This window comes from Malania oleifera, chromosome 9, assembly GCF_029873635.1.
Source record: "Malania oleifera isolate guangnan ecotype guangnan chromosome 9, ASM2987363v1, whole genome shotgun sequence".
Classification (NCBI taxonomy): domain Eukaryota; kingdom Viridiplantae; phylum Streptophyta; class Magnoliopsida; order Santalales; family Ximeniaceae; genus Malania; species Malania oleifera.
The window spans coordinates 94,960,526-95,032,614 of NC_080425.1; the positions used below are offsets into that span (position 1 = coordinate 94,960,526).

General features: G+C 37.9%; 2 protein-coding genes across 2 annotated transcripts; one reads left to right on the top strand and one right to left on the bottom strand.

The window, feature by feature from the left end:
• The first annotated feature begins 1,001 nt into the window (after nt 1-1,001).
• LOC131163592 (uncharacterized) lies at nt 1,002-1,385 on the top strand. Its single transcript, XM_058120182.1, has one exon. The coding sequence runs from the start codon at nt 1,002-1,004 to the stop codon at nt 1,383-1,385; it is 384 nt and encodes a 127-aa protein (XP_057976165.1).
• Nucleotides 1,386-2,499: 1,114 nt separating this feature from the next.
• LOC131165015 (peptidyl-prolyl cis-trans isomerase FKBP42) lies at nt 2,500-29,929 on the bottom strand. The gene is made up of 8 exons (XM_058122626.1): nt 29,707-29,929; nt 29,399-29,481; nt 23,345-23,527; nt 5,926-6,015; nt 4,603-4,787; nt 4,385-4,507; nt 4,099-4,251; nt 2,500-3,101 (listed from the first exon to the last, which is right to left on the bottom strand). Exons 2-8 carry the CDS (start codon nt 29,430-29,432, stop codon nt 2,775-2,777), a joined length of 1,095 nt encoding a protein of 364 aa, XP_057978609.1. The 5' UTR covers nt 29,433-29,481; nt 29,707-29,929; the 3' UTR covers nt 2,500-2,774.
• Between the last annotated feature and the right edge of the window lie 42,160 nt (nt 29,930-72,089).

A 72,089-nucleotide genomic window follows, 5' to 3' on the forward strand; every position in this document is an offset into this window, starting at 1 on the left:
TGTTCGAGTTTGAGTCCTAGGCCTTGTTTATAACTTGAAAAGTATTAGTTTTATATTTGGTTATTCAAGGAAAGTGAAACAAAAAATAAAAATAAAAATTATACCACATTAATAAATAAATATTTCACTTTACAAAAAATTAATTTTTATTAATTTGTACTCATATTAGAATAAACATTTATTTTTCATAGCATTTGATACAGAGAAAAAATATAATGAAAAATAATTTTTTTAAAATTTTCTTTTTTTTCCTTTATCCAAACCAAATTCTTTACTTGAACCGATCCTTGGGGTCCATTTGGATTAAATATTTTGCATGAGGACAGGAAAAGGAAAAGGAAAAGAAGAAGGAAATTTATTTTCTATTTTATTTCCTTCTATATTAAATAGTAAAAAAATAAAGTTTGTTTTAATATAGTTTTAAAATTTTAAAAGATAAATATTAATGATGTGTAACATTAAGATTTTTTTCATAAATTTGATTATTTTTTTAATTCACTTTTCTTGATTACCAGATATGAAAATGTGTTTTCTTTAATATTTTTCTTTCTCTTTCCTAATATTTTGTGAGCTACAAACAAGGCTTTAAAGAATATTAATTTTCAATAATATGTCATGGATAGAGATACATACTCATTTTCCCCAGGAATTAATCAGGTCTTCAACTAAACATCAACATCCCAGTTCCCCATTGTTTGTCCCGGAGTAAAGACTTTGTCTTATTAGGTCACTAGTGCACAATTGTCCAACACAATCAAACTCTTATCCACACAACATCAAAACCTAGGGCAAATATTGCCTTCCCATTGAGAGATATTTTCATTCCTTCCACTGCTTTTAGACTTTGAGAGTGATTACTATCATCTTTTCAAAAATGTGTCAAACACCTCACCTCCACGTCTCCCCCCAAACCATCCATGGCCAAAACCCTCTTATCCAATCACCACATTAACTTCACAATCACACAAAAGCAAGGCTAGCTGTTTTAGCATCACTCTTCCATGGCTGCTTTCTCATTGAGCCATTCTCTACAGACCAGAAGCAAGACTCCTACTCAAGAACTCATCATGGACACAAACAGAACAACCCCAAGAACTCATATGATCTCTCTTTCCTGCCAAACCCACAAACCAAATGACCCTTTGAGCAATTCGGGACCAGTGAAAGCTACAAAGAAGAGAGATGAGAGTCCGCAGTTGCTGCCGCTGCGGCAAATTCTCTCTAGTGTGGGGAAGTTGGGAAAGGGATTGAAGGATAGTCTGAGCCCAAAACAGAAGGGGGACTGGAAGGACTTGGTTTTGATGAGTTTCTCATTTGCAGTTTATGTGTACATGTCCCAGAAGATTGTCTGTGCTTACTGTGCATGGATGTCCATACTCAAATAGCCAGTATGGTAGAAACAGATGGATAATGGATCCCCCTTTTTGGCTTGATCATAGAAGTAAAATTTGAGCTTTGATTGATATGTTAGAGATGAATTTCCATCTGGGCTTCTTGTTTTTGCTTGCTTCTCTCTGTATTGTCATTCTTATATACATAATTTCACAGTTTTACCAGTTAGGTTTCTATGACCTCCGAGCATCTTCTTGTAGATTCTGTAAATATTGAATTGTGTAAATAGCTTTGTCAATTTTTTGTAACTTTTTTTTTATTGTGTGTGTGTGTGAATGTGTGTGTGTGTGTGCGTCTGTGGATAGCTGTCTATGATAAAAATGAAGACCTTAAAAAAAGGTAACAGCAACAATGTCAATGGTAATCTTTGGGTTGCCTGCATGACGAACAATGAAGAGCCCCCTGCTGCACAAACTTAGCATGTCTTTTTAAGAAGAGGAAGCTTGCATTTGGCTTTTTGGGAATGAACAAACCAAGCTTAACTCTTCAAAAGATGTACTCTGACTTGGATTTGCATTAGTTTGGACAAAATGCAATACAAAAGTATGAGTTCAGGTAAAATGCAATGCAAAAATATAAGCTTCGCCCAAATTCACTCCAAAATACTCAGATTAGGGAAGTGTTTTATACTTGGAAAACCTTTTCCTAGTGAAGTGATAAAATGTGAGCTGCTTTTCCAGAACAGAGTTAGTTTTGCCACAGCAAGAAGCTTACAGATTAATCTACTTCTCTATATTTTATCAAGGCAGGCGCATCTATATTGAGAACGGGTAAGCAACCATGCGAATTTCTCAGTAATATTTATGACTGCAGCTGTAGCTATTAAATGTACAGCCACTTTGGCGAGAGCGAACCACAAATTTTGAAAGCACAATGCACGCAAAATGGCTCACAATTCATTTTCCATGCCTTTCTCACAGATCAATTCCTTGTACCCTTAACACAAACTGAACTTGTTTTCAGTGCCCCATAAAACACAAACAAAAACTCAAAAGAGAAACAGATACAAGCATCAATCCTCAAAAGAAAATTTTCAAACCATAAAATTGGTTCAGGCCACCTACACAAAAAAGGGGCCTAATAAACAGATCCACACACACGTTGAGGTAGTTCAAGAAAAATACATTCATAACAGATACATTGAAACCTTCAGCAACAATAGATAACACTTTGATATCAGAATCATCAATGACAGCTACTATCTAAAATTAAGGGCTTCACTTATTAATCTGTCATATCATTCAAAAACTCGAGAATGATCAGCTTTGTAAAATCTTCAGCAATTACAGATACAATTGAAACCAAAAGTCATAAGTAATGGCTATATCAAGTACTAAAGGCTTCATTTCTCATCAGTCAAGTTTGATTATTCTAAGCCCATATTAATCAGCTTTGTGCCTTTCAAGTTTGAAGAGACGATATAGGAATGATACCAGCCACTGCCAAATGCGGATGAGCCAGTTAGTTTGCTGGGGTTTGGGTTCGGGTCTTGGTCCAAAAATTCCTTTGTAAATTTCCTTTTGCTTCAAATAGAGAGCCTTGTCATGTTCTGCAAGAAGGCGCAACTCCCTTGCAATTGGTTTATCTTCAGGTGCATGTTTACGTGCCTTCAGGAAGTCTTCCCGGGCAGCATCTGTTTGCCCAAGTTCTGCTCTCGCTTTTCCCCGTCTGAAAAGTGCTTTGACATTGTTTTCATCCTCAGCCAATACCTGTGAACCCATCTTTCTAATTAAATTCATCAGATATTTTATGGCCAAAAAAGCACCACCTAGACAATTTTGCATGCATAGAAGCCCACCCAACTATGCACATGCAGAGAGAGAGAGAGAGAGAGAGAATCTTGGCTTGTATCTAAACATATCATGTGCAACTCACAAAGATAATGTTTCATGGATGACTTTTTACACAAGAACATGAGGAAGGTATTGAAAAGAAATGAATCTAATTGCATTCATGGGCAAATTCCTTGGCCAGTGTGGAGAAACATTATTTGGGCTCTTTGTGAGTCTTTGGCATGTCTACAGTTACTTTATGTTGAGAAGATGAAATCCTAACAAGCAGGAAACCCCTATTTCAGCATTGATGATACATGGAGATGTAGTTAACGGGATGTACCTAAAAGGTTTTGAAAACTAAAAATTTCATGGTGTGCTTCTAAATCCCTTCCTCTATTATGAATATATCTCAAATTAATTCTAACAGTTTAGAATTTAGATGCTTAAAAAATTCAGTTTACAGAAAGTTGAGATGTAGAAATACATGTGTGTGTGTGTGTGTGTGTGCACGTGCACGGTAAGGCTCAGCTTTGGCAATATTAAAACAATAAGTAGAAAAATACCGATATAAATGCAAGAAAATGCTAAAGACCCCTATGTTTAGTTTTATCTTCAATGGGGTCTTTATAGACCTTACAGAGATTTTGAAGTTGTATCTAAACTATACATCCTATACATCCACCATTGATTGACTCAAAATTAGTACAAAACTCACTGCATTTTCAGATCATCCCCACTCCCACCCACATCCACAAATCCCCCAAAAAAAGGGCTGAACAAATATATCAATCAAAATTTGGATAATTCAAGCGTGCAACTATTGATTTCCCTGCAAGTACCAGAGATTCTTTGAAATAGTAGTATTTAAAGATGATCAAAGCAATCAAATGTCAGTGTATAAGACATATTGACATTGCAACCGCATACGTACAATACTGCAGTGTCCAATGGCCTCCTCATAACGCCTAAGCTTTATCAGACATGCTGCTGTGTTGAGATGACAAGGATTTTTTACAGCCAAAGCCATGTCTCTGTACTTCCCGAACAACTGGAACATGAAGTCGTCACCCATATATGCAACGGCCTAATGTGAACACATGCCAATAACTTGTTGGAAAAGAGGGGCAAAACATAAAGAAGGAAACAAAAGGTCCATACAGAATAAAATGACAATTTTAATGATAAAACAGGACACTCAGAAAACAGAAGTCTGTGACCATTTCATACTGTTGCATGGCCTCCTCTAACTTTTCTTCCTTGAAAAAAGCATTCCCATCCATCTTTCTGCGGTCTGCTGCTCCAATTCTCTCCTCCACAGTCATGTCACTACGAGCTTTTCCCTGTAAATGTCCCTCAGCCAACAGAAATTGGATTAGTTAGATATCCTTTTTTGCCATTGAACAAATTCTTGGGAAGTCGAATGGGGGAACCTTACTTCTTTGGCTTCATCAAAACCAATAAGCTCAACTTCATATACAATATCAGCCATGGGAGGAACATTAGGGAATGAAAAGCTCCCTTCTTTCCCATAGCCCAATTCCCAACCCACATGTAACAGTGCTCTTTCACCAGACTTCATGCTGGAGACGCCAATGGCCAGTCCTGTCATTTCTTTCTTCTCTGTTGCAAAATAAGAACTATTCATATTTCACATTGTATTTATAAAACTGCACTGAAAGAAAAAGGAATAATTTAACCATCATTATTTTGTTTAATTTAAACACTATTAGGATCAGAACAAATGCTTGACTAAACTATGTGGTAAGTTGACTGAAATAATAAGTTGGTGGGGAAATAAAAATTTGAGTGGGTCCATAAGCAGTGACAATTGCCCTATCAAGACTTTGCTTGCACTATGGCTCCGGTGGAATTTGATTTATGCTTCATTGACTTATTGCCTATCACACAACTTGATCCCTCCCAAGGAAAATCCTGAATTGGATCCTAGTTGAATTAGATTCTGAAAAACACATTTTTGCACCAATGATTTTACTCTATTTTTTTCAGTTTTCACCTGGGAAGTACAACCATGTTGCTTTATTTTTCTGTTAAACTTCTGATAACATCAATTAACTATTTCCAAATAGGATCAATCTCTATTTTCATGCCTTCAATCGGCAGACCTATAGGATGCATTTAACTCATGGGCTAGGGCAGCTAGGCTTGGCTAGGGTTGACTAAGCACTCTAAGCCTTTGTCTGGTCCAGCACAAGTGTAGGATAGGACAGGCCAGGGAGGGGTGCTTCTTAGTCTCTCCAGATGAGCTAGTGCTGGCTGGTTCCCTCCGTCCCTCCCGCCGTAGGAGGCAGCTCAGGATAAGGGCGTTCAAAGGCATAAAAATAAATTCCACCTATGTCCTTTTCCTATCCCTAATAGATGGTAAATCAAACAGTTCATAGGATAATTATCCTATTCAATCCGGTACAATACAATTCAGTCCAGTCTAATCTTACAAAACATTAGCCTACAAAAACAAACACACCATAAAGTCTCTCCATACCAATCAAATCTGCATGAAAAAGGAAAGAATATCAACAGGTCATTGTGCCCCCAACATTTCATATTAATCGAACATCACTACAGACTTAACAATTTCAAAGGGCAAATAAGTGAATGACAGTGGGGAAAAAGCACAAACATATTCATAGCTCACATTAGGACTTCTATTGAAGAATTTTTATGCATTAACGGGAAAAGAATTAAAAGAACTATATGCAAATTTTTAAAAATAAAGAATCAACTAAGCATATGCATATACCTTTCCCTAAAATCAATTCAACTGGTTTTTGCTCATGCCATGTGTCTTCAAACTTGTGCTGAGTGCCTTCTGCCCATGCCCTGTAGTGCACTGTCACGTGAATGTAGTGACACAGTCTCAGATCACACATTCAAGTTAATAAATCTTTTTGAACCCCCAGGTTCAAAATATAAGACAAACTTCCATCATTAAAGACGATTCTTTAGTAGTTAATTATTAGTAAAAATTGAAATGTTTTAGTATACAGATTGCATAGCAACATTTGGAATATGAAGAACTGCACTAAAAGGCACATACATCACAACAATACAAAAGCTCATCACTGCTGATAGAGAAACACTAAAAGAACAGTTCCAAGTTCCAACACAGGTAATTGGAATGTTATTTCATAGGCAGAGCATCAAAGAACCAGGACTTCATACAAAAATGATGATAGAAACAAACCTTCAAAACAAATCATGTATATGACGGCTTTCTTTATGCTCATCAGACAGCAAATTCTACTCTCGTCGGGAATAGCCGCAAGGATACATAAGTAGCAACAAATCATGAACATGCGTAATGACTCCAGACCTGAGACATTAGTGGCATGGAAAGGTCAACAAGGACAAGACACAAGTCCACTGGCCTGACAAAAACCCTTGGAGCCTCATTGACCAAAGCATCTTCACCATCCCATTTACATACCCCTCAATCCTCCCTCATCTGGTCAATGTCGGATATTGATTTTAGCGTAGCTGCTCAAGCTGCAACTATGAAGCAACTTTCCACTTCATTTTTTAATTTTAGCGGCAGCTTGATGACTTGCAGCCAAAAGTCAACAACCCTAATCTGAGCCTCTCACATCCAAGCCCTTTCCACCCCTTCTTGACCATATACCCAAGTTCGGGTCCTGTACACTCGCTCACTGGCCTGTCATAGTTTGCACTTCACTGTTTAATGCTCAGCAAGATCAGATCAACCTCCACCCGGAATCACGGACCCAAAAATCTACCACTTCTTTCATTTTAAGGCTTCACAAACCCACTAGCTTGCATCAGCTCATCCCCAAATCGTACTCCATTGGCAGGAGTCCAGCCCTGATACCATTTTGGAATGCCTCCGAACAGTGGAATGGAAATGTTAAGGCAGTCAATTCCCAAAACAATCAGCCCATATATATATACACATATACACACACACACACACATAATATACATATACATACACACATATATCCTTCAACCATCAGTCTAATTGATGTGGGATTTCAAATTTTCAGGGAGCTGGTACAGTAAAGCATCTATACGCTTCACCCCTTATATTACCACTTTTTTTTTTTTTTTGGAAAAGTGTCTAGTTTGGGCACTGTCGATGCCCATTTTGGGGTTTTACCTAGGAGCATTGATCCTAAGAGAGCTTGAAAAAAGGGTTGTTGTCAGAGGAGAATGCTCTTTTAAATTTAAGAAAGGCTCCTTGTAGTCTTAAGGAACCCAATGGGGCTACAACGGGGCCAATTTAAATTTAAAAAGGCTCCTTGTAGTTCAAATGAGCCCAATTGGGCCACAAGGGGCCCAAGAGCTAACTACAAGAAGCCCAAGGGCATTACTTGGAAGCAAGCTTGCCTCCAAGGACACTCTTGTCCATTAAATTATTTTAAGAAAACCCTAACTCCTCCTTGCCTATAAATAGGAGGGAGGAAAGCAAGAGGGGGGGGGGGGAGACAATTGAGAGCCCAATTGAAGAGAAATAAAAGGGGGTAAAGTTTAGAATAGAGTGAGAGAGAGAGAGGGAGAGGGGGAGAGAGAGAGAGATACGGCTACCTAAGAAAAGAGAGAGATAGAGAGAGGCTATGGCCACACAACACAAAAACAAGGAGAGAGAGCACCCTAGGAAGGGATGACCACTCAAAGAAAAAGAGGGAAGAAGGGGTTTTATCGGCCATAGGAGCATCAAAGGAGAGAAAGGAGGAGGCAGCCCCTGCACTCGGATTTCTCAAGGTAATTCCTTTCATTATCATGTTATCTTATTGTTCTTTTTTAGGGTTTATCATATTAAGGGCTAAAGGGGTTTGTTAAGGCCGTAAGTAGCAACTTTGGGTGTCTTGTTGTGGGTTGTTTTAGGGCAAACAGCAGCAGGAGGGTGCTGTTTCGTTAGGATAGTTAGGATTATGTGGCAGCAATAAAAAGAGAGAGAAGAGAGGAGCAGCCAAGGAGGCAGTGAGCAGCAAAAGGGGGTTGCTAGGGGTGGTTGTACATAGGTTTAAGGGGGCTTTGAGGGGCCGCAAATAACAGCAGCCGTAGGGGCAGTAGGAGGCCAGGTTAGGTTTCGGTTGCATGGCTGAGTTGGGGGGCTGCCACAGTGGCTGCAAGATGACAATGGTTAGGTTTTTTTCTCTTCTTCTTCTTGATCTAAAACATGCATCTTTGATTTTTATTTGGGGTAAATCAAATTTTTTTTTTTCTTTTGGTTTGAATGGATGCACGGTTGCCTTGGGGCTGCCTTGGTGGGCTGCCGGATTGTGTTTCTTGGGTTTCGTTAGTTTTATTTAGGTTTTATTTCAAGAGCTACAGCTGGGTTTTTATTTAGACAGCAGCAGGGGCTGCTGGGTTGTTCTTCTAGGGTTTCATTAGGTCTGTTTAGGGTTTTTTTTAGGGTTATAGTAGGTTTTCATTTAGGCAGTAGCATGGGCTGCTCTGTGTGGGTGGGGGGGGGGGGGGTACTAGGGTTTCGTTAGGTTTTATTTTAGAAACTTTAGCTGGTTTTTGTTTAGCCAGCAGCATGGGCTGCTGTGTGTTGGTTTTCTAGGGTTTCATTAGGTTTGCTTAGGTTTTTATTTTGAGAGTTATAGCTTGGTTTTTATTTGGACAGCAGCATGGGCTGCTGTGTGGTGCTTCTAAGGGTTTCTCATTAGGCTTGTTCAGGTTTTATTTTAGGAGTTTCAGCTGAGTCTTTGTGTAGGCAGTAGCATGGGCTGCTGTGTGTGTGGTGTTTCTAGGGTTTTGTTAGGTTTATTTAGGTCTTATCTTAAGAGTTAGGCTGGGTTTTAGTATGGACAGCAGCATGGGCTGCTAGGTTATTCTTTTAAAGTTTCATTAGGTTCATTCAAGTTTTTTTAGGGGTTGGGTCCGTGCAGGTTGGAAACAGGTGGGGTCATAAACGGGTCGAAGTTAAACGCCCGTTTAATAAACGGGCAGATCACGGGTTACCTGATTTAAAAAATTAATTATTTTAAAATTTAAAAGAAAAAAATTTAAATTATCACTCATCACTCATCTCTCATCTCTCATCAGATCTCTCTCGGTTGGAGGAGGAGGAATCAAAATCAGATTTTTAAATCTTGGGGTTTAAAAATTAAATCAAAATTAGTCTGAAGAAGGAGACTTGAAGAAGAAGAAGAACAGCGATTGGCGAGTGGCAATGGCGAGGAGCTCTTCCTACCAGAGCCATTTAGAGGGAGAAGAAGAAGAATTCGCTGGATCTCCACTCCGCGGTTCGAAACCGAACTGGTACTCCCCAGACCTCCGATCCATCCACCATGCTCGATTCTCCTTTTGCTGTTTAAAGTCGTCTCTGTTCTCTTCAACCATTCGACTCGTAACCCCTACCTTTCTTCTACCTCGCGATTTGATTTCGTGCCAGATCCAAGGCTTGCTTCCTGCTTCTTCTGGCGATGGCGACCAACAAGTCCAACCACTTGTCGGCACACTTGAAGTAAGCTTTCGTTATGGTCGTCACTCATGGAGGGAGAGATTGAGGAGGGTAGTCTAGAGCCTGGAGGAGGCAGCCGTGGTGAGGATTAGGAATAGGATTTAGTCATTTAGGGTTTTAACTTCAACAGTAGCTAGCCGGGTGACCTAACCCGAACCCGAGTTGACTGGTTTTAACTGAGCGGGTCATGGGTGACCCGTCGGGTCTAGACCCGTTTTGCCAGGCCTATGGCTGGGTTTTGATTTTAGTTTGCAAAGGGTATTAGAATTAGGCATGCTCCTCTGAATTGGAAATTTGTATGATTGCATCATTTTTTCAATTGATTAATATGCCTCTCTTAATTTTGAATGGACACATGAAAGTAATTTGGTCTTTGCTTAATCACTATGAATCTTTAGATGCCTGCATGCTCAAATCATCCTTAAATTTGCCTCTTAAATGAAAGAAAGGTACATGAATGTGTATTGGTTGAAGCCTTTGTGATTAATTTGGCGGCTTACACGATGTAATGGATCCCCTTATTTTCTTTCTTGGAGAAATATGTTCTTTAAAAGGGTCTCATGGCATGAATGAAATTGGCTTTATTAATGATAGTTAATTGTGGGCATTGAAAGTTTGCTTCTAACATGACTTTACACTTGTTCTTGCATCATAAATCATCTTCAATGTGCTTTAGCTAATTTGAGCTCGCTTATTATTAGATTCTCTTTAAAGAATATGCGCTGTCCTATTCCCCTTTTGGTTAGCATGTCCTCTCGGTCTCTAAGTTTTTTCTAAGGCTTTAACCTAGTTGACGATAGGATGGTCAAGGGAGCAACACTGTATGGTACTCTACCCTTTCTCAAACCTAGACATGGGGCAACTGCTCTCCACTAAACCCATATAGGTGAATGGAGTTGACATTTGCACCACAGGATTGGAGCTAGGAATAAATTTGGAATCTCTTTTTCTCAAAAGAAAAATGACTTTTAAAAAAAAAAATAAAAACTCTTTCCAATTTGACAACTTTCCAAACCTTCTCTTTTAACAAAAATTGAAACTTTCCTTTTCCAAAATTCTTAAATCCTTTCCTTTTAAAGACCAATGATGAATTTAGTAGTTTTTTCAAGAACTCTCCTTTTTATCAAAATGGGAACTTTCCCTTTTCAAATTTTCAAATTCTTACCTTTAATAGTCAGTGATAAATTTAGCATTCTTTCAAAAACTTTCCTTTTTTGTCAAATTGAAAAATCTTCCTTTGTCAAAATTTCAAATCCTTTTCATAAATGACGATTGCCTTAATTAAGGATACTCAATCCAATCAGGATAATTGAAATATACAAGATTCCCAAGTTTTCAATTAAAGAGTTGACTAATCTCAGCATTTAAAACCCTAATCTCCAATCATGGATTTTCAAACCTCCGATCAAGGGTTGACTAAATCCCTGCATTAAAACCCTGATCTCCAATCAAGGATTTTCATATCTCAATCAAGGGTTGATTAAATCCCAGGATCAAAACCCTGATCTCCAATCAAGGATTTTCAAAACTCTAATCAAGAGTTGACTAAATCTCTGCATTTAAAACCCTGATTTCCAATCAAGGTTTTTTTAAATGTCCAATCAAGGATTGGCCCCATTTTTGCATTAAAACCCTGATAATCAATTAGAGATTTTCAAAATCCTCCATTAAGAGTCAACCTTGTCTTGACATTAAACCTTGATAGTCAATCTAAGATTTTCAACTCTTCATTAAAGATGGATTATTTCAACTCTTTATTAAAGCTCGACATCAATTAAGGAATCCTCTACTCCATCAACATTAATTTCTTTAATTTCAATCACTTATCCAAAATTTGAACTAGAAACCTCATTCACATCATACAATCCATGATTGAAATTAAAACTTTGATGTGAGGTTTTCTAAATCATAAATCCAAAGGAAATCTATCAAAATCTTTTTTCATCGTTTTTTTTTTTTTTTTTTCAAAAATTAGGATATTCTTAGGCTAATTCCTATTTTCAAACAAGAGTATGTTAGGGCTTTTAACCCTATTTGTTTGGACTCTTGGACAATGATTCTTCACTAGATGATCAAAAGGGGATTTTCCTTGCTTTCTTCCTTTTTTTTTTTTTCTTAATTAGGACACACACACATAGCGGTAATTGTTCTCCTAACGGGTGTTGTAGGGTGTTGGATGACTAATCTCCTTTAGAATGATTGGCCTACCACCTCCCCTACACTCCAACGTACTCCTGAACCTATTTTCTCTAGACTGTACGCCTTTTAGGCTTTTGCTTTGTTTTTCCTATAAAATAAATATTAATAAAGGTGGTGACTCCATATTTTTCTTCTTTGTTTTTTCTTGAGTCTACTCCACCCCATTTAACAATCCTATTTGGGGATTGCCAGGCATAACAATTTTCCACTCGTCGACGCACCCCGGACCAGAATCCGATGTCGACAAGCACTAAACAAAACCACTGAATAACAGGCCAGCCCTTGTACTCGTCTTCTTTATTCTTTCATGCGGACAAACATATCATATCAACACCGTTATAGCGAGGAGATCTCTAATTTATTCATGGAACTCCTTTTCTCCAAACCCAAGATCGAGACCTGCCTTTTCTTTGATATTCCGTCATAAATTAATAAATTATTCCAATCCAAAATACTAAATCTCGTTGAGACCTAATTGGGGGTTAAGCAAAAACACATAACATGACCATGAGATATGATAAATCACACAAACACAAGAGAAAGTTGGGGGTTAAGTAGAAACACATAACATGGCCATAAGATATGATAAATCACACAAACACGAGATAAAAATTTAGCATGGTTTGGGAATGCACCGACAATTGATGGATAAGATAGATAATACGCTATAACCAAAGAGATATTACAGGAGTACAAACAGCAAAAAAATGATGTTCAGAAATATAGCCTTGAAACAAAACTGTTTCGCCACTCCCTAATGTCAGATTGGTCTTCCTCAATCTTTCTACATCACCACATTCTAGCTATCCCTCACAAGTCTCCATATGTTCTCATAATTATGCAGCTTCCAAGAGCTGATCAGGAGAAAACGAACTTGGAAAAAAAAAAAGAAGAAGAAGAAAAGAGAAGTTAAGCATACAAAAGCCGTCCAAAGCTCAGCCAGCAACACATGTAATCTCATTGTCAAAAGGCTAATTAAGTTGGCTTAAGAAAGAGTTGCCCGCCCAAGCAATAAATGAGCAACTAGCCTACATCCCCACATTAGCGAAGCTTCTTCAGACTCTTTTTTTTGGTTGCTTTGAATAATGACAAAGTACCATAACATAGGCAAGACCGATCCCAATGGATTTCAAGATTAGTTTCATAATTAAATAGGATTATAGTTCTTTCAAGGTTTGTTATGAAGTTTTACCTTTTATGAGGCCTTGATGTTTTTTTTCAAGAAAAAATTCTTAGGTGTCATATATGAGATTTTGGACTCTTTTTTGAAGGATTAATTAATTATGATCATCGACCTTTGTTTTCTAGACCTCGATTGTGCATTCTAAAGGTTCTCAAGGTGTACTCCATTTAATTTTTTAGTTATGATTGTGATTCTTTTTGGATTTGTTATGATGTTTAGCCTTTTACACGAACTCAGAATACTTGATGTTTTAGATGACTAAATCAAAAAAGACTTCAGTTGTGCAATATATATTCACCCTTCAAGCAGCATCATGTTATTAATAAACTGAATAAAACAGCAACAATAACTATACTCAAACATAAATTATAGCCTCTCATTTTGTTACAGTGCGCTTGTTAGGGAGAAGTAGAGAGAAGGTAAAAAAAAAAAAGACTAATAGGAGAGAGGAGAAATTTGAAGAGATATTTTTTTCCCTATTTGGTTCAACACTTCAAGTCTTCAACTAATGGGAGAGAAAAGAAAACAAACTATATATAATCATTTTACAATAATACCCTCATAAGAAAAATGCAGGACAGAATACAAAATTAAAATTTTTTGACATTAAAAAAAATATAGTTTTTTTGGATTAATTAAATTACACAAGGCCCCATTAAATGAAAAATAAAATAAATAAGATTTCTGTTTGTGGATTTTTTTTTTTAAATTTTCAAGGGGCATCATTGTCATTTCGCAAAGTTATGAATTAGTTTCTCTTCTTTTCTCGCCAAACCTCTCTGCTTTGGGAAGGAAAACAAGTGAGCCTTTTTCTCCCTTTTTTCTCTCTACTTCTTTTCTTCCTTGTTTGCATTATTTTCATAAAAGTCTTAGAAAATGTAATTCATTTATGCATTTTTTAAACTTTTTTTGACAGGTATTCCTCGCATGATTATCCCATGTACCCCATGCATAGAAGTTTCTCCCATGTATTCCCCCACATATAAGTTTGAAAGTTACTACTACTACATGCCGTCTTTGATCAAAATTGCTCATTTTAAGAGTATCCCAAAATTACAAAGTCAAAAGATTTTAGACAGAAACATCAAAACATATATATAAGTAACTACAAAATTCCTTTAGTTGTTTGTTCATTAGTATAGTTCTCTAAAGTCTAAACACTCACATCTTTCTTTTGTTGTGTAAAAAAAAATGATAGGAGCAGCTAATGGTTCATTGCAATTTGCAACCCATCTTGGGCATGACCATTGCTGCACTCACACCCACAGGGACCAATGCCAAGAAAGGCCTACATAAACAAGCATAAATGAAGACCATAAGCCCTTCCTTAGCAGCTTGCCACAGGAGTTACAGAGACAGCCTTAAGGCAGCCATAGCCATATCCCAACCCCAACAAGGACATAGCAGTATTGAGCCAAAAGAATGAGAAGAAAATTCATGAGCTAAAATCCAATCACATTTACCACTTTGGTTCAAACTCAATATGCAACTCTAACTGCTAAGCCACCACCCCCAGTGGCTTCTACTACAATGAAAATAATATCATCGAGAAAAGTTCCAAGAAAAAAACAAGTCATTTCAAAGCGTAATATTTAACATACACGTGTATGATCTCCCCATGTTGAAAACAGGTAATGAAAGAACTTCAGCATGATTTATTCTTCCTTTCTTAAAATCCTATAGAGCTGCAAATGAGTTGAAATAAACGAAGTATCCAGCTGTCCAAGCTAGGCTTGATTGATTTAGATCATTTGTCAGGCTCGGCCAACAGGAATTAAGCCTTCTCAACAACATGTAGCTAAGCTCAAAGAAGGCTGGGCTTGTCCTAATTTGCACACCCAAGGAGCTGTCAAAGTATTGTGTGAATGGACAAATGGTTTGGCCTTGAGTTCTGTATATTATATATAGACTTTACAAGAATGCTATACATGTAAAGTAAATAAGTTCTAGCATGATTCTAGCCCTATATATGTAAACTATGATCTATCAAGCCCTATATGTATAAACTATGATCTATCAAGCCCTATACATGTAAACTAAATATATGATAACTGTACAAAATAATGAATTGAGAAACAAGGAAATAAGTGTGGGCTGAAGTAAGGAAAGAAATCTTTTGCTTTGCTGTCTGCTGTTCCATTGACAGCCCCCCTCAAATTGATGTGGGTTGATCAACAAGCATCAATTTGCTACTTAAAAAGCAATGTCGATGACGAGTGAGAGCCTTGGTGAAGATATCCGCAATTTGTAATTCAGTGGAAATATGTGGAAAAGTGATAACACGAGCTTCAAATGCTTCACGGATAGAGTGACAATCGACTTCAATATACTTTGTGCGCTCATGATAGACAGGATTGGCCATGATCTGGATAGCACTCGTATTATCGGCTTGTAGAGGTGTAGGATTGGTCTCAGAAAAATTTAGCTCGGCAAGCAAACCTCGAAGCCAAAAAATTTCAAAACAAGCAAAAGACATTGCCAGGTATTCAGATTCCGTCAATGACTTAGAAACTCTGTCTTGCTTCTTACTCTTCCAAGAGATCAATGCATCACCTAAGAACACACACCAACCAGTGATGGAGCGACGTGTATCTGCACAACCAGCATCGCTATAAGCAGCAAGGCGAGTAGAATTGCCTGCAGGGAAGAATAAACCACAAGCAGAAGTGCCTTGAACATAGCATATGATCCTATGGACAGCAACCAAATGAAGATGATGAGGAGTCTGAAGAAACTAGTTGACTTGCTGTACAGCAAAAGAAATGTCTGGTCTAGTAATGGTGAGATAGACAAGACTACCCACCAACTTCTGGTATAAACTGGGATCAGCAAGTAAGTCACCCTCCTCTATGCGAAGTTTGACATTTAATTACATGAGAGTATCAATAGAAGTACCCTCCTGAAGGCCAGTTGTGGTCACGAAGTCACTAGCATACTTAGGTTGATTAAGTGAAATACCAGAGAGACTACGATTCACCTCAAGACCAAGAAAATATGTGAGAGACCCAAGATCTTTCATATGAAAGGACTCTGAGAGATAAGTCTTAAGCTGAGCAAGTAAAGCAAAATCGGAACCAGTAATCACAATATCATCAACATAAACCAAAAGAATAACAATACCCATGTCTGATTTCCTAAAAAACAATTAAGTGTCATACTTGCTCTGCTTGAATGAAAATTGTAATAAAGTGGTGCAGAATTTATCAAACCAGACCCTCAGAGCTTGTTTGAGACCATAAAGAGAGTGACAAAGCTTACACACATGTGAAGTCGGAGAAGGAAACAAGATCAAGGGTGGCTTCATATAAATACACTCTTTAAGAACCCCGTGAAGAAGAGCATTCTTGACATCCATTTGATGTAGTGGCCCATCAATGGAAGCAGCAATAGCCAGAATCATACGAACAGTAGTCATCTTAGCCACAGGAGCAAAAGACTCTTCATAATTGACACCATATTCCTGATTATTCCTAAGTGCAACAAAGGCGAGCTTTGTAACGATCCAGACTTCCATCAGATCGGACCTTAACTGAGTAAACCCATTTACAACCCAGAGAAACAATGGTGGGAGGACAAGGCTCAATGTCCCAGGTGTGATTGCCCTCTAGAGCAGCAATTTCTTTCTACATAGCTTGTCGCCAACAATCATGCTTGGTAGCGTGTGAGTAGGATGTGGGAATATCTAAATTGGACAATGCAGCAGTAAAAGCTAAAATAGAATTGCCAGAACTTGAAAAGGGAAACCCATACCTATCGGGGGGTACAGACACTAAAGAAGAGCGACGTACCAAAGGTTCTGGAGGTGCTGCAACTGACTAAATCTGGAGCATGGTAGGATCAGATATTGGATGAGCTACCGAAAGAGACTGTGGGCGTGAGCATCGCGTATACACAATACCTAGCTTAAAACGAGAATTGACTTGATGAGGATCCGAGAACTGCTCCTCAAAGGAGGGGAGAATCACAGTAGAAGAGGAGGGTACAAACGACACAAAAAAAGAAATGTTGATTTTCAAAGAAAATAACATTCCTAGAAATGTGTGTACCATGTAATGTAGGAACATAGCAAACAAATCCCTTTTGACACACATTACATCCCAATAATGCACATCGAACAGATTGAGCAGATAATTTATGTCACTCATGAGGAGGTAAATGAACAAAACATACACAACCAAAGGTACGAAGGTTATCGTAACTACGTTGCTTACCAAATAAGCAAAAGTAGGGAGACTCCATGAGTAGGACTTGAGAAGGTAAACGATCAATCAACTAAGTAGCAGTTTTCAGAGCCTCAATACAGAACAAGGATGGAACAGAGGATTCCAGCAAGAGAGTACGTACCACATCTAGGAAATGACGATTTTTCCGTTCGGCTACTCCATTCTGTTGGGGAGTAGCGGGACATGAACATTGATGAATAGTATCTTTAGAAGCCAAAAATCCCTGAAACTCAGTAGACACATATTCACTACCAAAATCTATGTGTAATGTCTAAATAGAAGCAGAAAATTGATTGTCAACATACGCTAAAAACTCAGTGAAAGTACGAAAAACCTCAGATTTAGAGCGAAGAAAGTAGACCCAAGTAAATATGCTATGATCATCAATGAAAGTTGCATAGTATTTAAATTTTTCATGTGAATTAACTGGGGAAGGTCCCCAAACATCACTATGGATAAGATCAAAGCACTGAGAAGCTCTACTAGCATGCAAAGGGAAGGGAAGAGTTTCGCTTTTACTAATTTTGCAAGAGGCACACTCAAGAGATAAAGAAGAATGTTCTTTATTACCAAGTAAACCAGAGTTCAATACATGCGATAATATCTGAGTATTGGGATGGCCTAAACGATGATGCCACACCATGCTAAGATGTGAAACATTATTACAAGCAAAAGACTTAATAGAAGAAACTGGAGAACGTGCTGGAACAAGCAAAAATAGTGGAAACAAGCGCCCCACTTTAGGTCCCTTCGTGATCGGCTCTCCTGTTACCTGGTCTTGCACAACACAACCATTACCAAAAAAATTAACAGCACAATTGTTATCAACTAATTGACCAACAGAAATAAGATTCGTGGAAAGCTCAAGAGCAAGAAACACATCAGTGAACTCAGAAGAGGCATCTCCGACAGCAGCTATTGGCAAAGAACTACCATTGGCAGTCTGAATAGCAGATTGACTAGCGTAGGGCCAAACATGACATAGGATAGTGGGATTATTCGTCATGTGATTAGAGGCACCTGAGTCCACATACCAGAGTTTAGTCGAATTGTTACCTTGGAGCCCTATCGCTAATAATGCCGAAATTAGCATTTGTTGCACCATTTCAGGTGTGCAGTAATTCGCTGTAGAAGGTGCAAGAATAGAGGAGTCGCCTGAAGAAGAGCCAGGGACCACAAAAGTTACTGTGGGGTTAACAATAACAGAAGTTTGTAATGCCTGGGCCTGACGATTCTGCGGGCAGATACGACAATCTTTGATAATGTGACCCTTCTTTTTGCAATAAGAGCAGAATTTCTTAGAACAATTAGCAGCGATATGCCTAAATTATTTGCAGCAAAAACACTGCAAGGTGCTAGATTGAGTAGGCGGTCCTCATCGTTGAGCAGCATATGCCACAGGGACAAACCCTGAACTACCATGAGATTGTGCCAGAGAAACTTGAGTACTAAGTCGGTGTTCTTCACGAAGTAACTCATCAAAACAAACATCAAGAGAAGGAATAGGAGAGCGATTCAATAGAGATGAGTGAACAAATTCATACTAGGGGCAGAGTTTCATAAGAAACTAATCACGACAACCAATCTCATGAAGACGTTGAATAATGAGAAGAGAGGCAACAGGAATATCCGCAGTAACCAGATCAGAATATTCGTTCCAAAGAGTCAGAAGCTCCGAATAATAGTATTGGATGGAACAATTGTCATGTTGAAACATGGCAATCGCATGCTCTAACTGAAAACGAGGGACAACATCATCTTGATGATATACTGTTTTTAAATAAGTCCACATGGATTGAGCGGTGCGATAAGGTCGCAAGTTGGGGACAATATGTGGCTCAATTGAGCCAAGAAGACAAGACATAATCTGAGCATCAAGCACAGCCCATGAAGGACAAGCCGTTGAATCCTCAGCACCAAGCACCGCCCATGAAGGTAAAGCCGCCGACTTCTTGTATTTATCAGGATTGGGTGCACAATTTGTGCCATCAATATGACCCCAAAGATCTTTTCCCTTTAGGAAAAGTTCAAATTGAAAAGCCCACGTAGAATAATTGTTGCCCGTAAAATTGACACACACAAGTGCAGAGTCCATGCTAAATAAAGGAGAAAATCGAGAAGCTAAAAAAAAAAAGACTGTGCAGAAAGAAAAAACCACCAGAAAATCTAGAAGCCCAAAACATAAATCAACGCAGGTACAAAGAAAACCAAGAACAACCTGCCTGCACTAAAAAATAAATCTTGAACCAAAAAACCTGTTGTGCCAAGAATCACAAGGACAGAGAAGCACTAGAAACAGCAACAGAGAGAACCAAGACCAACCTTCCTGCACTAAAAAATAAATCTTGAACCAAGAAACCTGCTGTGCCGAGAATCACAAGGATAGAAACCTGCTGTGCCGAGACAAAGAAGCATCAGAAACAGCAACAGAAAGTTGTTGCCTACTGTGCCGAGAATCACAAGGACAGAAACCTGCTGTGCCGAGACAGAGAAGTACCAGAAACAGCAACAAAAATGTCACGCCCCGAACCCGATAATGGGACCCGAGGGTGCAAAAGTAACCTTACCTATCCCTGTATCATACAATACCAAGATACAGTACAATAGATAAGGGTCCGACCCCGTGGGGTTTCCAGACACCCTAAACACATCCATTCATATCACCAATATATAATGGAAGACAAATCTTTTATACACATTTTGTACCATACCAGAGTCTATACAAAGGAGTCAAACTCCACAAAACACAGCACAAACCTAAGCGGCAGCCAAAACTCCCAAAAACCACCCAGCACAAGCTTACGACTTACCTAGATACTCCCCACAGTACACCGACCACTACGCTTCTACACCAAGAAGCTAACTCCAGTTACTCGAAGGATCTAAAAAATATGTACGTACAACAAGGGTGAGACACTTCTCAGTAAGGCAGGTATAGGTTATATTGGTGTGTGGCATTGAGTGTTACCATGACAACAAAACATACATAACTAAATGCAGTTCCAATACTAATTTCAAAACTAAGTACATACACGCGCACACACACATGATCATCCCGGTGTCGTCACACCCTTCGGCCCATAGTCGGCCCCGCATTACACAGCGTCCCCGGCACATGGCGAACCCCAGGCTCCCATGGAATCGTACCGGCACTAACTAGTGGATCCACACCCTTCGGTGATCAACCAGTAAGGCTCACGCCCTCAGATATAGAACCAAACACTCTTGCCAACATGACCAGCGATTTCATACGCCCTCGAATACAAAGTCGGACACTCTCAGTACCTGAAACACAATCATGCATGCTCATATAACCAAACAAACCACACCCATTTAGTAATCCAAAAATCATGATTTTCCAAACATATATAGTTTAAATAAAGTCCAGGCACGACCATCCCTATTACACAGTATAAATAACCATATACCTACGATTTTCCAACAAAACCAAGGATGCAACCCAATACCCCCTTTTTCCCAAAACTGTAACATGAAAAACCCATAATTTTACCAGTCAGATTCCCCCAAATGAGTAACCAAAACGCACACAAGACCGTGAACCACAGTTCTACCGAGTTTGATTTCAAAAATAACCGACATAAACTGAATTCCCTCACCTTTTCCCAAATGACAAATCCCGAACTCCAAGGCCCCTAAACAACGAACCGAGTTCCAAAACCTACATACCACAGTACAACATATACTCACGACTCCGTTCTCTACAAAACTACTAGGACGGAAATGAAAACCGAGGTTTACCTCGATTTCAAGCCAAAACCCCAAAATGTCCAGAACAAAGATCCGACCCACAAAACTTGAAGAGAATCCCGCTCTGATCCTCGTGGTAACGTTGGATCGTTGATTCCAGCTACATACGGCGAAAAAATCTAGAGAGATAGAGAGTAGGTTGAGTTTCTAGAGAGATAGAGAGAGAATTTGAGTTTTCTTAGCTGAGAAGTAATGACATTATCCATTTATAGCCCTTTGACTCGGCCACTTCTCGTCGACGAACGGCGTCCTCGTCGACGAGACCATATAGACAGCTCGTCGACGAGACGATGGCCTCATCGACGAGCCTGAGATTTCCAATTTTCAGAAACCCCTCAGCTTCTCCTCGTCGACGAGCCTCTGAACTTCGTCGATGAGAAGCACGAGGCCTTCGTGGACGAAGCCTGCTCAAATTCCAATTTTACCCTTCTCTTAATTATTTAAATTCATATATTACGGTTCGGGTTCCTACAGAAAGCTGTTTCCTGCACCAGAAAACCTGCTGCGACAGCCACTCAACCACAGAAATACCAAAAGAACAGAGAACAAAAAAATTCCATGAGAGAAAAAAAAAAACACAAAAGCTATAGAAATGAGAGACACCTCCAAAACTGAGAAGACAAAAAAATTCGAAGGAGGAAAAAAAATTAGCAGTTGGCTGGCTCTGATACCATGTCAAAGTATTGTGTGAATGGCCGAATGGTTGGGCCTTGAGTTTTGTATATTATATATAGACTTTACAAGAATGCTATACATGGAAAGTAAATAAGTTCTAGCATAATTCTAGCCTTATACATGTAAACTAAATATATGCTAACTGTACAAAATAATGAATTGAGAAATAAGGAAATAATTGTGGGCTGAAGAAAGGAAAGAAATCTTTTGCTTTGCTGTTTGCTGTTCCGTTGACAGGAGCAACAAGATCAGATATGAATAAACTACCACTTCTGACATTTGAGAAGGACAAAAAAAGAGAAGATTAACAACAACAATAGCAACAACTGCAAGGAAAAAAACCATGCACAAACCTAAAATCCCTAAACTTTATCTTTGCAATTAAACATAAATCTTTACCTGACAACCTAAGGGAGAAAACAGTGAAAGAATAAATGGGAAATAAGATAGAACCACCCAAAGGAGGGGCATCAGAAATGGTGAGGAAAAAAAATACAAGGAAGCGATGACTAACAAATTCAAAAGGCTGTCTTCTAATCAGATGGTCAGTTGCTGTCCCTTCCTATCCAACCTTTCTTTCTCTTCCCACTCTTTCCTCCAAACAAAAGGAACAAAAGGGAAGAGGTCCTCATGCCTGCTTCACAATATCTTAAAAAAGTTTCAATAACAAGCTACTTTAACTGAAGGCAGCCATATAGTTCTAAACATTATTTGATTCCTCGTAACAATTTGTAATGAATCCACTGAACAAGCCTATCAAGTTCTAGAACCAAGTTTTAAAAAAAGAAAATAATAGTAATAATAATAATCAGAAAGTAAATTGGGCCCAGCTTGTTTAACTACTGAGCAAGTTTGCACAAGCTCTTTGATGTGCACAGCACATGCTGCTCTCTTAGTTCATCAGCTTCCCCAACAAACTGCAATCATATCAACTTAAATTAGCTAGTTGAATGCAATAATCAGCTCAAACATGAGAACCTTAGGCAATAAATTCAAGTGTAAGAACCAAAGCCAAGGACATTAGAACACCAAGCATGAAGAGAGAAACTTAGCACTCATTAGGTATGACTTCCTCGAAACCAGACTAGGATTTGATCTGGGACACAAAGCTAGAATATATTGAACAAAAAATTCAATGCTGTTTCTCAAAGCCGTGAGTATGCTCAGACATTGATGCCGTCAAGGAGATCAAAAAGCATCAACACCTGGAACTTCCTACTTGCAAGCCATAACATTTTTTTTCCCTAATAAGATACTTACAAGCCAACAAGATATTATTAAAGAAATTAATAATTAAAGTTTAGAGCCAAGATTTCCTTTATTATGAAAGAAATAATAATGAACACAAAAAAAAAAAAACTGTTGTTCATAGGAAATTGCATAAATGGACTGACAATTGTGTATTCAAGACCATAAAAAAAATTTGATGCTCAAAGAGGAGATGCACAAATCAAAGCCAAAAGTTGACTGTCAATTCTGCAAAAGGTGTTGAGTTAAACTACTAAAATTTTCTCACAACATGCATCCACAACCACATTTTTCCCATTACATTAAAAAAATTTTGGCGTGGTTTAGATTAAATTACACAAGATTTTCTACAGCAAACATTTTTGTCTTAATGTTTTGCAAAAAATTCAAGAATTCATCACCAGCAGATATTAAGTAACAATATGGTACTTACAAAAGCATGTTGAATATTTGGACGGCTTTTGCCCATGGCCTTCCTTCATGAGTTGTTTTGTGACTTTCTCGTGAAGTATTTCCACTTCAGAATCAACTTTTGGGGGATCATTATCATCCTGAATGGGATTTCCGTGCACAAATGCAGCCTTTTCCATGACTATTTCACTTTCATTTTCTTGAGCTGAAAAGAATACCAATTACCACATCATTCAATCCTGTAGACCTTTGCTTTGCAAAATCTAATGCTTAAAACAAAATTCCATTGATTTGTTGCTCTTTAGTCCCAATTTTATATGGGCTACAAGATTCAAAGAAAGCAGTTTCATACAAAAATGAATTAGTTTGATATACAAACTAATTAACTCAGCAATCTAGTATGAATTCTGATCTTTATATTTTAGAGGGGCATAAAGCATCCATGAGCTTTGAGAGGGTACATCTTTCACAAGGCATCTCTGACAACTACACTTACACCCTTGAATTTTAATTGGGAAATTTATAATTACTGAACAAGAATCAAAAGTATGAGATTTTAGGACCAACAGACCAAGTAACATAAAAGACAAGGGGCCATTCCAGAGCTAAGTTGTCTCAAAGATTAACTGCCTGAAAGGTGAAAAAATTATACAATGAAGATTATTCAAGATACTTCTATGCCTTAATCAATTGACCATTGCTACTTTGAACAATCAATTCCAGACTCACTTCAGATAAGTAACGACTAAAAAGCATCTGTCAAATAAATTTAAGCACGTGTAGAAGTAACATAAAAAATTTTGTTCGTTAAATTTTTCCTCTTTGCATCATAATGGTAAGTGTGTCGCAACCGAGAGAAGACAGGTTCAAGTCACTGAAATAACTCTTTAAACATGGAGGTAAGGCTGCATAGCATCCTTGCAACATGCACTCGCCCCAAAGGTCATAGGTTGAAGTCACCAAAGCAGTCTTTGCATAAATGTAACTCCCTACACCCCACCCCCATCCCCAAAAATATGGAGTGGAGACTTTGACACAGGAGTGTGCCGAACTAGTTCAAGTGAATTTGGGCTACTAGTAGGAGACTTAATCATGTAAACGAAGTCAGTTCTTGAAGCTGTGGACAAGCATGTTTTGGCCCAATTTTGAGCCCATTTGCTAAAGGGTCTAGAGCTTACAAATATGCGCGTGATATATGGAATCAAAGTTTAAGAAGTGCTCTTCTCAATGGATTAAATTAGATGTTAATTGGACTTGTCTGCTTGAAGTTATGGTAGTTTGAATTTTAGTGTGCAGTCTACCAGTTTAACCTTTTTTTGTGCCTATTTGTATTCCCTATGCCAGAAAAAATAATAAGCCCTTCTTTTGAGACTTTTCTTTTTTTGGTCAAAGTCAATTATATTTAGCTAGAAACGTGCAGTGTCATTTTCCTAAGCTTGGAGGGTCGTTCCAAGTCTATTAAAGCATCTGAGGCATGTATTAGCATATTAGAGTGTGATTTTGAATGAAATTTGGAGAATTTGGCCTTGCCTTATTTCTATTCAATTCTTTATCTCCTTTGTGAATGGTGAACTTTATCTTTTAAACTCTATATCTCTACAGTTATGATTATATATATCTTTTGAGTGGTGGGTTTCCTTGTTTCTAGATCTCTTCGGTGAATTCCATTGAGTGGTGAGCAAAGCTACCAGTTTTGTGTGGGTGTGGGATCTGCTAGTTCCTCATTTCTAGCAACCCTGCATTAGTTGGTGTTAGAGCACAATTCTCATGGCTGTTTGTGGTCGTTCTGTGCAAGATCAACATAATAGAGATATTTGTGATCCTGAAATGGATGAGATGAGAAAACAAATCCAAGAACTCTAGCAATATGTTGAAAGCTGTGAGAATTGTGTTGGTGACAAAAATACTTCTGAAAATGGTTCCAACAATGGTGATGGTGATGTGACGGTTGGTCGTAGGTTCGAGTCCAAGGAAACAACACCTCTATGTAAGGCTGCGTACGCTGTGACAACCCTCCCCCTTACCTCACAAAGTGCAGAGCCTTGCAACCTGGGGATGCCCTTTTAAAGGTGATGGAGATGTTAATCCTTTCCATCATGTTCCATGTCATGCTTCAAGTGATGTCTCTTCCTCTCGGCTCTCATCACTACAGCAGAAACAATTGTAAGTTTTCTAGAGACTCTAATGTGAAAGTTGATATTCCAAAATTTGAAGGAGAATACAACCTTATGATTTCATTGACTGGCTTCAAACTGTTGAAAGGGTCTTCGATTTCAAGGAGTCAAATGAATGCAAAGTGAAATTAGTTGCTATAAAAGTCAAAAAAATATGCTTCTTTATGGTGGAAGAATTTCACAAAGCAAAGATCTCATGAAGGAAGAAGCAAGATCAACTTATGGGAGAAAATGAAAGGGGGGGGTTAATAGGAGATTCTATCCAGAACATTATAGTGAAGAAAATTTTGTCGCAGAGAGATCTCTCTATGTAGGAGAGCACAATGGAATTTGAGCAACTAATGTTGAAGGGTGACATAGTTGAACCTAAAGAACAAACAATAGCTCACAATTTGGGTGGGTTGGATAAGGAGATTAGTCAAATGGTTAGTTTACAACCTTATTGGAGTTTAAACGTTGTGAGGAAACTTGCGCTGAAAGCAGAAAAACAGCAAACTAGAGTTCGAAGGTGTGGTTTCAAATCTAGAACCAAGGAGAGCTCTTCGAACCAAGGGAGTGCGTCCATCTCGAAGCCTAATACAGCAACCAAACCCTCTTCTCTTCTAAGGCACCAGAAAGGAGTACTGTTGGGGCTGTCCTAAGTCAGCTAGTTCATCAAATGCTAGCTCAAAAAAGTATTATAAGCATCAAGGGTATAGACACCATGGTCTTAAATTTCCACAAAATTGTCAAAATTTCCATTGAAATTTCCGGATTCCGTCACCCCCAAAATTGAAATGGCAGTCAATTTCTGTCAAAATTTCAACAAATCATCTAAAATTTATTGAAATCTCGAAATTTTAGTGAAACTTGTTGAAAATTTAACTATAGAATGAAATTTCCTCATAATTCAAATGAGAGTTTAGGATTTGAGTGAAATTTCTCTCTTAATTTTATTCATTTTTTTTATCAAAATAAAAGATATTACAACAGATTTTGAAATTATATTACAACAACATTTTATTTAACCATTCATGTCTAAATTATCATTATTTGAATAATAAATAATATTTAAATAATTTATGAATTTCATTTGTATGACCTAAATATGCTTAGTGTACATTATTTTACAAATATGTTTGATAAACATTATATTACAACTTTCCACCTCATATACAAGATAGATGTATTTAACTTGTAATATTTTAGTCCTAAACTTATATTATTACATCTATTAACCATTTATAAAGTTTCATAAAAGAATTTCATGCTTTACTACTGATTTCTGATACTTTTCCAAATCAAAATCAAAACTGACATCAAAATTGAAATTTTCGTCAAAATTTCCATACTTTTGGAGCTTCGAAATTTGAGTCGAAATCAAAATTTAAGACCTCGATTGACACATTGCTTATGATTTTCCTAGTCACAAAATTTTATCCATTATAAAGAAACTGATACAAGATGGAAACGGCTCACCGATTTGAACAAATAAGGAAGAAGTAACTTATGCTGACCAATGAGATTTGCTTCTCATTCAAAGGAGTTTTAGCCCAAGAAGAAGATGAGGATTGGGTTCATTGCAACATTTTCACACCAAATGTAGCTCTGATGAAAAGGTTTGTGAAGTCAATATTGATAGTGGAGCTTCTGCTAACATTGTGTCCACATAAATGGTAGACAAGTAGCAACTCGACATAAAGTCACATCCTCATCCTTACAAATTGTGGTGGCTAGATAAAAATCACAAGCTAAAGGTAAATAGAAGGTGTCTTGTTTCATTTCCAATTGGTAAGAAGTAAAATGATCAGATTTGGTGTAATGTTATACCTATGGATGCATGTCATTTGTTGCTTGCCCGCCCATGGCAGTATGGTAGGTGAGTTTATCATGACGATTACAGAAATACTTACTCTTTTGTAAAAAGTGGTGTGAAGATTGCGTTGAGCCCTCCTAATCCTGAGATCATTTCCAAACCTTTTAAAGGGGTGGAAATTAATTTGATTATTTGCTTTAACTTTTTTGAAAAAAAAAAAAAAAAAAAGGATTGTTTAGAGATAGCACATGTTTTAGTTGTTTTTGAAGAAAATGCAAAAGTGAGTGAGTTGCCACTTGAAGTGCATCCCTTACTTGATGAGTCTAATGATGTTATTCTTGGAGATACATCTCCAGGTATTCCTCCAATGCGGAACATTCAGCATTGCATTGATTTTATTCCTGGTGCTACGCTTCCCAACGAGGCAGCATACAGAATGAGTCCAGAGGAGCATGAAGAATTGCAAAGGCAAGTAGATGAGCTTATGGCAAAGGGTTTGGTGAGAGAAAGTAAGAGCCCATGTACTGTGCCAGCTTTTTTTGTGCCCAAAAAGGATGGATTGTGGTGAATGTGCATGTATAGAAGGGTAATTCAACAAGATTTCTATTGGTCATGGCTCTCTGAATCCTAGCCTTGATGATTTATTAGATCAACTACATAGTGCTATCACTTTTCCAAAGATTGATTCATTGATCTCAAAAGTGGTTATCATCAAATAAAAATGAGACAGGGAGATAATGGTATATAACGTTTAAAACAATAGATGGTTATCATAAATGGATGGTTATGCCACTGGTGACTCTAACGCTCCTAGTACTTTTAAAAAAGGACTAACTTAAACCATTTATTGGCAAATTTGTTGTTTATTTTGATGACATTCTTGTGTACTACGAAGGCAAGAAGGAGCATCTTGATAATTTACGAGTTGAATTTCAGACATTACGAGATCAAAAGTTGTATGTCAACCTGAAGATGTGTCAATTATTCACCAACAGCCTGGTTTCTTAGGCTATGTCGTTTCCAGTGAAGAAGCGAAGATGGATCCTAGCAATATTGAACTTCCAGCTAATTATGATGTTTCAGAAACTTTCAATGTTGCTGACTTATCTCCTTATTATGATGATGATAACACATAAGACACGAGGACAAGTCTTCTTCAACCAACGGAGCGTGACTCAGGAATGTGTCCAACTATTTCAAGGGAATTTGCACTGCTAAAAGGTGACCTAATCATGCACACAAAGTCAGTTCTTGAAGATGTGGACCAGCAGGTTTTGGCCCAATTTTGAACCCATTTGCATAAAGTTTCTAGAGCTTAAGAATATGCATGTCATATATGGAATCAAAGTTGAAGAAGTGCTCTTTTCAATGGATTGAATTAGACACTAATTGGGCTTGTCTGCTAGAAGATAGGGTAGTTTGAATTTTAGCGTGCAGTCTGTCAGTTCAAGCTTTTTATGTACCTGTTTGTATTCCCCATGTCAGAGAACATGTTAAGCTCTCCTTTTGAGTTTTCTTTTTTTGTCAAAATCAATTATATTTATCTGAAATACGTGAAGTATCATTTTTCTAAGCTTGAAGGGTATAAAAGCATATGAGGCATGTATTAGCATATTAGAGTGTGATTTGAAAGAAAATTTGAGACTTTGGCTTTACATTGTTTCTCTTCTGTAATGCATCTCCTCTGTGAGTAGTGAACTTTATCTTTAAACTTTGAATCTCTAAAGTGGTGAGTTATATGTATCTTTAGAGTGGTGATCTGTTTGGTGGATTCCATTGAGTTGTGAGCAAAGCTACCTGTGTGTGTGACCTGCTAATTTCTCATTTCTAGCAACCTGATATCAGGCTTGCAAACTGGGTGTTGCATTTTTCATTTTTTGGGATGAACAACATATGAAACCAATTCTAGTTTTGTTGTTAAACATCAGACTATAAGCTCACTTACAGATTGCAAAAATTTCCACCTGAGGCCTAGGATAACTACACAAGTACAATAAATCCAGCACATAAGTAGAATAGGCCTTCCATTTACGCAAATACACAAGAACACAATACGCCATACATATTTGTCATCTGAAAAAGAAAAGCAACGAGTGTGATGCATTACCTTGTGACTGACTCTGTTCCCGCACATCCTCCATTTCCACCCCCCCAGAATGACAACAACCCACCAACTGTCTTCTCAAATTGCTGCAGTAAAACCGAAATTCAAGTCCGTAACATCTAGATTTTAAATTCAATTAAAAATTAAAAAACAACGGAAAAAAAAAAAAACAAAACAAATTATGCGAGTATATATCCATGCCAAGAAGATTAAGAGAAAGGACTAAAGGAGCTGGCGTGCAAGTCTTGAGATGCACTGAGAAGAACTATTGATAAATAGAGAAAGATAGCGAATGGTGCTGAATTCCTTACCGGAAATGGATCTAAATTTTACAGTTCTTGTTGTTGGATAAAGAGAGAATTCAGACGGAATGAGACCAGTGTGCAAGTCCGAAGAAGATTCTGGAGACACGGTCCGGAGCGAGGAGGAGGAGGACTAGAGGAGAGCGTTGGGGAGAAAGACGGTCATTAATGGATGGACTGAGCGAGGACAATAACAGTGAAGGCCTCACCACGTTCCCTTGATGCGCGTAACAACCAAGCTCTGCTATTTATTTGTATTTAAGGTTTAAAAAAAATGTGAAGTACCTTCGCAAAATGTTTGGAAACAAATATTTCAAAAATATTTTTAGATTTAGATTGTGGTAGTCGATTAAATTTTATATACTTCTAAAATTTTCTATAAAATTTTGTTTGAGCTTGAGTTGGAGATTTAAGTTTAAAGCTTTTCGAGCTTAATGAATTTGAAAATATTCTTTAATCTTTAATATTTTTTTTAAACATTTACTTTATGTTGAATTAAAGTTTTGATAAAAAGTGAATAAATGGTTTGAGTATTGTATTGCAGTTTGCTAATTTCAAATCAATGTATATAAAAAGAAATTTTTGCACAAGGAGTATTCATGCAAAAGGCTATCTACTACGGTGCTATTTATTTCTATATCATCAAGTTTAACTTTATTTCTAATATTTCTCTTACTATTATTGAAATTGCATTTCTTATATTATGTTTTATTTCTACTCATTCTAAAGCCTCTATATTCTAAAGTTTCTCTCCATTATTCTAACTTATCCTCTACTTCAACCCTAGTTTCATTAATCAATACAATATTATTTGCAAACAGCATATACCATGGAATCTCATTTTGGATACTCTTAGTTAGTTTATCTGTCATGTAGCGCCCCGACCTGTCACGTGGGGCCCGAGGTACTACTTTAGTAATGTCTGTATTCCTGATACCATAATTGTTATACAAAAAGCAACGAAAATAAAATAAACATCCACCAAAACATTACCAGAGTTTTAAACTACCTGTGTACACAAAGGTCTCCAAGTATCCATATTACAGCCCAACAAAATTAAATAAAACTAACTCAGTCCATACAAATCACTTACAACTACTAGATAATCTAAACTCGGCCCCCCTTAGCCTGCTAAGCATGATCCCTGGTATCTCCTGAAAAGTCAAATGATCATTGGGGTGAGACACCTCTCAATAAGACGAATTAAGTTAATATCAGTGTGTGTCCAACATGAGTTTAGTTGAATAAGAAACTATTCATTTCCACATTTAACCAAAAATAGCATTTGTGTATTGTACTCATACCAACACAGTTGAAAATACACCTTCCTTCCAACAACATAAACTAGTTTAATAACTAGATAACACCATTTACATAAATTAACATATATGCGTAAAAGACACCCCCTGGAACTAACGACATGATTAACCCACCCCCATGACGGATTGTGCGGCTCGAACGCTGGACTTAGCCTAGGGGATCTGTAACAACCCGAATAAAATGGTATTTAAATAATAAAAGAAAGGGAAATGGAAGCCGGAAACAGAAGGAAGTAGTCAACTTCGTCGACGACATTGAACTTTGGAAGGACTAAGAAAAAGGGGTCAGCAGGGCTTCATCGACGAATATAGGGGCCTCGTCAACGAAAAATTACCGAGAGGGGGGTTTGAGCCGACTAAATTTCGTCGACGAAATTGTCGACGAAGGACTGAATTTTGTCAACGAAATTAATGAGAATTCGTCGACGAAGGACGTGACTCGTCGACGAATCCTGTTTTATAAATATGGGAAATCCAGATTTTTTAAGCTTCTTAAGAAGCTAACAGTCTCTCTCTCTCTCTCTCTTCTTCGGTTTTCTCTCTCTCTCTTTGATTTTGGCCCCGTCAGTCGTCGGATCGAAGATTTGACACTACCACGACACTCCTGGCGAAGTTCTCCACAAGTTTGCCTGAGCGGATTGTTAGGGAAACGAAGTTGGAAATCATCCTTAAGTTAAGGTAAGACTTTATACTCAATATTTGGATTTTTGACAGTTGAAGAAAGTGATATGCGCGTAAAAATACTGAATTTTAATTCTGCAAGTTTTCATTTTCAGGGTATTGAGTTGAGAACCCTGCGGGTGCGGGGAAGATTTTCTTATGGCTGTTCAAGAGTCAGGTAAGGGGATAAACTAAACTAGTTCTTTTTGAGAAAATGTATGTATATATATATATATATATTATTTGATTTCTGGAAAGTAAATATGTTATATATATATATATATATATATATGAGTTATATTTGGGAAAATACTGTTTAAATGATGTTATGTTGAATACGTGGAAAATATGTTCAGTGTGGCATGAGTATAAAACGTTGGAAATACTGTTTTTTGGGAATGTGAATGATACGGATTTTTATGATAGAAAAATAGGCGTACGAGCCGTGCTATGATGTGATTTGCCAGCGCACGGGTTGTGCTATATTTGTCAGCGTACGGGTCATGCTATGATGTGATTTTCCAGCGTACGGGTTGTGCTATAATATGTTTGTCGGTATACGGGTCGTGCTATGTGATGTGATTTGCCCGCATACGAGCTGTGCTATGATTTGCCGGTGTATGGGCCTAACTATGATAAAATGTGTAATACCGGCATACGGGCCGATGATTTTCATGATACTCATATAGATGCAAAATGTTATGATTGATTTGGTAATTAATGATATAAGATATCCATGTATCACGATTTTAGTATATGTATATGATATCAGAACCTGGTTGGCTTGGTCTAGGCTAACACTTGCACGGTACCGTTGCTATGTGTCCATGGTCTTCGTGATCATGATATTTGTGTTAACGTCACCGTACGAAGTGGTGTGAGATTGGATTGTCGATGTAGTTATTAAAGAAGTGTGATGTGATCGCTCATGGTGTACGGACTAGGTCTGGCAGACCCATCGGACCTACAGACTGGATATTTGACTCGGCAGTGGTCAGCCAACCATTGTCAGGTCTCGCCTTCGGGCCACACAACCCAGTCACGTGGGGGTAATACATGACAACAGCCAGCTAACCTACCAGGATGTTTTTATGTTATTATTATTATTATTATTATTATTATTATTATTATTATTATTATTATTATTATTATTATTATATGAGATGAGATATATTATGAAAATGCAGTATGTTCTATCATGTTTTGATATGTATACATGTTTTCCAGATTTGATAAAATAGTACTAAGTATGTTATGTATGGTATATGTAGAACACAGAATACTCATGTTGCCACACACTAGTATTAGTTTATTTCCCTTACTGAGAGGTGTCTCACCCCTAAATCTTATTAACTTTTCAGGAGCCCTAGATAGGAGAGCGGGAAAAGCCCCGCTGATATAGTACTGTTTATCTGCCCTTTTTGTATGGTAAGTTTTTGTAGGGACAGTTAGATTTTGCGGGAAATGTCCCTAGATATGATTTTTGGGATGTATATATGAAAATACAGTAATTGTAGTAACTCTAGTATATTGTAATATATGGTATTGAGATGTACATTATTGTATGTTTTCTGCTACTAGGGCTTATGCTGTATATTCTGATATATCCCTGGTACCCACGGGTCCAGGTGGATTGTGACCTGCTAAGCTGGAATGTGGAATATGTGATATTGATATGATAAATAAAATAAAAAATGTGAAAAATGAGCAGGTCGTGATAGGATCAGCCTAAACAAAGTCAAAATAACCATCTACAAGTACGTTTGTAGGCATTTGCAAGCTCAGCTACAGGTCCGATTGCCTTACCACTTCATAGTCCGGACCCCAAGGAAGGTACAACAACTCTTCGTAGGCCAACCGGCTGAAACCCCCTACACTTCCAATACAGTGTAGGTGCACCTAGCCAAACAATTCACTACAATGGTACCGTACTCACAATACAACCGGTCCTCAAGGTTCTTAAATCATATCATGCAATTTAAGTATTAAAATTGCAGTATATTATCGCTATTATCACTTCATACAAAACCTGCCATCATTTCAAAACTCAGCCTACAATCGTCATAACAAAATCTCAGCATACAGTCGTCACATAAAACTCGGCTCTCAGTTGTCATATCAACACCCCGGCATACCTGTCAAATCAAAACCCCTCATTTTTCCACAAACAATTCAATATTTTCGTCAACCAGTATAAGTCACAATTCCATGATATAATCCCACAACCACACTCAGATTCAGTTATAAAATAAGCCACATAGATTATTTTCATGCCACACAATTTTAGTATCCAAAACATAATCAAATAAGGAACCAGGAAAATACATCATAACATATTTAGTTCGTATAATAAAACCAAGCTTTTCACCGTTCATTCCATTCAAAATACCATAAGATATAACCATAATTTATAAAACCCTTATTTGGACGGTTGGATTTTGAAATAACCACTAAAACCGTGTATATACATACATATAAAGCAATTTGATCGATTCAATTTTGATAAAAATCTGACTTAACTTAATCCCCTTACCTATTCTTAAAAGATACGTCAACTATGTTCCGGAAACGAAAACCCGAGCTTTTCGAACCCACCGCCGAAATGAACCGGCAAGCCGAGAAAGGAGGGAGAGATGATTGGAGAGTAAGCATAGGCTCCAAGTGAGCCTACGGGAGAGAGAGAGTGTAACACCCTGACCCGCCACGTGGGTCTGAGGTGCTACTTTAGTGACGTCTGTGTATCTGATACCATAATCCTTATATAATTGCTGTAGAAGTAAATAAAACATTATCCAAAATCCATTACTAGAGTTCAATGTTACTAATATACATCAGAGTCTCCCAATGCTCATAACACAAACCGTAGTACAAAACCAAAAACTAACTCAGTCCATACACCCATATTACATGTTCGGAGACTTATGACATAATTTACATACAATAAAGTTCTTCCAGACACTCACACAAAACTATCTAACACCCTGCCCCGGAGCCTGCTAAACTCGATCTCGAGATGACCCTGAAAAGATGATTTGTATATTGGGGTGAGACACTTCTCAGTAAGGAAGATTAAGTTAACATCAGTGTGTGGTCAGCACGCATTTTGTGTTTATAAAAAACATTCATCCTCCACTTAACCGAAAATAGCTATTTTACATTGTACTCACTTTACACAATTTAAAATACTCGTCTCATTTTCATAGTATAAACAGTTTGGTAAATAAGTAACATCATTTACATAAATCTATAGATATGCATAAAAGACACTCCCTCAGACTAAACACCATTTACTTGCCCCATGGTTCTGGTTGTGCGGCCCGAAGGCTGGACTTAGCCCTGGGGGATCAACTCAAACTAAGTCAAGGTATCCATTTGCTAATATACCTACAGGTATCCGCAACCCAGTTGCAAGTCCGATTGCCTTACCTGTAACGACCCGAATTTTAAATGAAATTTAAAATTATAAAGAAAAGGAAATTGGAAAAAGAAACAGAAGGAAGCTGCCAAACTTCGTCAACGAACACAGGGTTTCGTCGACGAAAGCTTTAAGAATTTCGTTGATGAACACAGGGTTTCGTCGACGAATAAATACCGAGAGGGGTTTTGGTGCCGACTGAATTTCGTCGACGAAGACTGAATTTCATCAACGAAATTAGTGAGAATTCGTCAACGAAGGAAGCGGCTCGTCGACGAAATCCCCCGTCTATAAATATGAAAAATCCGATTTTTATTTCATTCCAAGCTTCCTCTCCACTTTCTCTCTCTTTCCCCTTCGGTTCTTTCACTCTCTCTCTTCGATTTTGGTCTAGTTTTACGCCTGATCGAAGATTTGAGGCTACCACGACGCTCTTGGCAAAGTTCTCTACCAGTTTTCTGGAGCCGATCGTTAGGAAAACAAAGTTGGAAATCATCCCTGAGTTGAGGTAAGGCTTTTTAAGTCAAATTAGACTTTGTGGTAGTTATAGAAATTGATGTACGCATGAAAATACTGATGTTTAATACTAGGAGTTTTGAGTTTCAGGGTATTGATCAGGAAATCATACGAGGGTTAGCATAAGATATTTTGGGGGCTTTCTCAGTAGTCAGGTAAGAGAATAAACAAAAGTAGTTATTTTTCACGCAATTTATTATTAATTGTGAGTAAATTTATTTTTAGAAAAGCAAATGTTATACTTATATATTATAGATGAAATGTACGTTTGGGAATTACTGCTATTATGATGAAACATATATGTAGGTATGAGATGCCAGAGAATTACGATTTTAGAATAAGAAGTATGATTTTATACAGTGCACGTGTGGCATGAATATTATTTTGTGTGAACATATTATTGTGACGCCCCGACCCGCCAAGTGGGGCCCGAGTGCCACGTGTTCCAATCACCTATATCTGATACCATAATTACCATACACGCAGCGGCACATGAATAAATAGCCTCAAATAAATACCAAAGTTCTATATAACAACCAAAAACCAACACTACAACATCCAAATATCTGTATCCACAACCAGCATTTAAAACGTAATTCCGTACAAATATATCTATACATATATCAGTATCTCACAATACCCCAAAAAGAAACTATCACAAACAGTCCCAACTTAGGCCTTCAAACCCGGTCTCCAAAAGAACCTGAAAAATTGTTAATCCACTAGGGTGAGACACTTCTCAGTAAGGGTGGAATAAATTATAACAGTGTGTGACAATTGAGTTTTAATATTTACATATCAAAATAAACTGCTTCTCATATAATATCAATAACAACTAAGAAAATATACCATTAATAACATCCCCAACATCTAATATCATACACACATTCAATATGCACAAGTACATGATTTTTTATGCAGGCGAAAGTCCCCAAGGATAGGGAAGATTACCCGCCCATACAAGTAGCTTCCCTCTGCTTTAGTACTAAAAACTACCTACTAGAGCACTCACCTTACTCAGTAAGCCCTTAGGTGAAGTATTAACTCGCCGCCAATACACACATCTTTATTATTTTAAAGGCGAAGGTTTTTGAGGATCGGGATGTCTACTCGCCCATACAAGTAGTATCCCTTTGCACTGATACCAAGAAACTACCTAACAGAGCACTCGCCTTTCTCAGCAAGCCCCCGGTGGTATGTTTACCTCGCCGCATGCACACACATGCATTCACAATATGTTATGCCATTATTTCTATGCTATAATTAAATTCACATGCGTACAACACATCCACACAGGAATCATGCATCTTATACTTCATCTTCCAATGTCCTTAGTACGTGGCCCACACAGAGCAACTGCGTACATGTCAGTACGTAGCCCACACAGGCACCTACGTACTTCTTATCTACACGTGGCCCACACAGGTACCACTAACCACATAGGGTACATAACATGGCCCACACAGGCGCCATTATCCACACAGGATATAACGTGGCTCACACAGGTACCACTACCCACACAGGGTATATAACATGGCTCACACAAACGCCATTATCCACATAGAATATAACGTGGTCCACACAGGCACCACTACCCACACAGGGTATATAACATGACCCACATAAGCGTCATTATTCACCAGTATCCAATCCCCATGACCTACCCGTCATACATCAGTAGAACAAGCTCCTCGGCCTGCCAATGTCCTACCCCATATAAATAACAATACGACGAGCTCCTCAACCTGCCAACTTCCCATCATCATTTACATCTAGGCAATATAACAACCTCCTCATGCCAACGTTATATTGAGATGCATACGAATAACCACACAGTTAGTTCACACAAACGCATTAAATCATTTCCACACAGGAATCCAACAGATTAATACATTCTCACACAGTAATCCAAAAGATCAATACATTTCCACACAGTATCCCTACAGATCAATACATTTCCACACAGGAGTCAAACATAACAACTCATTCATCTTGCCATAATCATTTCAAACACCCCCACATGCAAACCCAAACACCACAATAATTCATATTCAATTTATTAGGAAAATTACTCCCATGTCACATGAATTTAATATCATAAACAATTATCCCAAATATAACCATAAACCAAATCATCATTTTTTCAATAATCAGGTTATTTTGAAAATCATATAAATAAATAATAAATTTCATATGCTCGTAAATAATTGGTTCACTTTAATAAAAGACTGATATAATTTTATTTCCCCTTACCTGATTCCCTGAATTACACTTGCAGGGCTCCCAAACTTATACCCGCGACGCTCACCCGAACCCTAATTCAATCAAATCAACTCGAATAAAATATTATTTTAACATTTCCTAATTTATAATAATTAAATAATAATTAATTTCTAAATAACACATTTATCCTAATTTTGGACTATTTCTACAATAACCCCATGAGAATTTCACTCTACTAGACTTATAGAGAATCATCCCTAAATTCTCATGGTGGTGTCCGATCGTCCATTTGGCTTAAAATTTAGGAAAAATTGAGATAAGAATGAGAATTTGGCTTACCCCACGAGATATGCCCACGTTACTCCTACGACAAATCCATTTCGGTAGATATGTCGGTGGCGAAGAATGGAGTTCGGTGGTATCTTCCGATTTTCAATTGGAGGAGAATCGAACGCAAAATTGTAAAAAGAAAATGAGTGAAGAGTGAGAGAATATATTTAATTTTTTTCTTTCTCTTTCTTTCTTTCCTTTCTTATCTGCGCGTGAGAAGGAATTTCTTCTTTCCTATGTTTTGTTCAAGTAGGAAAACTTACACACTAAGTTTTCTTTTCTTTTTTTCTTTCCTTTATCCTTTCTTTAACCTTATCATATACTTATACATATTACTTACATATATACTTATATATGTATATATATAATTAAATATACATATATATATATATATATATATCCACAATCCTCATATTATTAATTTAATTAAATTTCTTAATAATAATTAATTAATTATTAATAATAATTTTTTGAATTAATAATTTTTTATTATTTATTTATTTTTTATTTTTTTTTGGGTCGTTACAATTATGATATGAAAGATTTTATGAACAAAGTATGATTTTAGGTATTATGAAAAGATATGTTATGTTACGATCATTTTGATGAATGTATGATAAATGAATTATTTTCAGAATGTATATACCTGAAACGATTTTGGTGCGAGGCCAAGTATTTATGATATCGGCACGAGGCCGTATTTATGTTATCAGCACGAGGCCGTATTTACAATTTTGGCGCAAGGCCATGAATTTATATTATCGGCACGAGGTCGTATTCATGATTTTGGCGCGAGGCCATGTATTTATGATTTAGGAATGAGGTCATATCTATGTTTTCGGCACGAGGCTGTGATGATATTATGTATGTTCATGTATTACATGTTATTACAACCAGGATGTTAGTTTAGTTCAGTTTAGGGCTCGGTACCGTAGCTATATGTGTAGATCAGATATCTACGTTAGATTAGTGCTAACCATCCCATGAGAGGATGGAAGATAGATAGTCGATGTGACTTTCAGTAGAGTGTGGACGTCCACCTGGTAGTCCGGACCAGGGTGTGACGGGCTCATCGTACTTACAGACATATTTGATTCGGTAGTGGTCGGCCAGCCATTGTCAGGTCCCGCCTTCGGGCTGCACAACCCGTCATGGGGGGGTAATACATGACACCAGCTAACTATTCATCCTGGGTATATTTTCAGTATTACAATTATAATAGATGCTTATGTATGTTATGATTTATTAACAAATGTGAAAGTACATGATTATCCAGTATGATATTATGATTATTTCCAGAGTTATGAAATACACTGTATATGTTTAAGCACTTTAAATGTTCATGTTGCCACACAGCTGTATTTAGTTTATTTTCCCTTACTGAAAAGTGTCTCACCCCCAACATTAATATATTTTTCAGGAAACCCAGAGAAACCGGCAGGTCAAAGCCGCCGTTGAGTGAGTGGTGCTTCCCTAATAGAAGGGTAAACTATGTACTAGGATCAGTAGATTTTTGTTGTATGGTCCTAGTGCCATTTTGATATTTTGAGGGTTGTATATATATATATATATATATATATATATATATATATATATATATATATATATATATATATATATATGTATAGAATTGGGAGATGTAGTGAACTCTGGTATTATGTTTCTAGTATTATGCTTTATGATTGGATATTGAGATTTTATGTTTACTGCTGTTAGGTTTTCCGTTGTGTTTAATAGATATCCCGCTACCCACGGGTTCGGGTTGACCGTTTTACTTATTATGTTACAGTATACATTAAGAAATAGAGGGATGTTACATTACCACTTCCTGGTCCGGACTTCTAGGGAAGGTACCACCTCTCCGTAGGCTAATCGACTAAAACTGTAAAAACCCCAAAAAAGAAATATAAAAGATTAGTGGATTGATTTAAAAAAAAATAAAAAAATAAAAATTAATTAATTGGATTTAAAAGAAAAAGAAAAGAAAAAAAAATAACAAAAAAATATTTATTATTATTATTAATTAATTAATTAATCGGATTTTAAAAGAAAAAAGAAAAAAATAATAATTAATTAAAATTTATTTTTATTTTATTAATAAAATATATATTATTATTAATATTAATTAAATATTATTATTATTATTATTATATTCATCCTCCTGAAGCTTCAGCAAGCTTTAGGAGATTCAAATTCAATTTAATCTTCTTCTTCTTCTTTTTTTTCTTCTTCTTTACCTTTTCTTTTCTTTTCTTTTCTCTGCAACCTGCAATCTCTCTCTCTCCTCACGTTCTCTGTAGTAACCGGGAAAAAAATAATAATAATAATAATAAAATTTAATTTAAAAAAATATAATAATAATAAAATAATAAAATAAAATTAATTAATTAAATTAACAAGTAAAATGAATAGTATGATAAGGAAAATATATATATATATATATATATATATATATTGAAGCATGTATATATATGTGTGTGTGTGTGTGTGTGTGTATATATATATATATATATATATATATAAGTAAGTTATTATGATATGTATTTAATATAAAGGTTAAAGGTATATATATATATATATAGAAAGTGGAAAGCTTCTTCAAGAAGCTTACTTGGATATTTTTTGGAAGTGCTCTCTCTCTCTCCTACGACTCTCTCTCTTCGATTCCGGGCTAGTTTTACGCCGGATCGACAAATCGAAACCACCACGACGCTCCTGGCGAAGTTCTCTACAAGTTTGCCGGAACGGATCGTCAAGAAAACGAAGTTGGATTTCATCCCAAATCTAAGGTAAGGTTTTATATTCAATATTTGGATTTTTGATAGTTGAAGAAAATGATATACGCGTAAAAATACTGAACTTTAATACTGAAAATTTTCAGTTCCAGGGTATTAATTGGGAACGTTGGGAATCATCCCTAAGTTGAGGTAAGACTTTTTAAGTCGAATTTGACTTAGTGGTAGTTATAGAAAATGTTGTACGTACGAAAATACTAAACTTTAATTCTGCGAGTTTTCATTTTCAGGGTATTGAGTTGAGAACCTTGTGGGTACGGGGAAGATTTTCTTAGGGGCTTTTCAGGAATCAGGTAAGGGGATAAATTAAGCTAGTTTTGTTTTGAGAAAATGTATGTATATATATATAGCATCTGGTTTCAGGAAAAATAAATATATTTATATATATGATTTATATTTGGAAAATACTGTTTAAATGATGATATGTTGAATACGTAGAAAATTTGTTTAGTGTGGCATGAGTATAAAAATGTTGTGAAATACTGTTTTTTTTTTGAATGGGGACGATATGGATTTCTATGATGGAAAACCGGCATACGGGCCAAGATATTTTTATATGTATATGTGATTTGCCGGCGTACGGGCCGTGCTGGTGGATGAGATTTGCCGGCGTACGGGCCGTGCTATGTGATTTGCCAGTGTACGGGCTGTGCTATGTGATTTGCCAGCGTACGGGCTCTGCTATGTGATTTACCGGCGTACGGGCCGTGCTATGTTAAAATGTGTAATACCAGCGTACGGGCCGATGATTTTTATGATACACGTATATATGTGAAATGATATGATTGATGTGAAAATAAATGATATGAGATATTTATGTATCACGGTTTTAGTATATGTATATGATATCAGAACCTGGTTGGCTTGGTCTAGGTTGGCACTTGCACGGTACCGTTGCTATGTGTCCATGGTCCTCGTGATCATGATATCTGTGTTAACGCCACTGTACGGAGTGGTGTGAGATTGGATGGTCGATGTGGTTATTTTGAAGAAGTGTGCTGTTATCGCCCCTGGTGTACGGACCAGTCTGGGTAGACCCATCGGACCTACAGACTACTGTTTGACTTGGCAGTGGTCGGCCAACCATTGTCAGGTCCCGCCTTCGGGCCACACAACCCAGTCATGTGGGGGTAATACATGACAACAGCCAGCTAACCTACCAGGATTGTTTTTATGTTATTATTATTATGATGTGAGATGAGAAATGTTTATGAAAATGCAGTATGTTCTGCCATGTTTTGATATGCATATGTTTTCCCATATTTGATAAACAGTATTGAATATGTTATGTATGGTATATGTAGAACACAGAATACTCATGTTGCCACACACTGGTATTAGTTTATTTCCCTTACTGAGAGGTGTCTCACCCCTAAATCTTATACATTTTTCAGGAGCCCCTAATAGGAGAGTGGGAAAAGCCCCGCTGATCTAGATCAGTTGTTTGCCCTCTTTGGAAGGGTAAGTTTTTGGTAGGGACAGTTAGGTTTTGTGGGGATTGTCCCTAGATTTCATTTTTGAGATGTATATACTGTGAGATAGTAATTGTAGTGACTTTGGTATGTGTTATGCACATTATGATGAGATGTATATGATTTTGTACTTTCTGCTGCGTAGGCTTCTGCTGTATGTTTTGTTATATCCCTGGTGCCCATAGGCCCAGGTGGATTGTGACCTGCTGAGCTGGAATGTATGATGTGATGATAATTTATTTATATAAAAAAAAAATATATGCGAAAAATGAGCAGGTCGTTACAGTTGGTATCAGAGCCTAGGTTGCTAGGTTCTGTAGACTTTAGAGTACAGCAGGAACAATACCAGAGTTTAGGAAAGGATTTGAGATTTTGTTCTACAGTCTAGAGGCAGGACTTCTGTGGTAGTTTCTGTGTTTTTCCTAGGGTGACGATTTCAGGAAAACCATAGTAAGCTATTGTCGGGTTGTGTTCCTAGAATGTAGGACTGGGGATTAACAATGAGTTAGAAATGTTGAGATGAGTGGTGAGGATAGGTGGGTAAATTATGAGGATAGGATTACTGAATTGCAACTGCTATTTTCCAAGATGGATCCAGAAGGACATAGTGCCCATGCGAGTGGCAGTGATGGAGCAGACCATTAGGTGCAGTTAGGACCGACTCTGATGCGGTATTACGTAGCGTGGCTCAGCAAGTTATGGCTGAGATTGCTAGGAGCTCGAGGGAGCAGAGTGGTCCATCTACAGGCCATGGGTGCACTATAGGAAATTTACAAAGATGAATCCTCCGGCGTTCTCAGGTGGAGTTGATCCTGTAGCCGCTGAGAACTGGATGCAAGAGATTGAGAAAATATTGGCTGTGCTGCAATGTACTGAGGAACAGAGGATCCTCTTTGCCACCTATAAATTGACAGGAGAGGCTGAGAGGTGGTGGACTGCGGTGAGACTATTAGAGCAGCAGAGGGTGACTCCAATAGCTATGACATGGGACCGGTTTAAAGATCTGTTCTTTGACAGATATTTTCCAGCTACTGTGAGGGAGGCTAAGGTAGAAGAGTTCCTGAGTCTGAAGCAGGGACAGCTATCCATCCAGCAGTATGCAGCACGTTTTATCGAGCTCTCTCGATTCGCCCCATTCATTGTTCCTGATGAGGTGAAGAAGGCGAGACAGTTTGAGAGAGGCTTGAGGCGGAGTATATTTAGGCAGGTGGTGGTGCTGCGGATCCAGGACTTCGCTGAGTTGGTCGACAGGGCGGCCTTGGCAGAGATTGGTGAGCGTCTTGATGCGGATGAGCAGGGACAGAGGAAGAGATCTGTATCTACGAGCTACCAGCAGGGTCACAGGCCGGGTCAGTGGAGGAGAGGTAATCATGGTAGAGGGCGGAGACAGGAGATGGGAGGACGCGAGGTGCAGACAGGGCAGGGTCCTCCAGTTTGTCAGACTTGTGGTAGGAGGCACTGGTGAGAGTGTCGAGCTGGTGGTGTAGTATGCTACCGCTGCGGTAGATCGGGACATATAGTGCGAGATTATCCCACTCCGCCAGATGCAGCTCCGGTGTGCTATCGCTGCAGTAGATCGGGGCACATGGTACGAGACTGCCCTACTCCACCAAATGCAGTTCCAGCTCCTAGACTATACCGGGGAGGTTATCAAGCACCACGGGGAGGCCAGCAGAGGAATACGGCTCCAGCCAGGGTGTTTACTCTGACGCCGGGTGAGGCTGAGGCATCAGGTGACGTGGTGACAGGTATGGTCATTATGCTTTCTTTTAAAGTTATTGCATTATTTGATTCAGGAGCTACACACTCGTTTGTGTCCTTGGGGTGTATTGAATTGTGTGAGGCTGAAACACAATCATTAGATGTTGAACTGTTGGTATCTACACCGACTGGGTCGGTAGTGAGGTGTGGTAGGGTACTCCGTAACTGCCCAGTAGAGATTCAAGGGAAAACATTGTCTGTTGATTTGATAGTGTTAGACATGCATGGGTTTGACGTTATATTTGGCATGGATTGGCTAGCGGCTAATTTTGCCAGCATAGATTGTCGTGCACGAGAGGTGATATTTAGACCCCCGGGGGAAGCAGAATTCAAGTTTGTAGGGTCGCATGTACAATCCTCGCCTCAGCTAGTTTCAGCTATTCAGGCCAGGAGACTACTGCTGAGTGGTTGTCAGGGGTTTGTGGCAGTTGTGAAAGAGATGTCAGAGAATGAGTCGAAACTTGCTAGCACGCTTGTAGTGAAGGAGTTTGTGGATGTTTTTTCAGATGAGTTACCAGGCTTGCCACCCGACCGTGAGGTGGATTTCTCTATTGATCTACCTCCCGGTACAGCGCCGATTTCTAAAGTACCTTATCGAATGGCGCTAGTGGAGTTAGCAGAATTGAAGAATTAGTTGCAAGATCTGCTAGATAAGGGCTTCATACGGCCCAGTGTATCTTCGTAGGGAGCTCCAGTTTTATTTGTGAAAAAGAAAGACGGGACTATGAGGATGTGTATAGACTATAGGGAGATAAATAAAGTGACAATCAAGAATAGGTATCCTCTACCCCGTATCGATGATTTGTTTGACCAGCTCTAGGGTACACGGGTGTATTCGAAGATTGACCTCAGATCTGGCTACCATCAGGTGAAGGTGAAAGCAGAAGACGTCTCAAAGATGGCCTTCAGGACTAGGTATGGACATTATGAGTTTCTAGTGATGCTGTTTGGTTTGACGAATGCTCCTGCGGTATTTATGGACTTGATGAATAAAATCTTCCACCAATACCTAGACCAATTTGTTGTTGTTTTTATTGATGATGTACTGGTCTATTCTAGGAACTATGAGGAGCATGAGACGCACTTGAGGCAGGTTTTGCAAACACTTCGGGAAAAGAAGTTGTACGCCAACATCTATCGCAGTACTAGCGGTGTCACTGCTAACCGCTTGTGTTCTTTCTTGGCAGAGTTGACCTCTTATAATGTCGCCGGCTTGGGTCGGAAAAAGGGAGAGGACGCCCATTTGTTCGGCGAAGGAGGAAGAGCTACTCTCTTCCCGAGTTATTGGTGGCCCATATATGAGTCTTATTGCGAATCGGGTTTCCTTGAAATGGTGAAGTAGGCCAGCATTATCCGAAACCCTTAGTGTGGTGACTGCGATATTGCCATTGTAAGGGATATGGCTCATTGGTGAGATATTAGTTGTAAGTTTCACAGTCGGAATATTCTCGATAGGGAAGAGGGTTGGAAGAATGGCAGAGGCACTGCTCGGGTCGGTAGTGGCGGAGGAGGTAATATGGAGAATTGTTGGGGCAGTAGTTGAGATAGTGGCTTCTCCAACTGATCCCCGCCTACGCCTACGGTTCTCAAACCAAAAGCGTATATTTTTCGGCTCGATTGGACCATACCGTCGGAGTTGTGCTGCAAGCAAGATAGTCTGCTCCACTGAAGGGAGTTCCCCTTGACTGTTGTGGAAGACCTCCTCTAGAATCTCCAGCTGTGCCTTACCGGGTTTCCATCTTTGAATCGACGATCTAGTGCTGCTCTCAGCAACTTCGGGAGTTGGGTGATTTGGCAACATTTTCGAGTAATGAGACAACTAAGAGACAAGTTGGGAAGAGTTAATCACTACAAACCGAAATGTGATTGTTCAAGATGATAGAAAACTGTGATGCTTAGAGTTCGAGGAGGGCGTACCCTTTTTATAAGGGGATGACCGCGTGTTGTGGAAATCGAGAGAGAGCGACGTGTGTCACGGATATCGAGCAACGCATTTTGCACAAATCGAGAGAGAACGATATGTGTCACGAGAATCAAGAGAGGGCGATGCGTGTCATGGATATCAATCAACGCATTTTGCATAAATCGAGGGATAACGATGTGTGTCGTGAGAACCGAGAGGGGGTGACGCGTGTCACAGATATCGATTAACGCGTTTTGCACAAATCGAGGGAGAACGACGTGTGTCACAAGAATCGAGAGAGAGCGACGCGTGTCACAGATATTGAGCAACGCGTTTTGCACAAATCGAGAGATAGCGACATGTGTCGCGGAAATTGAGCGAGTGACACGTATTGCAAAATTTGCAAACTCTAGATTCTTTTTATGTTTTTACATCTTTATTAATGCTTTAACTATAATTAATTTCATCCTTAGATCACCACTTGGGTGGGTGGCCTAGTGGTAAGGAACCGGCCGTGCATCCATGTGATCGCGGGTTCGAATCCCCACTACGCCCAAGTGGTCTCATGCCCTGACTTTGCTTCGGGGGTAAGTGAGTTATAGCCGATGATTTCCACCCATGAGGCCCCCTTTTTTATTTTTTTTTTTTATAACTACAAGAGTACCCCTTATATATATATATATATATATATATATATATATATATATATATATATATATTCCATTAACATTAGTATTATTATTATTATTATTATTAGATCAAATAAATGTTGGGCATGTTTAGCCGATTGATGATTTGACATTGGTTAGTTATTTGAAGGAAATTAGTAAATTTTTATATTGCTTTCATTAAAAAAATATATATATATATTTTTTTATATAGAAAATTTTAAGTTGTATTAACTTTTATAAAGTTATACAAAATTAAAAATTTCATCAAAATTTGTACTCCTAAATTAAACTTGGATACTTGATGGAAATTAAATATGTAATGGGAAAAAAAAATAGATATACATATTTAACTTGCACATGCTAAGGGATTATATATATATTGAATTTAAATATAATAAGTAATATTTAAATGATATTTAATTCCTTATATACTAATACAAAATAAAAATTAAAGATTTTGTCAAAATATATATTCCTAAATTAAGCTTGAATGTTTTGTTGATAACTGAATATGTAATGTAAAAATACATATTCATATCCAACTTATACATGCAAAGAAATTTTGGGTAAATTCAGACTTCATAATAGACCGTTTGCTCATATCTATTTGTATGTGTAGCACTTCTAAATTCAGTAGGGTCTAATAGGTTATTTCTTATAAATTTAGTGAAAATAACAACAGTAAAAATAATTAAATCTCAGATATTATTATTATATTTATATATTAAAAAAAAATTAAATTATTAATTGCATTTGACAATTAATTATGAATTATCAATATGGGTACGTGTTTCTACAAACATAAATAACATATTTAAATTAATTAACGTGTCTTCAATAATACTACTATTTTTCTCAGAGAATTTATAATTTTTACTTATCCTTGGGAGCCTTCACGTAAATCCCATTTCCTCCAATGCTACTATCTTTAGGATCAATTCTTATATAATAATCAAATGTTATTTTAAAATCATAAATCTATTATTAACGTATAATAATATAACAAACTACAATAAATATTCTAAACTACCCAATCCTACCTAAATCATATTTTATACCTATGCTCTGATAAAATTTATATATTAGATTATACAGAACCTATATCCTATGCTCTGGTAAAATTATTTCTTTAAAGTCTACAGAACCTATAACCTATTGCTCTGATACCAAATGTAACACCCCGACCCCGAGGGGCCTGGGATATTAACTTTTTACTACTAATTTACAGCGGAAGCAAATAAACTCAATTTTATTCAAACCAGAGCGCTAATTATTCATGTTACAATCACTTATTTCAAAAGAAGAAAATTACACAAACGTAAATATCTGAAATCATACTATATTTCTAATTAATCTTTATTTTTCTAATCCCCACCCGCATGCTTGCTAAGCCTGATTTCCGACATGTCCTTCAGAGTTATCTGAAATAAAATATGATTGGGGTGAGACGACGCTCAGTAAGTAAATAAGATTATTATTAGTGTGTGGCCAAAATGAGCTTTTAAAGAATTTCGTAAAATAATATTTAATACTATAATTTCAAGACTGCTTTTAGAATAAACATAAATTTAAAAATTTCTGCATAAAACTTTTGTCATCAATTTCAACAGTAAATTTTTACAGTCATATACTATAACTGCTAAATTAAACTTTTAACTTTAAAACTGTAAAAATATTTAATGATAAACATACATATACTTTTCCTTATACGTTTTCCTTAGATCGTCATTTAAGTACCAAAATGATCATTTTCACGTAAACTTACACTTTTCCTTCAAATCATTAGTAACTTTGTACACGTAATTAAATATGTATAAATATATATTATAAAAACCCACCCTTAGGCCTGTTTGCCGTAAGTCATGTTTACCCCCATGACTGGGTTGTGCGGTCCGAAGACTGGACTTAGCTGGCTGGCCGACCAAACTAAATTAACGTACGTAAACTTTAAGTGAGATTTTCCTTATTAAGTCCTGGTCCGGAACCAGGTGTGCACTCAGGAGAAATCCACTAACATAAATAACCACTCTGTAAACAGTGTGGGTGCACTCTGATCCGTATAAACTTTAAGCTGCGGTACCGAGCATCTGTAACTTTGAACTTTCGTTGCCATAAGGGGTTTGAAAATCATCTTATTATAATTTATGCAATTTAAAATAATATCGTGAAAATCTCATCTTTACTCATATTTACATAAAAAATGTAACGTAGAAATAAACTCATGCCACACAATTTTTGTGTTAAAAATATATATAATTTCATTTTTGAATAGAAAGAAATGCTGAAAATTTACCCGAAGGGATTGGAACATTTCTTAACCCAAAAATAGATGCAAGTATATTAAAAATAGAACTGGTATAATTAAATATGCGTAAAAATAAACTCATGGAAATTTTGTGGAACTAAGTAACATAATTAAAATTTACGTACAAAATAAGCTCGGGTATGAATTTAAAATAAAAAGAAACTAACATAATCAAAATTTACTTACCTTCTTCTTTTACCGTGTGCTACGAACACAATAACTATCTTTAAGATATGAGATCGGAAAGAGTGGGTGAGTGAGAACTTACTCAAAATTCTCACTCCACCACAAATTCTTTCACTCACTAATCCTTCTCTTCCTTAGAAAATTGTTGTGAAAAATGAAGGTTGAGAGCTCCCTATTTATAGGAAAATTTTGGGGAAGAAATGGAATTTATAAAAGTGTGGGGAGATGGGTGAAATTATAATTTTTAAAAATTAAAGAATGGGCAAGGGATGGGCAAGGTATGGGTTGAGTATGGGATAGGGATGGAAGCCATGTGGGAGTGCTTGCCACAATTCCCACTAAATAATTTTTTTTTTAATTAATTACTTACCTAATTAATTAATCAATAACTTAATTAATTATTCTATTATTTTATTATTTTTTTTTTCTAATCATTATTATCATTATTATTATCATTGTTATTAATTTTAAACTACTTTTAGTATTTATTTATTTTATTATTTATTTTTGAACAAGAATTAAATTTAAATTTTAAAAACTCATGTGGGCCCCACATAGTCTTGTGGGCCCCACACAACTTCGAGACCCGAATGGATCCTACGTAACTCGAATAACTCTTATACGATTTTATGCATCCTACATAGCTTTGAGACTTGTGAAAACCTCCATACGGCTTCGGGACTCATGTGGGCCCCACACAGTCTTGTGGGCCCCGCATAGGATACCTATATTATTATTATTTTATCATATACTTCTACAAATTATATCAGTTAAAACATTATTTTATGTACTTATTTACGTATATAAACAGTGTCTTGTGGCTCCGGGACTCATGTGGTCCCCACATAGTCTTGTGGGCCCCACATATGATACCTATATTATTATTATCTTATTATGTATTTCGACAAATTATGTCTGTTAAAACACTATTTTATGTATATATACTTATTTACGTGTACAAATAGTGTCTATCCTGTTTATCCTATGAAATTCCATTTTGACCAGGCCGACCTCCAGGGAGCGACTGAGCCGCAATGGTCTCTGAGCACTCGCTAAGACAAGGTCTTTCTTAGGCATCAAACATGGAATCAAGGATCCTACAGAAAAACACTTCTGTATTGATATTAACTTAATGACTATTTTTATTATTTTATTATTATTGTACTTTAATCATATATATATATATATTTTTGGGTCATCACAATTACCTTCGTTTTGTTGAGGGATTCTCAGCTTTGTCAGGGCCCTTGACACGACTGACGAGGAAGAATGTTAGATTTGAGTGGGACGATAGTTGTGAGCAGAGTTTTTAGGAGCTGAAGCAGAGACTAGTCACAGTACCAGTGTTGATCATCCCATGTGGGGGTGAAGGGTATACCATTTATAGTGATGCGTCCTTGAAGGGACTTGGCTGTGTATTAATGCAGCATGGCAGGGTAGTGGCGTATGCATCCAGGCAGTTGAAAGAATATGAGAAGAACTACCCTACCCATGATCTTGAATTGGCTGCAGTGGTACACGCACTGAAGATTTGGAGGCATTACCTGTACGGTGAGCAGTGTGAGATCTTCTCCGACCATAAAAGTTTGAAGTATTTCTTCACGCAGAAAGAACTGAATATGAGGCAAAGAAGGTGGTTGGAGCTGATTAAGGATTTTGATTGTACCATCAGTTATCACCCAGGGAAAGCAAACGTGGTAGCTGATGCGTTGAGTAGGAAATCCAGGCAGCCAGTGTTGGCGGCTATGGGGATCCAGCATCCGATCAGAATGGATCTGGAGAGACTCGGCATAGAGTTGGTGGAGAGTGATCTCCCAGCATGTATTGCCAGCCTAGTGGTACAGCGTACCCTGCAAGAGAGAATTAAAGCTGCCTAAAAGGAAGATCTAGAGCTAGTGGAGGTGATAGACAAAGTACAGAGTGGGCAGGGGGAGGAGTTCAGTATCGCAGATGACGGAGCTTTGCGGTTCCGTTCCAGATTATGTGTTCCTGCCGATACTGAGATCAGGAAGACTATTCTAGAGGAGGCTCACAGATCTTTATATACAATTCATCCCGGTAGTACGAAGATGTACAGAGATCTACAAGAGTCATACTGGTGGAGTGGTATGAAGAGAGAGATTGCCGAGTATGTAGCGCAGTGTTTGACGTGCCAGCAGGTAAAGGCTGAGCACCAGAGACCGGCAGGGCAGTTGCAGCCGTTATTCATCCCGGAGTGGAAGTGGGATCACATATCGATGGACTTCGTGTCAGGACTGCCGACGACGTACATGGTCATAAAATATTAAGCATCTAGGATTGAAGTAGGATTTCTGGAATTTAGGGCCCAGGTGAGCGCCGCGGGTCTAATTTTGGGACTCGCAGGCAAAACTTGGAAAATTAAGTGGGGATGTTAAATAATAGTTTAAATATTAATTTGAGATATATGGAGCCTAGATGAGTATTATTTTGGAGAAATAAATTAATTAATCTGGGGAAAATGTAAATTGCAGGAATTAAATTTCGGGCGCCAAGGGCGTGAAATTTTGAGTCCTAAGGAATTTCTCAGTAGGCAGGTAAGGGAATAAACTAAAGCAGTAATTTTCCATACAAATTATTATTGATTATGAGTAAATTTATTTTTAGAAAAGCATATGTTATATTGTGTATTACGAATGAAATGTACGATTGGGAAAATACTGCTATGATGATTAAAATGTATATGTATGTATGAGATGTAAGGAATTCACGATTTTAGAATATGAAGTATGACTTTTAACAGCATATGTGTGGCATGAATATTATTTTATGTGAAATGTATTATGATGTGAAAGATTTTAAGAACCAAGCATGAATTCAGGTATTATGAAAATATGAGTTATGTTGTGATGGTTTTGACGATTATGTGATAAATGATGTATTTTCAGTATATATATACCTGAAACAATTTTGGCGCGAAGCCATATATTTATGTTATCGGCACGAGGCCGTATTTATGTTTTTGGCGCGAGGCCATATATTTATGTTATCGGCACGAGGCCGTATTTATGTTATTGACGCGAGGCCATGTATTTATGTTATCGGCACGAGGCCGTATTTATGATATCGGCACGAGGCCGTATTTATATTATTGGCGCGAGGCCATATTTACTATGATTTTGGCGCGAGGCCATATGTATGATTTCGGCACGAGGCCGTATCTATGTTTTCGACACGAGACCGTAATGATGTTACGTATGATCATGTATTATATATTTTCACAACCAGGATGTTGGTTTAGTTCAGACCAGGAGCTCAGTACCGTAGCTATGGGTTAATTTTGGCACGAGGCCTTATTAGTGCTACCGTCCCACGAGGGGATGGGAGATGGATAGTCGATGTGGCTTTCAGTAGAGTGTGGACGTCCACCTGGCAGTCCGGACCAGGGTGTGGCGGGCTCATTGTACTTATAGACATATTTGATTCGGCAGTGGTCGGCCAGCCATTGTTGGGTCCCGCCTTCGGGCTGCACAACCCGTCATGGGGGGTAATACATGACACCAGCTAGCTATTCATCCTGGATTTGTTTTCAGTACTACAGTTATAACAGATGATTTTATGTATGATATGAATTATTAAGAGATGTCAAATATATGTTTACCCAGTACGATATGATGATGTTTATGGAATTATGAAATGTACTATATACGTATAAATGCATTAAATATTCATGTTGCCACACAACTGTATTTAGTTTATTTTCCCTTAATGAAAAGTGTCTCACCCCCGAACATTAAATCATTTTCAGGAAATCCAGTGAGACCGGCGGGCTAGAGCCGCCATTGAGTGATTGGAGCTTCCCTACTACAAGGGTATGCATTGAACTAGGATCGGGAGTTTTTGTTATGTAATCCTAGTGTTATTTTGACTTTTGGAGGTTGTATTTCATAACAGTATGTTGATGTTATAGAAAGCTCTGGTATTATGTTTTATGATTGGATGTTTGAGATTTTATGTTTACTGCTGCTAGGTTTTTCGCTGTGTTTGACAGGTGTCCCCGCTACCCACGGGTTCAGGTTGACCATTTTATTTATTATGTGATATTTTATGTTAAGAAATTGAGGGACGTTACATTTGGTATCAGAGCCTAGGATACTAGGTTCTGTAGACTCTAGAGTGCAGCAGTAATAATACCAGAGTATAGGATAAGAGGATTTGAGGTCTAGTTTTGTGGTCTAGATGCAGGACTTCCGTGGTGGTTTGTATGATTTTCCTGGGGTGACGATTTCAGGAAATTCATTGTAAACTATCGTCGGGTTGGGTATCTAGATTTTAGGATTAAACCTCTAATTAAGATCAAGAGTGACGAGTTAATTAGAAAAAAAAAAATACCATATGAGTTGAGTGATATGTATAGAGAATGAGGTTTTGAGTTAAGTTATTTCTTCTTTCAGGATGGACCTTGGTGGCAATAGTGCCCACGCCAGTGGGAGTGAGGGTGCTAGACCCTCAGGCGCTGCGGGTAGTAATTCAGATGCAGTCTTACACAGCGTTGCACAGCAGGTTATGGCAGAAATTGCCAGGAGTTCGAGAGAACAGGGTGGTCCGTCTGTAGGCCACGGTTGTACAATCGAGAAGTTCATAAAGATGAATCCTCCAGCTTTCTCAGGAGGAACGGATCCTACAATCTTTGAGAATTGGGTGCAAGAGATGGAGAAAATATTTGCAGTACTGCAGTGTTCAGAGGAGCAGAAGGTGCTGTTTGCCACCTACAGACTGACTGGAGAGGCCGAGAGATGGTGGTCAGTAGTGAGATTGTTAGAGCAGCAGAGGACTATACTTGTAGAGATGGCTTGGGAGCGATTTAGAGAGATATTCTTCGACAGGTATTTTCCAGCCTCTTCCAGGGAGGCTAAGATTACAGAGTTCTTGAATCTGAAGCAGGGACAGTTGTCAATATAGCAGTACGCGGCGAGATTCATCGAGCTATCTCGCTTCGCCCCATACATTATTCCAGATGAGACAAAGAAGGCACAACAGTTTGAAAGAGGCTTGAGGAGAGAAATTTACAAGCAGGTATTGATATTGAAGTTGCAGGACTTCACCGAGTTGGTTGACCGAGCCACTATAGCAGAGATTGGTGAGCGATTGGAGGCTGATGAGCAGAGGCAGAAGAAGAGATCCATACCTTCTGATTTCCAGCAGGGAGCCGACCATGCCGCGTGGAAGAGAGGTGGCTATTATAGGGACCGGAGACAAAAGACCGGGAATGGTGGTTTCCAGGGTGCACAGCCATCTCCTGCTTGCCCATCTTGCGGGAAGAGACACCTGGGAGAGTGTCGTGCTGGGCGAGGTGTCTGCTACAGGTGCGGGGAGCCAGAACATATGATGAGGGAGTGTCCGACACAAATTGGTACTGTTCCTAGACCTGCACGAGGAGGTTACCAGGCACCACGAGGAGGCCAGCAAAGGAATACGGCCCCAGCCAGAGTTTTTGCTTTGACACCGGGCGATGCTGTGGCGGCAGGAGATGTGGTGATAGGTACTGTTTCAATACTGTCATTTAAAGCTACTGTTTTGTTTGATTTTGGGGCGACGCATTCATTTATCGCCCGGGATTATGTTAAATTGTGTGGGTTTGAGCCTCAGCAGTTAGAAATTAGTTTGTCTATTGCTACGCCAACTGGGATCGTAGGGGTATGTAGGAAGGTACTCAAGGACTGTCCAGTGGATATTCAAGGGAGGTATTTGTTAGCTAATCTAGTGGTTTTAGACATGCATGGGTTTGAGGTAATCTTGGGCATGGATTGGCTAGCTGCCCACTATGCTAGCATTGATTGCCATCAGAGAGTGGTAGTGTTTAGACCTCCAGAGGGACAGGAGTACAGATTCGTGGGATCACGTGTGCGCACCCCACCTCAGTTATTATCTGCTATTCAGGCGTGTAGATTGCTATCAGAAGGTTGTTAGGGATATTTAGCCTATGTGAAGGCTGTATCAGAAGAAGAACTGAGGGTGGAGGATATCCCAGTGGTAAGGGATTTTCTTGATGTATTTCCCGAGGATTTGCCGGGACTACCTCCTGATCGTGAGGTAGAGTTTGTTATTGATCTGGTTCCGGGGACAGCACCGATTTCGAAGGCGCCGTATAGAATGGCACCGGCAGAGTTGAAAGAATTGAAAGAGCAGTTGCAGGAGCTGTTAGATAAGGGGTTCATTCGGCCCAGTGTGTCACCCTGGGGAGCACCAGTTTTGTTTGTGAGGAAGAAGGATGGTTCGATGAGATTGTGCATCGATTATCGAGAAATAAATAAAGTAACTATCAAGAATAAATACCCGCTCCCGCGTATTGATGATTTGTTTGACCAGTTATAGTGGACACAGATCTTTTCGAAGATAGATTTACGCTCCGGGTACCATCAGGTGAAAGTCAGGGCGGAAGATGTTCAGAAGACGGCATTTAGAACACGGTATGGTCACTATGAATTTCTAGTTATGCCGTTTGGGTTAACGAATGTTCCTGCGGTGTTTATGGATCTTATGAACAAGGTTTTTCACCAGTACTTGGATCGGTTTGTGGTAGTATTTATTGATGATATACTGGTGTATTCGAAGAGTCCAAAGGAGCATGAGGAGCATCTGAGTATAGTGTTGCAGGTATTGCGAGAGAAGAAGCTATATGCGAAGCTCAAGAAGTGTGAGTTTTGGCTGGAACAGGTTACCTTCCTTGGACACATTATATCCAAGGGTGGTATTTATGTTGATCCGAGTAAAATTGAGGCAGTAGTTGATTGGGTACAACCAAAGAACGTGCATGAGATCAGGAATTTCCTGGGATTGGCTGGGTACTACCGCAGGTTTGTTGAGGGCTTTTCTCGATTGTCAGGCCCGTTGACCAGATTGACTAGGAAAGGAGCGAAGTTTGAGTGGTCTGATGAATGTGAACAGAGCTTTCAGGAGTTAAAGCAGCGACTCATCACTGCGCCTGTGTTGACGATTCCTTCAGGAGAAGAGGGGTTCGTAATTTACAGTGATGCGTCCCATAAAGGGCTCGGATGCGTGTTGATGCAGCGGGAGAGAGTGATAGCCTATGCCTCACGATAGTTGAAAGAATATGAGAAGAACTACCCTACCCACGATCTGGAGTTGGCGGCAGTTGTTTACGCGCTGAAGATTTGGAGGCACTATCTATATGGGGATAGGTGTGAGATATTTACTGACCATAAGAGTTTAAAGTATTTCTTCACGCAGAAGGAATTGAATATGAGGCAGAGGAGATGGTTTGAGCTAATAAAGGATTATGACTGCACTATTAGCTACCACTCGGGAAAGGCTAATGTGGTTGCTGATGCTTTGAGTCGGAAATCAGTGGAATCATCTGTATCTGTAGTGGAGATTCAGCATCCGATTCAGATGGATCTGGAGAGGCTCGGTGTGGAGCTGGTAGAGGGCGATCACCAGGCGTTCATTGCTGACTTGGTTTTGCAGCCGAATCTACAGGAGAGGATTAAAGCAGCTCAGAGGAATGATGCAGAACTAGTAGAGCTTATGGGAAAGGTACAGGATGGTCAGGAACCAGAGTTCAGCATTTCAGATGATGGAGCCCTGAGGTTCCATACCAGGTTATGTGTTCCTGCCGATCCTGAGATCAAGAAAGTCATTTTGGAGGAAGCACATCAATCCCTATATACTGTACATCCGGGTAGCACTAAAATGTACAGGGATCTCCGAGAGTCCTTCTGGTGGAGCAACATGAAGAGGGAGATAGCTCAATTTGTGAGTCAGTGTTTGACGTGCCAGCAAGTGAAGGCTGAGCATCAGAGACCGGCGGGATCGTTGCAGCCACTCCACATTCCTGAGTGGAAGTGGGAGCATATAGCGATGGATTTCGTCTCAGGATTACCGCCAACATTGCATGGACAGGACGCTATTTGGGTAGTGGTGGATCGATTGACGAAAACTGCCCACTTTTTGCCGATCAGAGTTAGCTACTCCATGGATAGATTGGCTGAGTTATACATCCAGGAGATAGTTAGACTCCACGGCATCCCAGTGTCCATAATTTCAGATAGAGACCCACGGTTTACATCTCGTTTTTGGAAGAGTCTGCAAGGGGCCATGGGTTCTCAGTTGTCGTTCAGCACAGCTTTTCATCCTCAGATAGATGGACAGACAGAGAGGATGATACAGATTTTGGAGGATATGCTGCGAGCATGTGTGCTGGATTTTGGAGGTCGTTGGATGCAGTATTTGCCACTGGTTGAGTTTGCGTATAATAACAGCTACCAGGCCAGCATTGGGATGGCACCATATGAGGCACTGTATGGCAGGAGGTGTCGATCCCCATTGTACTGGGATGAGGTTGGTGAGAGACAGGTATTGGGGCCAGAGCTGATACAGCAGACTCAGGATAATGTCAGACTCATCAGAGACAGGATCAGGACAGCGCAGAGCCGGCAGAAGAGTTATGCGGATACTCGTCGACGAGAATTGGAGTTTGACACAGGAGATCACGTGTTCCTGAAGGTGGCACCGCTGAAGGGTGTTATGAGGTTCGGGAGGAAGGGTAAGCTGAGCCCTAGGTATATTGGACCATTCGAAATTCTTGAGAGAGTGGGTCCAGTTGCCTATCGTTTGGCACTACCACCGGTCCTATCTAGGATCCATGACGTATTCCACGTTCTATGCTGAGGAAATACGTCCCAGACCCCTCCTATGTGATTAGATATGAAGCACTGGAGTTGGGCGATACTTTAGCTTATGAGGAAGTGCCAGTGCAGATTCTTGACTAGAAGGAACAAGAGCTACGCACGAAGAAGATTCCACTGGTAAAAGTTCTATAGCGCAACCATGCCATCGAGGAGGCTTCCTGGGAACTAGAGGATCAAATGGGCCAGAGATATCCGCACTTATTCAGTGGAGTTTAGCCAGTCAGAGTAAAAAGAATAATATTGTGTAGTTTCTATTTGTATAGTGTAACATAGGATAGATAGGGTTTTCAGTTTTTGAAACGTGAATGGTTTTGAGAGAATTTTGAATAGTTGTAATCTCTCAGAGTCCTCGTCGTAACCACGGTATTCCTCCACCATAAGTGAGGGTAATCAATAAAAATAAGAAGTGTTTTCACTAAGGAAAGGAAATAGGGGAATGGCAAATTTCGAGGACGAAATTTTTACAAGGAGGGGAGAATGTAAAAACCCCAAAAAGGAAATATAAAAGATTAGTGGATTGATTAAAAAAAATAAAAAAAAAATTAATTGGATTTAAAAGAAAAAGAAAAGAAAAAAATAATAAAAAAATATTTATTATTATTAATTAATTAATTAATCGGATTTTAAAAGAAAAAAGAAAAAAATAATAATTAATTAAAATTTATTTTTATTTTATTAATAAAATATATATTATTATGAATATTAATTAAATATTATTATTATTATTATTATTATTATTATTATTATTATTATTATTATATTCATCCTCCTGAAGCTTCAGCAAGCTTCAGGAGATTCAAATTCAATTTAATCTTCTTCTTCTTCTTCTTTTTCTTCTTCTTTACCTTTTCTTTTCTTTTCTTTTCTCTGCAACCTGCAATCTCTCTCTCTCCTCACGTTCTCTCTCCCTCTCTCCTTGATTTCGTGACGGATTTTCGCCCGATCGAAAATCCGAAGATACTACTGGACTCCATTCGCTGCTGCCGTCATTTCTACCGAAGCAGATCGGTGATAGGAGCGGCGTAAGCGTATTCCCTGGGGTAAGCCATTTTTCCCTTTTTCTTTAATTTCTTGCAAAATATAAGTCCAATTGACGAACGGACACCACCACGAGAATCTAGGGATGATTTTCTACAAGTTTAGTGGGACGGAATTCTCGTGGGGGTGTTGGGCTAAAACCCCAAAATTTGGGGTGCGGCGATTATTAAGGGGCTTATTTTTAATTAATTAGCATTAATTTAAAAATGTTAAAATATTAAGCATCTAGGATTGAAGTAGGATTTCTGGAATTTAGGGCCCAGGTGAGCGCCGCGGGTCTAATTTTGAGACCCGCAGGCAAAACTTGGAAAATTAAGTGGGGATGTTAAATAATAGTTTAAATATTAATTTGAGATATATGGAGCCTAGGGAAGGCTAGATGAGTATTATTTTGGAGAAATAAATTAATTAATCTGGGGAAAATGTAAATTGCAGGAATTAAATTTCGGGGGCCAAGGGCGTGAAATTTTAGGTCCTAAGGAATTTCTCAGTAGGCAGGTAAGGGAATAAACTAAAGCAGTAATTTTCCATACAAATTATTATTGATTATGAGTAAATTTATTTTTAGAAAAGCATATGTTATATTGTGTATTACGAATGAAATGTACGATTGGGAAAATACTGCTATGATGATTAAAATGTATATGTATGTATGAGATGTAAGGAATTCACGATTTTAGAATATGAAGTATGACTTTTAACAGCATATGTGTGGCATGAATATTATTTTTTGTGAAATGTATTATGATGTGAAAGATTTTACGAACCAAGCATGATTTCAGGTATTATGAAAATATGAGTTATGTTGTGATGGTTTTGACGATTATGTGATAAATGATGTATTTTCAGTATATATATACCTGAAACAATTTTGGCGCGAAGCCATATATTTATGTTATCGGCACGAGGCCGTATTTATGTTTTTGGCGCGAGGCCATATATTTATGTTATCGGCACGAGGCCGTATTTATGTTATTGAAGCGAGGCCATGTATTTATGTTATCGGCACGAGGCCGTATTTATGATATCGGCACGAGGCCGTATTTATATTATTGGCGCGAGGCCATATTTACTATGATTTTGGCGCGAGGCCATATGTATGATTTCGGCACGAGGCCGTATCTATGTTTTCGACACGAGACCGTAATGATGTTACGTATGATCATGTATTATATATTTTCACAACCAGGATGTTGGTTTAGTTCAGACCAGGAGCTCAGTACCGTAGCTATGGGTTAATTTTGGTACGAGGCCTTATTAGTGCTACCGTCCCACGAGGGGATGGGAGATGGATAGTCGATGTGGCTTTCAGTAGAGTGTGGACGTCCACCTGGCAGTCCGGACCAGGGTGTGGCGGGCTCATCGTATTTACAGACATATTTGATTCGGCAGTGGTCGGCCAGCCATTGTTGGGTCCCGCCTTCGGGCTGCACAACCCGTCATGGGGGGTAATAGATGACACCAGCTAGCTATTCATCCTGGATTTGTTTTCAGTACTACAGTTATAACAGATGATTTTATGTATGATATGAATTATTAAGAGATGTGAAAATATATGTTTACCCAGTACGATATGATGATGTTTATGGAATTATGAAATGTACTATATACGTATAAATGCATTAAATATTCATGTTGCCACACAGCTGTATTTAGTTTATTTTCCCTTACTGAGAAGTGTCTCACCCCCGAACATTAAATCATTTTCAGGAAATCCAGTGAGACCAGCGGGCTAGAGCCGCCATTAAGTGATTGGAGCTTCCCTACTAGAAGGGTAAGCATTGAACTAGGATCGGGAGTTTTTGTTATGTAATCCTAGTGTTATTTTGACTTTTGGAGGTTGTATTTCATAACAGTATGTTGATGTTATAGAAAGCTCTGGTATTATGTTTTATGATTGGATGTTTGAGATTTTATGTTTACTACTGCTAGGTTTTCCGCTGTGTTTGACAGGTGTCCCCGCTACCCACGGGTTCGGGTTGACCATTTTATTTATTATGTGATATTTTATGTTAAGAAATTGAGGGACGTTACAAAAACCACCCTACACTTCTATCTAGAACAATGTGGGCACACATGGCTAAATACTAAATTCCTAGCAACGGTACCGTGTTCACAATACAACTAGTATTTAGGGTTCCTAAATCGTATTATGCAATTTAAGTAATAAAAACTGTAATTCAAACTCGTTTTGTAAAGACTCGAAAAATTAAAATGATTAAAATAATAAGGAAAAATAAATAAATAAAATAATAAATAAAGTTAATTAATTAATTAAAATTATTAATCAATTAATTAGTTAAATATTATTAAATTGATGTATTAAATAAATAAATAAATAAAATAGTATGAAAGAATAAAAAAAACTAATTGAAATAAGATATATACATATGTAAAAGTTAACTTCCTCAAGCTTTGCTTCAAGAAGAATCTTGTTTTTTTTTTACAGAGGAAGCCGCCCCCTCCTGCGCTAGTTGCTTCTCTGTCCCCATCTCTCGCTCTCTCAATTTCTCGACAAGTTTGTGGCGGATTAAAAAATGGAAGGTTTCATTAGATTCCTAACTCCGCCACCGACATTTCTATTGGAGCAGATTGTTGTGAGAACAACTTAGGCACTACTCTTAGGGAAAGGTAACTTTTCCTCATTTTTTCAAATTTTCTGTAAATATGTGGTTAAATCGACGATCGGGTACCACCACGTGGTCCTAGTCGCGATTGTCGTCATTTAGACGTAAGTAAACTTCCAATTAGGGTTTTCTAGACCCCACTCCAAAGCAATAGTGGGATTTAGGAAATTTGACAAATTGGTTATATTTGCGGGTATAACTATTTATTTGGGAATTGTGACCCTAAAAAATAATTTAAATAGTATTTTATTTATGAATAATTTAATGGAACTAGGGTTTCTAAATCAGGGTCCGGGTGAGCACCGCGGGCATCCGTGTGGGATTCCTGTCGGTGTAGTTCGAGAATTCAGGTAAAGGAAAATTATACATTAAATCAGATTTTATGAAATTAAAGGTAATAATTTATGTTATATTATATGTATGTTTTGGTGTGAAACATTAAAATGCCAACCATGTAAAATTATGATTTATGAGCCCAGGACCACTTATTTAGTTATGTATTTGTGGAAATGAACTAAAGAAAGTGGAAGGAATTTTATAGATAATTATGTAAGAAATGGAAATTATATTTTCAGTAATTAAATGCTAAATGTGGGTTGGCCTATTTTATAGGAATATGTATGAATTTTACTGTTAAATTGTGTGACATGAGATTTTATGCAAATATATGTTAAATGTATAAGATGCAAGCTAAGTAAGTAAAATATTGAGAATAAAATATGATGTAGACAATGTTGCCTGTGTATGTTAAATGCAACCATGTAAATGAAAGACAGATGAAAGACAGCCATATTAGCAGATTCTAGCGCATTTCTATATGGACTAACTGTTAGCAGATTCTAACACATTTCTATATGGACTAACTGATGATGGCTAAAGACCAACTGTAGTGCGAAGGAATGAAATGAAAACGTTATGCAATGAAATGACAATAGAATGACAATGCAATGAAATGAAATGTGAAATGTGAACGATACAAATGGGAAAGAGTCCTTAAAGTGAAATGCAATGCAATGTTAAGCTATGAACATGAATGGATGTGAATGATTGAATAATGATAGAAAGAGTAACGTATTATGATATTAGAAGTATGTATGTACATAGAACATGTTACGATTTGGCGAGGTGTACTTTTCGCCTGAGGGCTTGCTAAGTAAGGCAAGTGCGCTAGTAACTTCAAATGTGGCAGTAGCTACATAACATACTAGGGCAGAGAGAACCTACTTGTATGGGCGAGTAGACTTCCTTATCCTTAGGACCTTTGCCGGTAAACTATTATTGAACAGGGTGAGTACGAGATCAATTTAACACTTGAGGGCTTGTCGAGTAAGGTGAGTGCTCTGGTATGCTTCAGTAGTGATTTTTAGGTTACTTAAGTATCAGAGTAGAGGGGTGCTACTTGTATGGGTGGGTGATCACCCCTATCCTTGGGTAATCTCGTGGGTTAAACCTTTGCATGTGATTGTCTAGATTCAGAGGATGATTTCAATGTTTATGAAAATGCTTTACAAAGGTTATTAAAATGATATTTATATGTCTCATATTAGCCACACGCTGTGTTTAATATATTGTTTCTTTCCCTATTGAGATGTCTCTCACCCGAATATGATTCTTTCCTTTTTAGGACATTCTCGAGATCGAGCTTAGGGAGCTCAGGGGTATTTAACATTTTTTAAGAACATAAAGAGAAAGGTATATGTTTGTTAATACTGGGGGATGTATATATTTTATGTTTTATGTTGTTATGTTTTAAGTCAGTTATGAAATGAATGATTGTGAAAATACTGGAATGTTTGAAGAGGTATGTATTTATGGTAATGCAGGTGTTGGATGGATAGTATGGATGTTATATAGGGGTAGTAAACTTAGGTATTATTGATTATGGTTTTTATATTATATGGAGATTATGTTTATGTTTTTCGCTACGTATATTATGAATTATGGATTATCAAGATTTAATCAAGTATAACGCACTGAACCTGGGTGGGTTCGGGGGCGTTACACATTTCATATAAAACTTGTCATATTATAAAACCCGGGCCCTAGCCGTCAAATAAAACTCGACCCCCGGCTGTCACATACAACTTAGCTCACAACCGCTAAACAAAACCCTGGCCCCCGGCCGTCATGTGCCACTCAGCTCACAGCCGCTAAACAAAACCTCGGCCTTCATGTACCACTCGTCCCTTAGCCACTAAACAAAACCCCGGCCCCTAGACATCAAATAAAACCTAGCCTACAACTGTCATATCAAATCTTTATATTTTTCACAAACAATTTCAGTATTTCACAAACATTCACAAACTTGATTATACAATAACCCCCAAAATAATATTCATTTGCCACACGATTTCAGTATTTTGAATATAGCCCGTAGGCAACCAAGAAATGCAGTATATTTAGTTTATAAGGTCAAACCAAACTTTCCACTGTTCATTTTTACTCAAAATACCATATCAGATATCCTAGGTTTGAAAAAGGTTCATTTTGAACGGGCGTTTTCGAAGTAACAATTGAAAACATAAATATACTTACACCAAGAACATTTCAATCGATTCAAACTCGTTAAAAAGCTAACTTAACTTAATCCCCTTACATGTTTACTGAGAGAGTTCCCACGATGCTCCTAAAGTCTACCCTACGGCGATACGAAACTCAAAATCCTGAAACCACATTTCCCCCGGTTTTACCAACTCAAATCTCATATTAGAAACCATTAAACATCCCTAGGCCCATACACCCCATTTAACTAATTACATGCTAGAGAGATAGTCCATTTCTACCCTTACATCAACTTTGGAGTGATGCCTGGAAATACCCAGTTAAAAAATCTACTTCGCTAGACTTGTAGAGAAATGCCCCTAGATCCTTGTGGTAACTTCCGATCATCGATTCGAGCGATGAACGGCGAGAAATTGAAGAAAAATAGATATATATTTTGGTTTCTTAATGAAGAAGTAATTTAAAAATCTATTTATAGGTCGTTGACCCGGCCGAATTCATCTACGAAATGGAACCTTCGTCGACGAGATGCAAAAGGATGTTCGTTAATAAAAGAAGGGGTTCGTTGGCGAACCTTAAGCTTGAAATTTTCTATCATTCAGGATTTATTCATCAACGACGCCTGAACTTCGTCGATGAGACACAGAAGGGCACTCGTCGACGAAAAAGGGGATTCATCGACGAGTCCTACTGCTTTCCCTTTTAAAATTTTCCTTCCTTCTTTTCTTATTTATTTCCTTTATTTTATGGGTCAGGTTTCTACAATCTCCCCCCTTATAAAAATTTCATCCTGGAAATTTTCTAATTGTTACTGATCACATCCTTAACTTACAATCCATCTCTACAGAAAAGTCAGTAGCCACCCACATGGCGGTTCCATCCCAAGTTTATTAAATATCCTCACTTATGGCGGAGGAATACCGTGGTTACACATAATGTCTTGGGAGATTACAATATCATACCAAACTTCCCAAAGACCATTCATACACGGAAACCATAACAAACTAATATTACTAAACACACCTACCTTACACAATCTGCAAACAAAACTAACACTTACCTGTCTAATACCAAAACTCTCTGAAAAGCTGTGGGTACTTCTGGCATATTTCTGTTTCTAACTCCCAATAAGCCTCTTGAACTGCATGATTACACCACAGCACCTTCACTAATGGTATATCCTTAGTACGCAGTTCCTATATTTTTCGATCTAGAATTTGAACCGGTACCTCCTCCTATGCCAGAGCATCCCCAATCTCCAAATGCTCATAACTTATCACGTGCAAAGGATTTGGCACGTACTTCTTCAGCACTGATACGTGGAAAAAATGATGAACTTTAGACAATGCTGGGGGTAACGTCACTTGATAGGCAACTGGACCAATCCTTTCCAAAATCTCAAATGGCCTAATGTACCTAGGACTTAACTTGCCTTTCTTACCAAACCTCATCACCCCTTTCATTGGAGCAATCCTCAAAAATTATCATATGACTAATCTCGAACTCTAGCTTCCATCGACGAGTATTCGCATAACTCTTTTTCCAACTCTGTGTTGCTTTAATCCTCTCATTGATAAGCTCGACCTTTGCAAAGGCCTGTTGAACTGATTTCGGCCCCAAAATCTACTGCTCGCCTACCTCATCCCAGTACAACAAAGATCGACATTGGCGACCATACAAAGCCTCATATGGTGCCATCTCGATACTGGCTTAATAACTGTTATTATATGCAAAATCAATGAGCGGTAGATACTGAATCCAACTATCCCCAAAATCCAGCACATACGCCCGTAGCATATCCTTTAGAATCTGAATGGTTATCTCGGACTACCTATTCATTTGCGAGTGAAATGCGGTATTGAAAGTGAGTTGAGATCCCAAGCGTTCTACAAACTCTTCCAAAACTGAGAGGCGAACCATGGATCTTGATTTAAAAAAATGGAAATTAGGACGCCATGAAATCGTTGTGTAATGCCCCGACCCTTTATACGGCCCAGAAGTGCTACTACACCTATATAATACACCTGTCTCTAATAATCATACATATACAGCCCGCCCTAAAAGGGACATACGAGTGTTTCATACTGAACTAAAATTTCATGCACAGCGAAAAACATAAACATTCATATGGGATCTAGAAGACATAACCAGAGTTTCTAATTGTATCCTCACACACATTCAATGATACTAAAAATGTAACTTGTTCTTACAATCCCCACAAAGACATTTTGAACTAAGTCTATTACATATACAAAACACTTACGTAAGCTAAAAGCAGTACTAAGCTTTGACATCCCTCTAAAAGCCTTGAAGGACCTGAAACAATGGTTGTATGTTGGGATGAGACACTTCTCAGTAAGGTGGAAGATATTACATCAGTGTGTGACTAAATGATTTTATTCCAGTTGAAAGCAGTTACATAGATAACACATTCTCAAGTCCGTAATATAGGAGATATATAAATATAATTCCTACAATAGATAGTTTAGCATCATAAAGAGCGAGAGTTCCCGGGGTTAGGGTAGGATACAAACCCATACACTATACAATCCCTCCGCCCGGTGCTCAAACCTGTGACTTTGCCCATTTTAGTTTTTAAATCATGTATATGCATATTTAGAACACCATCCAGCTTTGAAACTTCATAACAAATGCCAACACTACCCCTTGGCACGAGTTGTGCAATCATAAATCCCTGAATAAGCCCTACCATGCGCAAGCACTTGTCAATCATTATGGTTACTATAGCCCGATTGAATCCACCAGGTCCATTAATCCACCAGTGGCCACACCTACCCAATAGACTATCTCGATACCCACAATGAAAATCAAATTTGTGGTTGCACTGTATCCTGAATACAGCAACAGAACCGCGCTCACAGAAATAAAGCATTTTAAGGCTTTCTAATTTTTAAGCTTTTTAAGACTTTCATAGTAACAAGTTGCGGTCCCAATATCATATATACAATTTACAATAAAACAAATTAACTTGTTTCCAAATCATAAATCACCTGTACAGTTCCAGTATTTTGACCACCCGAGGTTTTCTATCTTCGTTACTAAAGTCTGCAAAACCTAGCAACTTAGGCTTTAATACCAAACCGTGACTCCTTGATTTTCGTACCAATATTTTTTTGATAAACAATATTCAACAATCATATATTGGCCATATCAACAACCCTGATACCATACACATAACCCGACCTGCATTGCGTACTGAGTAAACAGACATTTCACATACACAACCTAACAGCGAAAGACATAACGTACATACCATCCATAATACAATATCAAGAGTATCAATATACATATACACACATTTCTATCATACCCAAAAATAGTACAACCCTAGGGGAATTACACCTTTCTAGTCCAAAACTCACCCCTGTATATCAGGGTATCCGCTTCACACTATCTTCGAACTCTATCCCCTGACCTATCTTTATTCCTTGAAAAGTCAAGATAATTTGGGTGAGACACATCTCAGTAAGACCAAATAAATTATTTACAGTGTGTGGCAGTATGAGTTTCATTATATCATAATATATAAACATATAAGTGATTGTATCTTATGAGAAAATATACCATTCCAAATATATAGTCATATAGATACACAACACAAGTTTTCAAAAGCTTTTAATTTCATTTCCAAAATCATTTGTACACAACTCATGTTTACTAACAAAGTTCCAGAGAATAAGGAAACTTACCCGCCTATACAAGCAGCTTCCCTCTGCCTTGATATAGTTTGTATTCTTACCCGAATAACTCGGGTTCGGTCACAATTGGCACTTATCAGGGCACTCACCTTATTTAGTAAGCCCTCAGGCGGTGAGTTTTACTTCGCTTTAATTATTTATAATGTTAATTCACACAATTTCATTTCACATTTTCTTTCTTATTCTCATTCCCATTTTCATTTCATTTCCATTTTCATTTCCTTTCCACTTTCATCTAGCTCATAAGTGTGCTTGGTAACCAATATACTCATGTTTGTAACTCATGGTTGCCCTGAGGATATTCGCTACGTCATCTTCCCCCCATGGTAAGTGTCACAACCTGCTCATTTTTCACATGTTTTTTTTTTATATCAGCATCACATATTCCACATTCCAACTCAGCAGGTCGTAATCCACCTGGACCCGTGGGTACCAGGGATATATCAAAATATAAAGCAGAAGCCCTAGCAGCAGAAAATATGCAATCATGTGCATCTCAATACCATACAAAACAATGCCAGAGTTATTACAATCACTATTTCCAATATATACATCCCAAAATACGATTTAGGGACATTTCCCACCAAAATCTAACTGTCCCTACAAAACTTACCCTTCAAAAAGGGCAGATAATAGTACTATATCAACGGGGCTTTTCCCGCTCTCCTATCTGGGGCTTCTGAAAAGTTTATAAGATTTAGGGGTGAGACACCTCTTAGTAAGGGAAATAAACTAATACTAGTTTGTGACAACATGAGTATTCTGTGTTCTACATATACCATACATAACATAATCAGTACTGTTTTGTCAAATCTAGAAAACATATATATATATATATATATATATATATATATATATATATATCAACACATGGCAGAATATACTGCATTTTCATAAACATATCTCATCTCATACAATAATAATAGCACGAAAATATCCTTGGTAGGTTAGCTAGCTGTTGTTATGTATTAGCCTCACATGACTGAGTTGTGTGGCCCGAAGGTGGGACCTGGCAATGGTTGGCCGACCACTGCCAAGTCAAACAGTAATCTGTAGGTCCGATGGGTCTACCCAGACTGGTCCGTACACTAGGGGCGATAACAGCACACTTATTGAAAATAACCACATCGACCATCCAATCTCACACCACTCCGTACAGCGGCGTTAACACAGATATTATGATCACGAAGACCATTGATACATAGCAACGGTACCGTACAAGTGCTAGCCTAGACCAAGTCAACCAAGTTCTGATATCATATACATATACTAAAATCTTGATACATGGATAACTTATATCATTAATTATCAAATCATTCATATCATTTTTCACATATACATATATCATGAAAATCATCGGCCCGTACGCCGATATTTCAAATTTTATCATAGCTCGGCCTGTATGCTGGTAAATCACATCATAGCACAACCCGTACGCCGGAAAACACATCATAGCACAGCCTGTACGCTGGCAAATATATTACAGCACGGCCCATACGCCGGCAAATACATCATAGCACAACCCGTACGCTGGCAATATATCAAAATCACGGCCCATACGCCGGTTTTTCCATCTCACAATCACATTTTTAGAAAAACAGTATATCACAACATTTTATACTCATGCCACACTAACAGATTTTCACAAAATCAACATACGATCATTTTTACAATGTTTTCAAAAAAATGAATCATTTATATAGGTATATTTATTTTTCCTGAAACTATATACTATATATATATACATACATGCATTTTCTTAAAACGAAACTAGTTTAGTTTATCCCCTTACCTGATTCCTGAAAAGCTCCTAAGAAAATCTTCCCCGCACCCGCAGGGTTCTCAACTCAACACCCTGAAATTGAAAACTCACAGAATTAAAATTCAGTATTTTTATGCGCATATCACTTTCTTCAACTGTCAAAAATCCGAATATTGAGTATAAAAATCCGAATATTGAGTATAAAGCCTTACCTCAACTTAGGGATGATTTCCAACTTCATTTCCCTGACGATCCACTCCGGCAAACTTGTAGAGAACTTTGCCAGGAGCGTCGTGGTAGCCTCAAATCTTCGATCCGGCTACTGGAGGGGCCAAAATTGAAGAGAGAGAGAGAGAGAAAACCGAAGAAGAGAGAGAGAGAAGAGAGAAGGCTTCTTCAATAAGTTAAAAAAAATTGGATTTTTACATATATATAGAACAGGGTTCGTCAACGAGTCTGTCCTTCGTCGATGAATTCTTTATAAATTTCATCGACGAAATTCAGTCCTTCTTCGACGAAATTCAGTCGGCTCAAACCCCCCTCTCGGTATTTCTTCGTCGACGAGATTCAGTCCTTCATTGACGAATTTTCTTAAGCCTTCGTCGACAAATCCCCTATATTTGTTGACGAAGCCCTGCTGATCCCCTTTTCTTAATCCTTCCAAAGTTCAATGTCGTCGACTACTTACTTCTGTTTCCGGCTTCCATTTCCCTTTCTTTTATTATTTAAATACCATTTTATGCGAGTCGTTACAGTTAGGGTTTTGCGACCCGAAAGCTGGATCTAACCGCGGTTGGCTGACCCGGTTAGATCAAAATATCATATCATATATCCCATTACTTCCTGTATCTGTAGTACGACTGATCAACCTATAGCCCTGATCCGGACTCAGGGGGCACAACAACTCTACTAAATAACTCAGTAGACTGTTACATCACACGCTCCACGAGTTCGTGTGGTTGCACTAATACCACTAGTAACGGTGTCGTACTCAATATCACAACCCATCATTAGGATTTTCATATCCATCCCTCGGGGTTATCATTACCACATACCCACAATCATTATGCGATATTGACATTTTATCAATCATATTTCAATGATCCCATTGCAGCTTTCTCACTTTGTAATGTTCACATTTCCTAGTATTTAATGATCTCATCGCATCTTTCGCACTTTGTAATATTCACATTTCAATATTTATATTGCAAAATTTACATTGCAATATTCCCATTTTTAATATTCTCATTTCAAAAATCATTTCATAATAATACATATATATCTCATTTCACATTATTCAACATTTCCCAGTAAAATGTTTTTATATTGCATATTTCATCATTTTTCGAAAAATATTCTTCAACATATTTATATATCGTCGTTTCAGTGTTTCTCAATAAAACAATTCTCATATTAGTATACTTTAATTCATTTCAATAAAACTATTCTCTTCATTTTTTGTACACATTCCATCGTCTCATAATAATATATCTCATGTTTCACGTATTTCAATATTTCTCAGAAAATACTCATTAGTATTTATCACTTTTCATCACCTCTTATATTTCAAATACCAAAACATCACAATTCAATATAAGTCATATGCCACACAATTTTATCTGATATTCATATCATAATAATTTCAGGTAAAATAAAATATTCTTATTTTCACGTATTAACTAAATCAGTAATTCTAAAAAATAACTATAATAATTTATTCCCCTTATTTGACTTACTAATATCTCGCTAAAAATACTCAATTCCTATGCCCCTCGGCGTTCGTAACCAAAAAACCTGAAATTCACATTTATCCCAAATTATTCAACTTAACTACCAGAATAACTTCCATTTATCACTTCCTAGATTTAGTATACTCCAAATTAATATTAAAATTATAAAATACTCCACTTACCCTTGTTTTCCTGAACTACGCCTGTGGGGATTCCGAAATTATACCCGCGGCGCTCACCCGAACCCTAAATTCAATAACCAAAGTTCAACCTCAGAATGCCCAATATTTTAACATTCTAATTCTACATTAATTAAATAATAATTAATCCCTTAATAACCCCCTTATCATAATGTTGGGGTTATGCCTATGACGACCCCACGAGAAATTCGCTCCGCTAGACTTGTAGAGAATCGTCCATAGATTCTCGTGGTGGTGTCCGATTGTCAATTCGGCTTAAAAGTTAAGAAAAATTTAGATAAAAGTGAGAATTTTCCTTACTCTACGGGATATGCCTATGTCGCTCCTACGACAAATCCGTTCCAGAAGAAATGTTGGTGATGGAAAATGGAGTCCAGTGGTATTTTTTGATTTTCATTCAGATGAATATCAGCCAAGAAATTGAGGAGAGTGGGAGAGAGAGACGTAAGAATGCCGAGGGGGGGGGGGGCGCTGCCTCTGCTTCTCTTAGGGGTGGTGTCCGATTGTCAATTCAACTTAAAAGTTAACAAAAATTTAGATAAAAGTGAGAATTTACCTTACTCTAGGGGATATGCCTATGTCGCTTTTA

Excerpts from the sequence above, each read along its gene's own strand:
- LOC131163592 (XM_058120182.1), top strand. The coding sequence starts at position 1,002 with ATGGCTGCTTTCTCATTGAGCCATTCTCTACAGACCAGAAGCAAGACT.
- LOC131165015 (XM_058122626.1), bottom strand. The coding sequence starts at position 29,432 with ATGGAGGATGTGCGGGAACAGAGTCAGTCACAAG. Across the intron at positions 4,788-5,925 it reads TGAATTGATTTTAGGGAAAG|AGAAGAAAGAAATGACAGGA; the intron begins GTATATGCATAT and ends ATTTTGCAACAG. Across the intron at positions 3,102-4,098 it reads CCATTGGACACTGCAGTATT|GTATTGGCTGAGGATGAAAA; the intron begins GTACGTATGCGG and ends ATGGGTTCACAG.